This window comes from Zingiber officinale, chromosome 6A (genome assembly GCF_018446385.1).
Source record: "Zingiber officinale cultivar Zhangliang chromosome 6A, Zo_v1.1, whole genome shotgun sequence".
Classification (NCBI taxonomy): domain Eukaryota; kingdom Viridiplantae; phylum Streptophyta; class Magnoliopsida; order Zingiberales; family Zingiberaceae; genus Zingiber; species Zingiber officinale.
In genome coordinates, this window is record NC_055997.1 from 1,016,099 (window position 1) to 1,088,187 (window position 72,089).

The window sequence follows — 72,089 nt, forward strand, 5'->3', positions numbered from 1 at the left end:
AGAACCTTCTACCCAAGCCGAGGGGGAGGGCCGTTCGGCCGATGATGTTTCGCTAGTCACTCGGAAGCGCCGACGACCGGAATCCGCATCTGCCTCAATTCCACTTGATAAGCCACAGCCCGAGCGGAGCACGGATGCCCCGGTGTTGTCCGGGACAGTTTCCCTAGAGAGTACCCCGACCCCACATGACTCTCCAAGGGCAAGCTCTGAGGTGCCGCCGTCCAGCCCTTCTAGAACTCTGCGCCGTCTCAGGCGTTTGGGCGAGCTTCCTTCCTCGTCCACCGGTGGGCCATCTGGTAAGGCCGATGCCTCTCAGGGCGAGCCGAGCGGCCAGAACTTAATTAAAACCGTCCTGCGCCTCCCCTCAGAGGAATATATGGCTGCTGCTGATCGGCCAGTGGTCCCCGAGCAGCAGATTACCTTGACGGGCCCTCTTGCAAAAGCTTGGGAGGACGCTCGGCGCCGAATAAAAGCGATGACTCCCGGGCAGCTCGGCGACAGCAACCTTCAACAGGCCACCGGTGTATGCTCTTTTCCTTTGTTCGTGTATTTGAATTAAGTTTTTAACCTGTTCACTTTTGCTCGTAGAACTGGGTGGAGCAGATTGCCGTTAGCAATCGGTTGGCCGAGCTGGAGGATGAATTGAAAAAGCTCAAGGCCGCGGGGGACAGCCAACAGTCGACGGCCGCTCTGGAGAAGGCCAAAAAATTACTGGAAGCCGAACGGAAACGGGCTTCCGATCTAGCGAGCAAGGTCGTTCGGCTCGAAGCGATGGTCAAACAACGAGATAAGGATATCAAGACGGCGATCACTCGGAAGCGCCAGGCCATCGATGACATGGATCGAATGAAGGTGGAGATCTGAGGGCTGGAGCAACGCATCAAGGATCTGGATTCTCTTCTGGCCACCGAGAAGGAGAGCCGCTCGGTCGATCTTCAAAGATTTGATGGAGAATTGAAGGATCTCCAAGCTGCCAGCGACGCTGCCCACGCCGAGCTCAAAGAGTATCAAGAGGGGGAGTCGGCTCGCTCCGACGAGGTGAGGAAGGCATTCGTCCGCTCGGATGCTTTTGGGGAGAAATTTACTGACAAGATCTCCCTCACCTTTGAAGAGGCGATCAAAGCGGCTGTCGATCAATTAAAGGCCAAAGGCCACCTGCCCGCCGAGCTGACCATCCCTCCTGAGGACCTCGCGATCGTGATGAGCGCCATCCCTGATGCTCTTTTTGATTTCGACGCATGAGGAGTGTTTCTTATGAACTTTTTTTGTATCCCCGCCGTTCGGCCAAACTTATCTTTGCTGTAACTTCCTTGTGCTTAATAGATAATCTTTTCCTTTCCTTCAGCTTTTGTTTTGGCGAGAAATTTTCCTCTCGTTATAACTAAAGTGTTCTTAAAAACTCCTCCGCTCGGCACCACGCTCTGTCAGACAAGTCGATTGTCTTTAATAACGTCTTTCATTATGCGACTGAGCAGCCGTTCGGTGCGCGAACGTCACTTGTTCACTTGCTCGCATTTTTAACTCCGATTAACCATCTTTTGCTTCGCGCCTTACCTCAAAGGGGTTTTCGCTAGATTTTCGCATGCGAGCCGCTCGGACGTTTATAGACGCCGGCTCATCTCTCGATATTTAACGTCGGAGCTCGACGGTCTTCTGCTCGTACGTTTATAGACGCCGGCTCGTCTCTCGATATTTAACGTCGGAGCTCGATGGTCTTCTGCTCGGACGTTTATAGACGCCGGCTCGTCTCTCGATATTTAACGTCGGAGCTCGACGGTCCTCCGCTCGGACGTTTATAGACGCCGGCTCGTCTCTCGATATTTAACGTCGGAGCTCGACGGTCTTCCGTTCGGACGTTTATAGACGTCGGCTCATCTCTCGATATTTAACGCGTCGAGCTCGGCGGTCTTCCGTTCGGGACGTTTATAGGCGTCGGCTCATCTCTCGATATTTAACGCCGAGCTCGGCGGTCTTCCGCTCGGGCGTTTATAGACGCGTCGGCTCGTCTCGATATTTAACGCCGGAGCTCGGCGGTCTTCCGCCGGACGTTTATACGCCGACTTCGCTCTCGATATTTAACGCGTCGAGCTCGGCGGTCTTCCGCTCGGGCGTTTATAGACGCCGCTCGTCTCGATATTTAACGCCGGAGCTCGACGGTCTTCCGCTCGGACGTTTATAGACGCCGGCTCGTCTCTCGATATTTAACGTCGGAGCTCGACGGTCTTCCGCTCGGACGTTTATAGACGCCGCCTCGTCTCTCGATATTTAACGTCGGAGCTCGACGGTCTTCCGCTCGGACGTTTATAGACGCCGGCTCGTCTCTCGATATTTAACGTCGGAGCTCGACGGTCTTCCACTCGGAAGTTTATAGACGCCGGCTCGTCTCTCAATATTTAACGTCGGAGCTCGACGGTCTTCCGCTCGGACGTTTATAGACGTCGGCTCGTCTCTCGATATTTAACGTCGGAGCTCGACGGTCTTCCGCTCGGACGGACTTAATGAGAATGTCGTCCACATAAACTTCTAGATTCTGCCCGATCTGCTCTCTGAATACTTTATTCATCAAGCGCTGATATGTGGCCCCCGCATTCTTCAATCCGAACGGCATCACATTATAGCAATAAGTGTCGTCGGTCGTCACGAAGCTGACTTTTTCTTGATCTTCACGGGCGAGCGACACTTGGTGATAGCCTTGGTAGGCGTCGAGCATACAGATTAATTCGCAGCCGGCCGTAGAGTCCACCAGCTGATCTATCCGGGGCAGAGGATAAAAATCTTTCGGGCAAGCTTTGTTGAGATCCCTAAAATCTATGCATACTCTCCATTTGTTGCCCGGCTTGGAGACCAATACTACGTTCACCAGCCAGCTCGGGAACTGCACCTCGCGTATATGGTCGGCCTCCAGAAGTTTTTCCACCTCTGCTCGGATGATGGAATTCTGCTCGGCACTGAAGTCCCTTTTTTTTGCTTTACGGGCCGAGCGTCCGGTCGGACATGCAACTCGTGCTGCGCTATGCTCGGCGAGATTCCGGGCAGCTCATGTGTCGACCAGACGAAGACATCATGATTTCTTCGGAGGCATTGGATCAGCTCCTCTTTCTGCTTCTCCTCCAGATCGGACGCAATAAAAGTCGTAGCCTCCGATCGGGTTGGGTGAATCTGCACTTCCTCTTTTTCTTCATAAATTAAAGAGGGTGGCTTTTCGGTGATGGCGTTTACCTCGATCCGGGGCGCCTTCCGAGCGAAATTGGCTTCTGCTCGGACCATCTCGATGTAGCATCGCCGAGCTGCTAGCTGATCTCCCCGTACTTCTCCCACTTTGTCCTCCACGGGGAACTTGATCTTCTGATGAAAGGTTGAGACGACCGCTCGGAATTCGCTGAGCGCCGGTCCTCCCAAAATGACATTGTAGGACGAGGGAGAATCGACCACCACGAAGTTTGTTGTCCTTGTCCTCCTGAGCGGCTCTTCTCCCAGCGAGGTAGCCAGCCGAATCTGCCCGACCGGCTGAACTTCGTTACCCGTAAACCCGTAGAGCGGAGTTGTCATGGGCAGCAGCTCGGCTCGATCAATTTGCAGCTGATCGAACGCCTTCTTGAATATGATGTTGACTGAGCTCCCTGTGTCAACAAATACGCGGTGAATAGTGTAATTGGCTATTACCGCTTTGATGAGCAGAGCATCGTCGTGAGGTACTTCAACTCCTTCCAAGTCCCCGGGCCCGAAACTGATTTCGGGTCCTTCCGCTCGTTCTCGGCTACAGCCGACCGCATGAATCTGGAGCTGCCGGACGCTCGCCTTCCTAGCTCGGTTGGAGTCTCCTCCGGTCGGCCCGCCAGCAATAACGTTGATCTCGCCTCGGGAAGTATTGCTTCTATTTTCCTCTTCCCGAGCGGACGGTCGAGACCGTTCTCTGGACGCTCGGCGATTCTCCTGCCTCGGAGAACGATGCCGATCGGGAGTTTGTTGCTGTGGCCTATCAGCTCGTGTCCGATCGGCTCCATGAGTTCTCTGTCGCCTGTCAACTGAGGGAGACCGTCGTCCGGCATTCCGGGGCACAGGATGAGCCACAAAGGGAAGACTTCGACAATCCCTTGTGTTGTGCGTATCCGTCCGGTGGAAGGAGCAGAACATCGGGGTCCATCTCTTCTTTGGCTTGGGCCGGGCGGCAGCTACCTCTTGCACATGGGACCTGGCGTGGGGGGATCGGATTGCTTCGGCCCTTGGTCCTCTAGGCGGCTGATGAGCGGCGTGCGATTTCCGCTCGGCCGGAGGAGCCCGCTCGGCTGGAGTTTCCTTTTTCCTGGCCGCTTGCGCTTCTTCTACGTTGATGTATTCGTTAGCCCGGTGTAGCATGTGATCGTAATCTTGGGGCGGCTTTCGGATGAGTGATCGGAAAAAATTCCCATCCACCAGGCCTTGTGTGAAGGCATTCATCATGGTTTCCGAAGTGGCCGTTGGAATATCCATCGCCACTTTGTTGAACCGCTGGATGTAAGCTCGGAGCGATTCACGGGCTTCTTGTTTGATGGCGAACAGGCTCACGCTCGTTTTCTGATAGCGTCGACTGCTCGCAAAATGATGGAGGAAGGCCGTTCGGAAGTCCTTGAAGCTGGTGATGGATCCGTCCGACAACCTCCGAAACCACCATTGAGCCGATCCCGAGAGGGTGGTAAGAAAAACTCGGCACTTTACTCCATCTGTGTATTGATGGAGAGTAGCTGTGTTATCAAACTTACCCAGATGATCATCTGGGTCAGTTGTCCCATTATACTCGCCGATCGTCGGAGGCACATAATGCTTCGGTAGAGGATCTCTCAGAATAGCCTCTGAAAATTGGCGATTAATCCTCTCGGGTGATGCGTCCGCTCGGGGGGCTTTCCCCTTTCTGTCATCTCGTCTAGGCATCTCATCCGAAGGAGATCCCCTATCTCTATGAGCTGGTACGACTTTAGGGGTACGGAATAGGGCTCGATGAAAGGCAACGGTGGCCGATGGTGCTTCAGCTCGACCACCCGACGCTGATGTTGCTTGCTGCTCCGGCCGCTCGGCTATGGCTTTCTGTTTTTGCTCCACGAGCTTGGCGGCCCTTATCTCGATCAGAGCGTCGAGTTCCTCGTTCGAAAGCGTCACCATGTGTTATCGTCCAGCCTCGTCCATTGCTTCCGATCGGATGCAGGAGCGTTCCCACAGACGGCGCCAAATTGATCCTGTCCGAACGCTGAATCAACGGACGCTGGGCACGGGGCGCTCTCCTTGTCGCTGACGTAGATCTTCGGCTAGTCTCCAGAAGCTTCGGCGAACCTGCACAGAAGTCGGGCCGAGAAAGGGTTCCCGGCGGCGACCCTCCGACGCTCAAGTCAGGCAAGCAAGCAACAAAGCAACGGCTCCAAAAATCGTAGAGTGCGTACCTCCGACGAAGTTTACAGCTCTTTATATAGAGCGGTGAAAGAGTTTCTACACGCCTACTGAGGCGCGTACGTGTCTGCAGCCCATACCTCGGTATGTATTTGTCAGAAAGCTTACCTGACGCCATACTGCAACAGTCCCATCGCGCCTTCGATGGGACAACAGGACACCCCGTTGTCAGACTAGGAGTATGGCTTAGCCATACGACTTGACGGCTGTCAGCAGATGTTCCTGTCCCTGTTTACCCACCGCCAGCCAAGACGTCCATCCGGCCGGCTCGACGAAGAGCGCCGTCCGGACGGCTCTAATCCCCTGCGCCGGTCGGGCGGCGCGCCCCTTACTGTTAGGATCTCTTCGTACGGCTAGAGAGGGGGGTGTGAATAGCCGACCCCAATTGCTCGCGTTTCTTTCTACAAACTAGGGTTAGCGCAGCGGAAACTAAATGCAGAAAGAAAACAGGAGAAGAAATCAAACCTCTACGCAAGGATGTAACGAGGTTCGGAGATGAAACTCCTACTCCTCGGCGTGTCCGTAAGGTGGACGAAGCCTATCAATCCGTCGGTGGATGAGTCCCCGGAAAACCGGCTAAATCAAACTCCTTGTGGGTGGAGAAACCTCGCCACAATCACTTGCAACAGCAAGCTAAGAGTACAAGAGAATAGCAAGAACAAAATACAACAGGAATGTAAACACAGTAGCTTGCCTTCTCGTCGACTGGGGTCCCGGATGAAGTAGCAACTTCACGGACAGATGCAACAAGCAACTCAGCAGCAGCTGATCCAGTCGTGGAATGAAGCTCACGCGAAGCTTCGACAAGGAGGAGCTCAACAAAGCTCAAGCACAACAGCACTTCGCAAGAAGAAGAAGAAGTCCGGTGCAGCGGCGGCTCTCGACCCCTTTATACTGCGAAGAAGGCGAAGAAACTAGCCGTTGCTACGCAACAGATCTGATCGGTCTGGGGCTGATCCGATCGGTCGTGGGGACCGATCAGGCCTCCTGATCGGTCCCGGACCGATCAAAGACCCACAGTGAGACTCTGTGTATCACTGGGCGACCGATCCATTCCTGATCGGTCCACGGGACCGATCAGGCTCCTGATCGGTCCCGGACCGATCAAATGACCCACAGTGATTATCATTGGTCACCGGACCGATCGGATACCAAGCTCTGGCTCGGTCTGCAGACCGATCCAGAGCTTGGTTTTTGCCCAAACCAAGTCCCAATTCTCCCAAACCAACATCCGGTCAACCTTGACCTGTTGGTACATCATGCTTAGCATCCGGTCACTCCCTTGACCTGCTAAGACTCCTCACCAAGTGTCCGGTCAATCCCTTTGACCCACTTGGACTTTTCTCTTCGTGTCAAGTATCCGGTCACTCCCTTGACCTACTCAACACCAGATGTCCGATCATCCTTGATCGATCTGGATTTTCCCTTGCCCGGCTTCACTCACCAGGACTTTCACCTAGCTTCACTCACTAGGGTTTTCACACTGCCTAACATCCCAGTTAGGACTTTCTCACTGCCTGGCTTCACTCACCAGGACTTTTCAACTGCCTAACATCCCAGTTAGGACTTTCCCACTGCCTGGCTTCACTCACCAGGACTTTCCACACTGCCTAACATCCCAGTTAGGACTTTCTCACTGCCTGGCTTCACTCACCAGGACTTTCCAATTGCCTAACATCCAGTTAGGACTTTCCCACTGCCAAGTCTCCATACTTGGACTTTCCGCGTGCCAAGCTACCTGCTTGGACTTTTCCCCGTGCCAAGTCTCCGTACTTGGACTTTTCCAGTGCCAAGTCTCCATACTTGGACTTTTCGCGAATCAGGTCAACCAGGTCAACCTTGACCTAAGGTTGCACTTACAATCTCCCAAACACCTATTCGTGTCAAACATCAAGAATACAACTCTCTTCTCGTCAAACATCGACATGCAACTCAACTAGGTCAACCTTGACCTAAGGTTGCACCGACAATCTTCCCAAGTCAAACATCAAAATACAACTCGAGTCAAGTCACCTCGAGTCGGGTCAACCAGGTCAACCTTGACCTAAGGTTGCACCAACACTTACGTCCTGCTTTCTCTTAGGCCTTCCACTCGGCCACTACTTACTGTTTCATTGAGCGTCGGAACCCCGACTTTAGTCGGGGCGCCTATTGCCTCAGCTATTCACCGGTTGGTCTGCCTATCCGGTCGGCCACTTGGCCTTTTGACTCCAACGTGGCATGGACCTCTCAGAATGGGGGTCCCCCGTTCTAACCGCCGGATCAGTCAGTATAAAAGGAACGACCTCAAATGGTCCTACTCAATACACTCTAAGTGTACTAGTGTAATTATATAGTTAAGATAAACTAATACATAATTACACTACGACCTTCCAATGATTTGTTCCTTTCCATCTTGGTCGTGAGCTACTGTTTATAATTTATAAGGAACCGATAACATGATCTTCTGTGTGTGTCACCACACACCATGTTATCTACAATATAAATTAATTGAGCAACTACATTTATCGTAAATGTAGACATTTGACCAATGTGATTCTTATTTCTAGATAAATGTTTATACCAAAAGCTAGGCTTTTAGTATACATCCTAACACAACAAGCTCCTTGAGAGTTGATGTCGCCGACCACCAATGAAGAAGAAAAGGAGGAGAGGAAGAGGATGAGAAGGGCAGGCCACCAACTAAAGAAATAGAAGAGAGGAAAACTAGAACATAAGTTATGAGGTGAGACATCTCTACCATCTCTTTTATATTCCTTGGTCTTAGCAAATAAGGAAAATTTTATAAAAAACTTCCTTATTCTCTTAGCTAATGAAAGGAAAGTTTAATAAAAAATTTCCCTTTCAAACTTTAATGTGGCTGACCACCTCTCAATCATCCAAGTAAGGAAAGTTTTAAACACAAAATTAAAACTTCCTTATTTGTTTCCAGAAATAAAAATTTCTCTATTAATTTTCCCTTCATGGTTGGTTATAAAAGGAAATTTTATAAATTAAAATCTCTCTATTAAAACATGTGCATGATTTCAAAAAAGAAAAGTTATCTTTAAAATTAAAATCTTCCTCTCAATCTACAAATAAGGAAAGATATCAAATCTTTTCTTAATCTTTTGTAGAAATAATAAAAGGAAAGATTTAATTTTAAAACTTTCTTTTAAATCATGAGGATGGTTAAAAAAGGAAAGTTTTATCAAAAATTAAAATCTTCCTTTCAACTACAAATAAGGAAAGATATCAAACCTTTCACTTAATCTTTTGTAGAAAGCTATAAAAGGAAAGATTTAAATTTTAAACTCTCTTTTAAAACCATGGAATCCACATAAGAAAAATTTTAAAAAATAAAATCCTTTTAATTTTATTGTGGCCGGCCACCTAAGCTTGGACTCAAGCTAGGGCCGGCCACACTTCAACCCATCCAAGCCATGTCTTGGCCGGCCCTTGCTTGGGCTCCAAGCTTGGCTTGGTCGACCATATAAGGATGGGTAAGAAGGTGGGTATGAGTGTGTATAATACTTTATAAATAAGAGGCTATGATAGGGACCGAGAGGAGGAATTGGTTTTGGTCTCCCGATGAAATTAAGCTTCCTATGTTCGCTCCGAACACCCAACTTAATTTCATCAATAATAATTCATACCACTAAAAAATTATTATTGAACTACCGCACCAATCCCAAATTACATTTTGGGCTCATTCTTATTATGAGTGTATTAGTCTCCTTGTATTTAAGATATAAACTATCCACTAATTAAATGAGTTACTGACAACTCACTTAATTAATATCTAGCTCTAAGAGTAGTACCACTCAACTTCATTATCATGGCGGATTAAGTCCACCTGCAGGGTTTACATGACAATCCTTATTAGCTCCTCTTGGGGACATCATCAACCTAGATTACTAGGACACAGTTTCCTTCTATAATCAACAACACAAACTATGAATAATATCATTTCCCAACTTATCGGGCCCTTGATTTATCGAACTAAATCTCACCCATTGATAAGACAAAAAAAAATAAATACTAGATATATGTGTTTGTTATTATATCAGGATTAAGAGCACGCACTTCCATAATAACAAAGGTCTTGTTCTTTTATTAAGTCAGTATAAAAAGAACTTATCTTAAATGGTCCAGCTCAATACACTCAGAGTGTACTAGTATAATTTTATAGTTAAGATAAACTAATATCAAATTACACTATGACTACTCTAATGGTTTGTTCCTTTCCATCTTAGTCGTGAACTATTATTTATAATTTATAAGGAATTGATAACATGATCTTCTGTGTGTGACACCACACACCATGTTATTTACAATATAAATTAATTGAACAACTACACTTAACATATAAATGCAGACATTTGACCAGTGTGATTCTTATATGTTGATATAAAAAGCTAGACTTTTAGTATACACTCTAACAGCGTCTGATAAGATGTTCGTCCGCTCAGAGTAAGTCAGCATGCCTTTCCCATATTCATGGGAGGAACTAGGGTAGCGTGATTATTCCTGATTGTTGATCCCTACCTTACTTTGACCGCCACATGGCCTTCTTGACTTCGACTCCAACTCCCGGAGCTCTACTTAATTCTTCGCATCAACCTCAATTCATATAACTTGGAGACGGACTATAAGGGGCGTTTGGAGTGAGAGTAATCACCTTTGCTATAATTTATTAGAAATATGTATCCGAGATTTTGTGAAAAGGAAACTTTTTGATAGCTGAAATATGTCATTTTGATTATAAAATCATCTCATGTGAAGTTATACCAATTATATCAACCAAATATCATGATCGGTCAAGCCACCAATCAGTGAATATGCTGACACACACATTCTTCCAAGTATCGTTGAGGAAGGAGACGAGAGGACTTGAAATACACTGAGATGGAAAGTTATACTAGTCGTGAGATGGATCTCGGGCTACTTTGATGCTCAAATTAAGATTTTTTCTAGATAGTGTGTGGAAAAAGCTAAGAAAGACTAGGAAGATAGAACCGGGTAGAAAATCAAAAAGGATCCCCCTTGTCGCTACCTTGGTGTTTGGCTTTGGCTGATGTAGTTCTCTGTAAGTTATCTTTATCGCCTCTGTCTTTCCTCAGTCTAATTTATGTAAAAGAAGTTCTTGATTGTGAACTAATGCATGACATCAACAACATTGTTATCGATGCTTATGTGGCTGAAGGATGGTTAGTCTACTGCAGCATCCCTTTTCACACTCCTTATGCCAATTAACAGACTGCATGAGCCTTGCACTTTTTTTTCAACATGGACCGCTGCAAATAACACGATAAATAGATGAGTAGAGACATCAAGACAAATCCGCATCTAATGCAATTATCATGGAAACATTTTGTTCACAATGCTCATTTACCCCCATTAAAAGGATAAATTTCCCGTCTAACACAACCTAATTTATCTTTTTTTCCTAAACCTACGGGTTGACCCCTGCAGGTCGTGGGCCCAAGCGAGTTCATCCGCTTGGACCCGTTTTTAAATGAATCGATAAAATTTTAACCCAATGCATTTAAATTATTTATCAAGACAGGTCAACCCAACAGATCCAACCCAAATTGATAGCTCAAGCGCTATCATTGTGAGAGTCAAAAAGAAAACTAGATCTAATAGACGTTAGTAGCTTCCCAATTATCTATCGTCACATGTCAATAGGGAGGTATCTAAGAGACCCGCCCCTCCATTCTTAGATTGATACGCATCTTGGAATATTTGTAGTCGTTGTTAGCTAGCCTGTGTAGGGTGTCTTGGGGTGAATAAAGATGAACTGGATGTGGAATGATCTCGGAAATAGATGAAGTCAAGCTCTGGGACTGAAAGAGAGGTCACTAATACCTAAGACTAAGAGAGAGGTCGCTGAGATCTAAGATTGAGAGAGGTTGCTAATGTTGGCGCAGTTAGCACTAACAATCTAACTCAGGTTTTGATAAATGACAAAGTAAGTTAAATTAGTTTCATTGTGATCTAATGTTTTGACCAAGTGTGCAGGAGAAGCCCAAACAAGTCGACGGGCTGACCGGATGTCTGGCACGAAGCTCAGCTAGGTCAACGAGCCGACCGGATAGCTGGCACGAAGTCCAGACAAGTCGACGGGCTGACCGGATGCCTGACACGAAGTCCAGCTAGGTCGATGGCTGACCTGATAGTTGGCACGAAGTCCAGACGGGTCGAAGGGATGACCGGGCGTCAGACAGGTAAGTTAAGGTAAGTCACTACAGGGGAGTGACTGTGAGGACGCGTTCCCGGGAAGGGAACTTAGGAGCCAATCCAACTTAGAACCATTTCGGAACTCTAAGTTGAGATCTTGACTAGATTCCGGTCTCGGTGAAACAAAATCTAATTATTACTCGTTCCTTATATAACTGTGTTAACACTTTATTTTGCAGGGTAGTATAATTTGCATTTTGTCTCGAATTAACGTTTTCTTGCAGGTAGTTGGAAAATAAAGGTTCGAGCGCCCGGAAGGGATCCGGGCGCCCGGAAGGGATCCGGGCACCCGGAATGCAAATTTTATCCCGAAACGACATCGCAATATGGAGCGCTCTGGTTGGCTGAGTTACGTCATAGTCCAAGCGCCCGAAGCTTCCTATATAAGGAGGCCTTCTCCAGGGTTTCAAACAACAATGACAATATCTTCCAACGTTTGCTCTACTGCGCTGTGCTCCTGTGACACTGCGAAGCTTCTCCGACAACGTGCTGCTAAGAATTTCCTTTTCTTTTATTCTGTTTTCAGTATTCCTTTCAAGCGTTCATGTACTTACACTTGTAATATTTTTATGAGCTGCTAGTGATCACCTAACAAAAACACTCGACGAGTGCGAGCCTTGGAGTATGAGTCGACGAAGACTCCGAACCAAGTAAATCGGTTTGTGTTAGCGTCGTTCTTTTATTCTTTTCTGCTGCGTACTCTCTACGAACATTTTCGATCGATATTCACCTCCCCCTCTATCGACTTTCACAATCCAACAAGTGGTATCAGAGCCGGTACCGCTTTGATTTGGTGCAACCACCAATCAAACAAGGGGTGAAATTCTTTTTCATTTTTTTCGATTTTCAGTTTTACGTTATAATCCAAACTGGTATCATTACCTTTTTGGAAATTTTTTCATAGCAATAAATATGAATTGGTGCAACACTAATTCAGTCATAGATACTTTTTATTTAAATATCGCACTACTAATTCAAGACCAAGTCTTGGGACGTCTTGTTTTTTTTGTGTACAAGGTAAAAAATGTCTCAAATCGAAGGCTTCAGCACAGTCTATCCTCCTCTATTCAACGGGGACGACTTCCCCTACTGGAAGAAGCGAATGGAGGTCTACTTGAAGACCAACTTCGACCAGTGGTTCAGTGTCACCAGAGGCTACAAGGTGCCGGTCGACAACTCTGAAAATCCACTGGACCCGGAACAGTGGACTCCGGACACAAAAAAGAAAACCTCGACAGACTTCAAAGCCCTCAACACACTGCAATGCAAGCTGACGAGGGAAAAGCCGAACTGAGTGGGTCCACACTAAAATGCGAAGGAATTATGGGGCAAACTGGTCGAACTTCACGAAGGAACGAGCGACGCCAAGGTAACCAAGCATGACCTTATTTTAAATAAACTGTTTAATATTAAAATGCAAGAAGATGAAATAGCAAGTCAACTTCATGCGAGGATCAAAGACATCCTCAACGGACTTCACGCGATAAGCCACAAGATGGAGAATCATGACTTAATCAGGTATGCCTTAAACGCGTTTCCGCGAAATACATTGTGGGAATCCATCGTGGATGCCTACAAGATTTCAAAGAACCTTTCTAAATTAAAATTAGATGAGTTATTTTGTGAACTTGAATTACATGAGCAAACTAACGCCAGAACCAAGAAATGTATCACTTTGTTTGCAGGTTCCTCCAAGGAAAGGACAAAAACCAAGCCTAAACCTGAAGATGAGTCCGACCAAGATTCTGAAGATGAAGAGTACCTAGTAAACCTGGTAAGGAAGATGTTCACCAAGAGGAAGAAGAACTTCAGCAAAAGGGACTTGCAGAAGATCAACTCCCCGACTGAACCAAGGAACGTGACTTGCTTTGGGTGCAATAAGAAAGGCCACTACAAGAATGGGTGTCCAAGATTGAAGAGCGACAAGTCGAAAACAACTAAGAAGAAAACTCTCAAAGCAACCTGGAACGACTCGTCTTCAGAAGAATCGGAGGTCGAAGATCAGAAGCATCAAAGCCACCTCGTGTTGATGGCTCGCGAAGAAGAATCGAAGGACGAATCGGAAGACGGGTCCGAACCCGAATCAAGCCACAAGTCCGTATTTATTTCCGAAGGTTCCGAAGAGGTATACATAGCTTAAATAAGAAATTTTTTAAAATTATTACTTGTTTAGATAAAAAATTAACTGCAATTGAAAATGGAAATAAATTACTCCTTGAGGAAAACTAGAACCTCAAGGAACAAATCATAAATTATAATCCAACTCAAGACCTAACACTTGAGGTGGAAAATTCAACACTAAAAATAGAAATTAATAAATTAAAAGGGCTTTTAGAAAAATTTACAACAAGATCTAAAAATTTAGATTTTATTTTAAATAGTCAAAAAACCGTCTACAATAGAACCGGACTTGGCTATAAGTCAAGTTTAAATAAAATGTTTAAATCACTAATAACCCAACACAAACAAAAAAACTAAAACTTGGGTTCCAAAAGCGTGCTTAACCATACAAGTAGAAATTAACCAATATTAAATACCCAAAGATAAAATATACTATATAAAATCTGATAAACCAAATCAAAACTCAAAACACAAACCTAGACTAACTAAATCAAAATCAAAATATTTTAAAACCCACCAAAAATTAGACTATCATCAAGTTAAATACAATTATAAAAGTAACAGACATAAACCTAGAACTAAAACTTGAAAATACAGGCCAATAATTCAGGGGGAGGCTCTAGAATAGCTGACACCTCCAAAACTAACCTACCCGACAGGGTAACCAAAAATTAACCTACCCGGCAGAGTAATTAGGACTAGTTTAAAGGGATAACAGTTTAACTTGACCAACGGTACTGGTGAAATTTGGATGATAGTACATTAGGAAAATTTTGTTTATGCATGTCTAGGAAGATATGACTTCGACCTGGTACATTTGGTTTAGTGGAACTAACCGAAACTACCCTTTACGGATCCTAAACAGTTAAACCAAGACTTTGTATTAAGTTTAATGGATAGGACTATTTGAAAAACCTCGAAGGCATGGTTACTATAATGATATCCAAGTGACTCACCATAGCCCATAAGTTTATCCAAAAAATATTTATTTGTTGAGCCTAAAGCTAAACCTGAATCTAACACAAAGTTAAACCAAACCATAAAAATCGAATTTAACTCATCTCACAAAATTATAGGATTCTCTGATTGAAAATTTAGATCAAATAAGATGCCTAAGGACCAAAATGATAAAATCAATAAAATTAAATTAAATGAATTAAATTAAATTAAATTAAAATGAAATAAATTAACTTTCACATTAACTTTAACATTCGGTTAAATTTAATTTAACAATTATCTTAAGTTTTTTTTATTACTAAAAAATAATTTTTTAAAAAAAAATATTTTAACATAAAAATTATTATCTTAAAAATTATTTTAAAAATTATTTCAACTTAAAAATTATTAAAAAAAAATTATTTTAACTTAAAAAAATTATTATCTAAAAAAATATTTTAACTTAAAAAATATTTTAAAAATTATTTTAACTTAAAAAATTATTTTAAAAAAATTATTTTGACTTAAAAACTATTTTGAAAAATTATTTTAACTTTAAAATTTATTATTTTAAAAATTATTTTAACTAAAAAATTATTTGAAAAAATAATTTAAACTTAAAAAATTATTTTAAAAATTATTTTAACTTAAAAAATTTATTTTAAATTAAAAATTATTTTAAATTAAAAAATTTATTATTTTAAAAAATTATTTTAACTTAAAAAAATATTATTTAAAAAAATATTTTTAAAAAAATTATTTTAAAAATTAATTTAACTTAAAAAAAAGTTATTTTAACTTGAAAAATTATTTTAACTTAAAAATTATTTTAAAAATTCTTTTAACTTAAAAAAATTATTTTAACTTAAAAATTATTTTAAAAAATTCATTTTAACTTAAAAATTATTTCAACTTAAAAAAATTATTATTTTAAAAAATTATTTTAACTTTAAAAAAAATTATCATTTAAAAAAAAATTATTTTAACTTAAAAACTATTTTAAAATTATTTTAATTTAAAATTTTTTATTTTAAAAATTAATTTAAACTTAAAAAATATTTTATCTTAAAAAATTATTTTAACTTAAAAATTATTTTAACTTAAAAAATTATTATTTTAAAAAATTATTTTAACTTAAATAATTATTTTAACTTAAATAATTATTTTAAAAATTATTTTAACTTAAAAAAATATTTTAAAAAATATTTTAATTTAAAAATTATTTCAACTTAAAAAAATTATTTTAACTTTAAAAAAATATTTTAAAAAATTATTTTAACTTAAAAAATTATTTGAGAATTTGTTTTAAAATCCTGTTAACTTAAAAATTTGTTAACTATAAAAAAAATAGGGGCGGGCACCCCTTGTATTGTCTTCCGAGGCGCCCGGAAGGCAGTCCGGGCGCCCCGCCCGAGCTCCCATTCCGGGTGCCCGGAGTGACTCCAAGCGCCCGAACAACCCTATATAAGGGGCGACAAGGGTGCCCTCTCTCCTTGCATCTCATCTTTCCATTTCTTGAAAAGGCTCTCACTGAACCTTAACGCGAGAGGGATTGATAATTAAAATTTTCCTTCTTTCTTCGGTTATTACGCTACTGCTAGACAACTGAGGTCGTCATTTCTAGTATTCTTATTCACGATGCCTCGGTAATTTTTTTTTCTCCTTCCCAGGTTTCTAAAATGCTTCATTTTAATATTTTATGCTTAGTTTAGTTTTTCTTTAATAATTTAGGAAACGTTCTAGATCTGGTGTTGGACCCTCTACTACTAGTACCGACCCTAGGTTCCCTACTGACGAACTTAGGATTAGGTTTGACTCTACCATTTATATGCCTATCTGGACCAAGTGTTTAGATAGATAGTTTTTCTTACGTTCCGGCATTCCAGCTGTAGAGGTCATTAACTACTATAGCTTGCAGAACCTTGTTTACTGTACCAGTTCAGTAAACATTAGTTTGTGTGCTGAATTGTACAACAACTTAGTCAGGGTAGATGATTTTACATATACTACTAAGATAGCTGGTACTGATATCACGCTATCCCCTACCATCATCCAAACCTTTTTAGGTCTACGACCATCTACGTGCACTTTTCAGTGCTACCCTTGTAGGGATTTATTATTTGGTGATCCTTACTAACACATTACTCTTGATACTATTTATTTATATTTTTGGGGGAGAGAACGAATACCCACTGTTACTATGTTTAGGTCAGTATCCCTTCGAGTTCACGACTATGTACTCTATAGGGTTTTAGTCTCCTGCATTTTACCGTTGACCACTTGCGACATCGCGATGATGTGTCCATTTCATTCTTTTCTCCTTTATGTCTTTTGCCATAGATTAGATATAGACATTAGCCTACATATTTTTCAGACTATTATCTACTCAGCTGGAGTCACCACCAGCGCACGAGTTCACATGTCGTATTGTCACATTTTGACGGCATATATTGCCTCCCAACGTATTGACATCACGAGAGGTGATGTCTGGGTCCTGACTGAGTTTGACGTTGTAGGATCTAGGAATTTCTCTTTAGGAGGTATCCATATAAATGATGAGGGTGTCCTATCTTGGCGAAGGGGGGTACAACACCAGCCTGACCTAGATGCCTAGGAGGAGGAGGCAGAGCCGGAGTTTATGGTCGCACTATTCAGCGAGGTCGCTCCGACCCCAGCACCACCCCCAGCCCGAGCACCACGTCCCGCTCCTCGCACTCTAGGCGACCGAGTTGTCGGACTTGAGCTATCTATGACGAGTCTCCGTTAGGAGGTCTCTGATTTTCATCGATGTATGCGGCAGGAGGTCACCGACCTACGACGGGAGATGTGACAGGAGGTCTCCGACTTGCGACGAGACGTGCGACAGGAGATCTTCGACCTTCGACGTGACCTATCCAGCTCCCGAGAGGATGACCGGACCCATCATATTGAGCTGATAGAGATGTTACGCTCCTTGGGGTCCGGATCACCCTCATTATCATCCCGATAGACTAGATCGCTACTATGTGTACTTTATCGTGACTATTGTATTTTGACTTAATTATATTGCATCTCAGATATTGACTTATCTTGTTTTATTGAAAATATTTTATAAAATTAGTTTTGAAAAATATTTTTTTACATCCACTTTTGAAAAATATTTATAAACTAAGTTTTTGAAAATTAGATTTTACAAACTCAGTTTTTGAAAATTGGAAATTGGATTTTGTTGACTTTGAAAATCAGAGTTTGTGAACTTACCTTTTATAATCCAAAGATGAATTTTATATAAATTTATTTTTGAAAATTTATATAAACTTATTTTAGAAAAACTAACTTTTTCATAACTTAATACTATTAATTTAAAAATTAACTTTTTGGATGTTACACACTTAGCTTTAAAATTTTATAAAATTAGCTTTATTTATCTTACTTTTTGAAAATTAGCCTCTATACAACTTATGTTTAAAAATTGTTCTTTAATTTTATCTTCCATTTGCAAGCTTATTTTGAAATTAAGTTGATTTTCGACCTAAGTTAGCTATTTTTCAAAACTTAGTTATTTTGAAAAACTTAAAAGAAAATTTTAAAGCAAAATTTTCTACTTTAAACTCCCCCAAGTCAATTTGATTTTACTTCGGATTCTCTATTTTTACACACATATTTTTATCTATCCTATGTTCTTTTTTGATAAATGTCAAAGGAGGAGGGATAGTTGGTTTAAGTTAGTTAGCAACGAAAAATTACCAAAAATAAAACAAGACTAACTTAACATCAGTGCTTGTAAGTGTTTATTTATTGCATATTTTTTCACTAACTTAACCAGGTTGTCATTGCATCAAAAAGGATAAGATTGTTGGTGCGGTTAGCACTAATGATCTAACTCAGGTTTTGATGAATGACAAAGTAAGTTAAGTTAGTTTCATTGTGATCTAATATTTTGATCAAGTGTGCAGGAGAAGCCCAAACAGGTCGACGGGCTGACCAGATGTCTGGCACGAAGCCCAGCTAGGTCAACGGGCCGATCAGATTGTTGGCACGAAGTCCAGACAGGTCGACGGGCTGACCGGATGTCTGGCATGAAGTCCAGCTAGGTCGACGAGCTGACCAGATAGTTGGCACGAAGTCCAAACGGGTCAAAGGGCTGACTGGACGTCTTACAGGTAAGTTAAGGTAAGTCACTGGACGGGAGTCACTGTGAGAGCGTGTTCCCGGGAAGGGAACTTAGGAGCCAATCCAACTTAGAACTATTTCAAAACTCTAAGTTGAGATCTTGACTAGATTCCGGTCTCGGTGAGATGGAATCTAATTAGTACTCGTTCCTTATATAACTATGCTAACACTTTGTTTTGCAAGGTAATATAATTTGCATTTCACCTTACACTAATGTTTTCTTGCAAGTAGCTGGAAAATAAAGGTTCGGGCACCCAGAAGGGATCCGAGTGCCTGGAATGCAAATTTTATCCTGAAACGACGTTGCAACATAGAGCGCTCTGGTTGGCTGGGCTACGTCATAGTCCAAGCGCCTGGAAGGAATCCGGGCGCCCGAAGCTTCCTATATAAGGAGGTCTTCTCCAGGGCTTCAAACAACAACGATTGTGCTCTTGTGACGCTACGACGCTTCTCCGACAATGTACTGCTAAGAATTTCCTTTTCTTTTATTCTGTTGTTAGTATTCCTTTTAAAAGTTTCTGTACTTACACTTGTAATATTTTTACGAACTGCTAGTAATTGCCCAACGAAAGCATTCGACGAGTGTGGGCCTTGGAGTAGGAGTCGACGAAGACTCCGAACCAAGTAAATCGGTTTGTGTTAGAGTTGTTCTTTTATTTTTTTTCTGCTGCGTACTCTCTACGAACACTTTCGATCAATATTCATCCCCCCTTCTATCGACTTTCACGATCCAATAGCTAAGACCTGAGTCTGAGAGAGGTCGCTAAGACCTAAGATTGAGAGAGGTTGCTAAGACCTAAGACTGAGAGAGAAATTGCTGAGACATAAAACTAAGAGAGCTTGTTGAGACCTAAGAGTGAGAGAGAGGTCGCTGAGACCTAGTACTGAGAGAGGTCGTTGAGGCCTAGGACTGAGAGGTCACTGAGACCTGACTAAAAAAGGTCATTGAGACTTCGATTTGAGAGAGGTTGATGAGACCTATGACTTAAAGAAATGTCGTTGAAATCTAAGACTGAGAGAAACGTTGTTGAGACCTAAGACTGTGAGAGAGAGATCCCTGAGACCTATATCTGAAAAAGATTGTTGAGACCCAAGATGCTGAGAGGGGCACGTATCCTCTGCATCAAACATGAGTATATGGGGAATGAGCGAATTTGATCAAACTCAAATCTCACCTAGGCTTAGCTTGATGTTTTGAGAGTCAGCTTGACTTTGATTGACCGTTCAGCACGATTGTAGTCCTTATGAAAGATTCTAGTTCCTATGAAACACACAAGAGTTACATAATTCTGCTGTATCACCCATGATTATTTCATGAGGATCTCAAAGGGAGTATTTAGAATTCTTTAGCTAAAACAATTATCAAATAGAAATAATTTCATTTTGATTTTAAAAAAAACATTATTTTAAACTATAAAGAAACTTGGTGTTAAATGATTATTAAAGTTTAGGGTAAAGGTGGGGCCGCGAGAAGACTAAACAGGATTAAACAATTCGATCAAGCTAGGTGGGCAGTCGTGTTAAACAAGTCTATTGAGCTGAACTTCATATCGCTGAGTTGATCAATTTGGATGTGACCTGTCGAGTCGGTTGGGCAAGAGTCTAGCGAATTTGGTAATTTGTTGAGCTAAATTAGCGAATTGGTCTGGTAGGACCCGACAAGCCAATGTATTAGGCAGAAACTTGAACAGCGTAAAGTTGGCTTGCAAACAGTTATTTTTTAAACACCACAATTAAATTCAAATAACGAAACCAAGTGAATTTTATTTTTGCATTCATGAGCAGCAGAAGTTTGTGCACCATATTTTTTAGGTTTACATGAGAATAAGCCCCTCGACACCCAGCTGTGCAATTTGTACATCACCTTTTTGCAGCATAAAATGTGAACCTTTTGTGAGGGAATTGCAATGTACTTTGCCTGATTCTGCTCGCTGTGTTCTATATACTAACATCGTGTCGAGCCTGATGCTTTCTTGTCTGGTCTGGATATAAAGAAACGGGGAGGATATATCTTTGAAAGCCACTCATTAAAGTGGTCGTCATTGCAATCATAAGGGAAAAAAAAAAAATGATAATTTCAATTAATTTCATTGGTTATTTCTGGATGATCAGTCTGATCCCAAGGAAGTTTTCCATCAATCATCAGGATAAATCAGAAAATATACATGACGGCAGGGGCGTAGCTAGATGGAGCTTTGGGGGTGCAACCGCATCCCTTGAAATTTGAGGAAAAAAAATAATTTACATTGGGAAAAAAATAAAAAGACTTAATTATAAATTTTAAAATTTTATGGACTTTTATATTAAAAAAATCTAATGAAAAATTAATCATGTTTTATTTTTTTTTCTCTCCCCTAATTTCTTTTTCCCGGCTCCTTCCCATTTTTTTTATTTGTCTTTAATATCATGTTTTTATTTTTTCCTTGTGTTTTCCCCTCTACCACTACCGCCCATATTATTGTCACCACATGATATTATTGTCAGCGCTGCCATTGTTTGCTACGAGTATCATCATCGTCACTACACCAATTCTCCACAGCAAACACGTTTTAATTATGGTGAAATTTTCTTGTTTGATTTTTTTCGTTACAGATTTAGTGCTAAAAAATATATATAGTGTCAAATTTTCATATTCATATTTTTATTTGCTAGTCAAATATGCTATTTGTTTACTATCATTTTTATTATTATTTTTGAATGGTTGGAAAAAAGATAGTCATTAAATTAAGTAATTATGCGTTTAAAATATTATTCTAATGATAAATTAGATGAAATATGAATGTCGAGGTATTTTAAGAAATATGAGAAATACCTATTTCAAATAGGTCATCTTCCCCTCTACTACATCCTTCTCCTCTGCCTTTTCCACCTAAATGATTCTTCGACTTTGAGTCATAGATAAGATCAGAGGATTGACAGATCGTTGTTTTAACTAAAATCAAGGGCTAAGCTAAAAAATTTTCAAATTTGAGTTCATTTTTAACTTATTGAATTCAAAATTTAAACTTCTAGAGAGTGAAAATTGATCTATACTAATTTTAGAATTTTAAAAATTGTCCCTTCTAGTCTAAAATATAATCCTGGCTACGCCACTATATGCGATCAGCTCAGAAGTCCAGCATCCTTTGATTACACCCTCCTCATTTGGAGAAAATTTTTTTACAAATACGTTGTAACTGGAGTTCGAACTGTGAACACCTGAATGACAATCTAGATGTCCTATCACGACATCATGAACCCAGAAACGCAATGAAAGAAAGAAAGAATGAATGTCCTTGGCACTCATACTAGTCCGATGATGGTAGTAAGTAGAACCGGCAATGTCAAGCGATATCAAAGTCTGACTTTGTTGCACCAACAACAAATCCAAGTTTCGACTGAACTGAACGGTGGAAAAGAAGGAGGGCCGGCGACCTCAATTCTTTGTCGTTCTCCAGCCACATGCAGAGTTTTGATGACGCGATAGCTAGCCAGAAAGAGCGCGCGCAACGACAACGACCGAATCCAATGGATTAATCAATTGAGAAGACAAAACGGTAGAATTGAAAGGGATGGCAAAGTGGAATTCAAGTATTTAATCGAGTTAGATAAATTTGAATCGAAAGGGATGGGCACAGCTCTGCCCTACCATGTGTAGTTACATCCCTTCCGCTTTAAGCCGCTGGTGCACAGTGCCCTACTTTTCGCCATCCCCACACCGTGTCGGGTGCTCTGCACCTGCCCGTTCCTCCTCATCCAAATTGGCATCCGAGAAGAGTCAAAGAAGGAGGCGACCCAGGCGACGGATGGCATGTGCTATTATTTAATGCATTGTGCATGCATGCTCGCTGTCTTCTGAGATTTCCTGTTCTCCTCTGAAGCTAGAAAAGAACTCTTTTTACGGTGATTGGCGATTGAATGACGAAAATATTAATTAGTAAAGACATTAAAGTTGTCTTCTTTAATTTGCCGTCGAACTCTTAGTTTTCTGGTTTGTGAAGCATTCTCTGTCGACGACCTTTTGTTTTAGAAAAAAAAGTCAAAAGAAACCCCTGTGCGAGTTCATTTTCTGATATTGTTTAGCAGGAAATGGAGTGGTTCGATTAGATTCGGAGGCTTTATTTCTCTTTGGCATGCTCGGTTTGATGATGATGATGATGACTGCAATATGCAGTAGTGCAGGTCGTCGTGATCATGAATGAACATGTCAAGCTGACTGTCGGCACATGAACGAGCACGGTTCTTTCTCCGGGCGGTAGGTGATGAAATATATGCTTCATCGGTCACTTCATGATCATATTGAAAGTCATTTCCAAGCGAACCCGTACAAAAGGAAAAATAATCGGATAATTTATTAAAAAGGAAAAAAAGCGTATCATATTTTGAGAATTATCAAAGTGCACTAATTTATTTGGTTTTTTTCATTCTATCCCTCCTAAAGCATTCATAATAATTTTTCTATCTAAAATATATAATTTAAGATAAAAAAATATTTTATTAAATTTATATATCTATTTTTTAATATATCATATATCAATTTCTCTATTTCTTTTTTATTTCCTACATGTAGAGAAGTACTATTCATAAATACATAATTTAGAGAATGAATAGCTGATGCAAAGATTTTTAACTACTTTATCTAAAATTTAATTAAGATAAAAATTTTGAATACAGTACCTGATATTGATACTCTATATAATCTCAACATCTCTCTCTACTCGTGGAAAGAAAATCTCTCTCTCACCTATTGATTTATTCTACTCAAATTTATTTTTTCAAAGTACCACTAATAGAAAAGATCGAGATGAGATATTTAAACTTCTTGCAATCTCATAAATTCATAGGACCTGAAATAAATGTACTCGGAACTCTAAGTCAATCAGTGGGTTTCGTGGACCTAATGTGAACTCATATAAGGGTCAATGTAAGATTTCGACCGATTCTTTCAATAATATTTTAACACCTCTGAATAAATCGAAATAAACAATGGATAGCATATTTTAACTTCTTGCAACCTTATAAATCTACATGACCTAAAATGAGTGTAATCGAAGCTCTCTAAGTCAATCAGTGGATTTCGACCTAAACTCACTAATTGACCTAGAGAGTTTCGATTGTACTGATTTTAGGTCTTGTAAATTTATAAGATTATAAGAAATTCAAATATGTCAACCATTATTATAAAACAAATAAATTCGAATTAAATAAATCAATAGATGGGAGAGAGATTTTCTTTCCGCGAGTGGAGAGAGAGAGAGGAAGGGGAGTGGAGAAAGGAGGAGTGAGAGAGAGGTTGAGGTTGCATGCATTTGACACGAGAGATAGAATGGGAAAACCAAATAAATTAGTGTGTCCTTTGGTAATTACCAAACTATAATACATCTTTAATCAATTCATAAAGTTAGGTTCACCCTTTAGTAAATTGTCAAAAAATATACTTCAAATAAAAATAACAACTGAGGCATCACTAGCGTAGAACTAGTTCAAAATAAAAAATTAAAGGGTATAAATAAAAGAGTATCCTATTTTTTTCAAATTTATATCTTCCGTCTAAATTTTATATTGATCAAGTACGTTATAGTAGCTATGAAATCGTAATTACTATAACTACACGCTATAACTGTTATAGTTATAACAACTATGATTTCATAACTGAGATAATAATTTTAACAGTTACGATTTCATAACTGTTACAATTACAATAGTTGTAACAACTCAGGTTTCGTAGCTGTTGCAACATAAAAAATAATTTTAATAAAGAGAACTAAAATTTTTTGGAGCCTCGAACAGGACTTTAAACTACGTTTTTTGGCCTAAGACTGAGTCGTTATAAGTAACATCGTTCTCTGAACGAGCTTTGAGTTGACATATTATGTATCATGTGATTTAACCCGAGTCAAAAGTTATGATATCTCAAAATTTACCTAACATTCACATTGTAGCAATTATAAAATCGTAACTATCACAATTATAATTATGAAAACATAGTTACTATAACTGTATAATCATTGTGAACTCGTAACTACTACAACGTCCTTTTAATAATATAGGATGCTATCTTGATTATTCTATAAATACGAGAGCCCTTGTAATTTTTTGCCTAAACAACAAAAAATACTAACAAATGCTTCACAAAATAAATTAATTAATTAATTTGATTTGGATCTTTATGATTGATTTATAGTAGCATAAAAAATTTAAAATATAATTTATATACCTACGTAAAATAATTGATCCAACTAGTCTAGCTCACACGGACTCAATCCCGCTCGTTCAATCAAATCAGCACTGTCCCTTTAGTTTATCTCACTTGGCTTTTTCTAATCTAATCGAATCATTAAACCTATCTAGTCCAACAAACTCTCCTAGACCCTATCAATTTACTATGCCCACCTAATCCATTCGACCCGACCTATTTCCTATAAATAGAAAATCACAATTATTTCAAATTCATTTTTTTAACTAATGAAATATTTTGAAAGCAATCTTTTGTCGTAGAATCGTATCGTCCCCATGTGATTAAAGTCATACAGAGATATCAATTAAAATCAAAACGGGTTAGACAACCTAAAAAATCCGACCCAGCCCAAATGAAATTCGGATTTGATAGGACTTACTCAATGCACTTCACATAAGGAATAGAATTTGTCTGAAAACAAGATAGTTACTAAGACTTGACCTCAGTAAATATTTTTTTTTTTTTGTCTCGAACTTAGTCATTGACATCCTTCAACATTTTTTTTTTGTCTCGACCTTAATCATTGACATCCTCTCTGTCTCGATATCAGTTGCCAACATCATTCCTATCTCGACCACAAATCCTGACATCATCTATACATCAACCTTGAATCCCTATCGTCTTAGCATCAATCACCAACATCCTCCCTATCTCAACCTCAATTTTGGACATCATTCATGTCTCTGCTTCAGATTCCTACATCGTCCTTGTCTTTGCATTAGCAGTTGACATCCTCCATATATCGACCTCAATCACTAACATTACTTCTGTCTCAATCTCAATCACTAACATTGTCTATCCTCAAGGCTATTCAACACCAACCTCATTTCCTCATCCATCCTCGGATTGGGCCCATACACCCCATGTGGCCCATCGAAAATAGGTGAAGGGCATGCGGTTAACGAGGCAGCATAACCACCTCCTCAATGAGATATTCTCTCTTGTAAAATGCGAGCGACTATGAATATTTTGAAACACATGGCACCAAATGAATGGAGAAGCGATTAAGTAATTGGCAGATCTAATCTCCTGGTTACCCTCCTCCAAACACGTGGCATTCGATGAATGGAGAGAAAACTAATAGCTATCGGATCTAGTTCCTTCACTGACGCATATAAGGATGATGGAGGAGAATGCAACGTCTAATGTGGAAATACTCTTCTAACAGCTATATAAATACTAAAGAAGGTAAACAGGAAGGACTCTCGCTACCTCTTCAACTCCACTAAACTCTCTTCTTCTTTTTCTAGTTTCGTACTTGAAGAAACTTTAACTTGAGCATCAAAATGACTTACCGGAACCCTCTTCGACATCATTCTAATTCTCTTCTGAAGTACCTTTCAGGTCCTTTCATCCTCCTCACCAACAATCTCCAGAGAGCGTACACATTAACCTGTTCATTGACCGGTGACTTGATTTTCGACAATATCAATCATAGGGATAAATTAATAAATTTTAAGAACTAGAGGCACTACTTGCCTATGTTTAGTAGGATGAAATATGAACTGGACCATGAATATGCTAATAGATAATTTAAAGTGGAATCAGCATTATGAGAATGCTTCATTTGATTCTCACATTTCATAAGTTGATGAGGTGGGAATAAAGCATTCCTTCTCTAGTAAACTAAAACTCTGTTAGAGAAGATCAGCAAGCTGAACAGACTAAGGGTACTGCAACGTGCCGAGGCAGACAGGATGGCATAACAAATCAAGTGAGTCAAGAAAGAAAGATCAAAGATTCAAGCATAACAAAGAGTTTAGTAGACCTAAAGATTCAAGCACCCATAGCAAGCCAACCCAAACAAGCAATCAAACTGGCATCTGGTGTCAATTCTAAAAATAAAATTTAAAAAATCATATAATACAATTCAAGGAAGACAAAGTGATGGTAGATCCTTTTACTGTTTAAGAATTGCTCAAGAACAAAGTCATTCAAAAAGTTATGAATCAGTACCGAGTGATTATTGCCCTCGAGAATGGGTTGCCAACATGCATCGACTCATAATCACTGAAGAAATTGCTCTTTAGTCGTCTGATACAGATTTTGTATCCAAACTATTCGTGTACAGACTTGATTTCACACCACTTCTCACAGCTAATACAGATCTAGTGTAAACCACAGTGAAAGCTATTATGAGTACCCCGATGTAAACACACACTGTTGAAGCACAAAGATAAAGATACCTGTTGCATTTTGACAAAGAAATTATAATTTAGCTGCAAAATGTGTGCTAGGAAAGCCTTCAGAAGTGGTAAAATAATATACATAGAAAACTGATGAGAAAAATAGGAAAATTGGTAAACAGGAGTAAGAAACAGAACTCATGAAACAACACAACAACCAAAATGCCAGATTTTAGCGTCACCATTTAAGAAGGCGCCACATACACATCTTTTCAAAGTAATTTCCTAGATCTTGATAACTTATTGATGCGATAGCAATATGGAAATCAATTTATTCGACAAATGAATAATGTGACAGGCTAAAGCATCCCGTACCTTAATGGATAAAACAAACATTTGCCAAACTGGATAGATGATGTAAGCATTATTGTTAAATATGAAGAAAAAGAAAACAAATTGCCGCCACTTTGGGGAAACATTAAAAGGCATGCGCCATTTCTTTTTCTTTCATCAGGAAAACTCAAAAAGATCCAACAACTAAAATAAAAAATAATCTAGAGCTTACACACAACTAAGACTGGGACTCACTATCAAGTTTGCACATGCAGTTTCATCAAATACTACCTGGTGCTTGTAGATGCAAGTTGCTGGAAGTAGCAGATGCAACGATGAGCAGATTAGCTGTGTTCAGATCTGGGTGTACATGGATGACTCAATTGGGTGAGACGCAGTACAGTTTCAGTCGCAAATCTGCGACTGAGGGTGACAAAATCCTTGCAGTTGGAAGGGACAAACAACAAAGGGACAATGTCTATGGAAGATTCTGCTAGAATGGAATTGATAACGGGAAATGTGGTGTATGAGGACAAGAGTGCTGCAATTGCTATAACACGACCACATTGTACCATATAACAGATAAAAGAAAACAGCGATCAAATGAACAAAAATATACCATGTACAAACTGTGCAAAAGTACTTTTCTAGATTTATGAATTGGAAAAAATCTTATTTAATACAAGTGATTGTGATAGTAATGACAGAAAGGAAACATAACCAGGAAAGAAATCATGAAAGGAAACATCATGGTAAGTTGGGTTACAATTGAGGAAAAGTAAGCAGGATATTGAGCATAATCATTTTTCCATAACATATCTACTAAAATCTTAGATATTTATTTGGTGAAAAGTAATGTGTAATAGAAGGAAGAAAAAAAATCTGAATCCTCTGTTAACAAACCAATTTAAGCTGAAAGTAAAATGGAGTATCAGTGTAAAACTTACTTTGGTGAGAAGACACTCCAAACAAACAGATGGTTTCTCATAAGCAGCAATATGATAGTGAAAGCAACTAAAACCACCGAATTTAAGACCAAGGGAAGCAGACAAGGAAATCCAATCATCAAATGTAATGTATCCAATCCTGGGTGGTTTGGTAAAAGATCATTCATATCCTTTACAGAAATATAGATTAGCATGCTCAGGAATGCTAACAAAGGTGCTGCATAGGTGATGATGAACATCAGTATGCCAGAAAGAACGGTGGAATGATTTGAGATACCCTACAGAAAAAGAAAACACAGCAAATAGTGAAAATAAGATGAATAAGTGGTAATGTCAGAGTGAACTAGTCTTTCATATATGAACTGCACGGTAAAGAAATTTACAATAAATGCCCCAGCAACGTCAATAGTAGCCAGACTGTTACTGTTCCCCAGACCAAAATGGCCTGTCATTCCTAAAAAATACATTGCAGCAACCTGCAAATTGCAAAATATTTGTGCATCATCAGATAAGGATCGCTGAATCATATATGTGAAATGCAAGTACCACATCCTAGTCCTTTGGATATTAAGGTAATTTTCAAAATGTCCACCAATGTTTATCATCTTTTAAAAAATGCTCCCCCCAAGATTTAATTGATGTCAAAGGGCCCCTACGGTTTTCACTTTGTTGTCAAAATGCCTTCTATCCATTAACAAATGAATGATTTAGATGGTAATTTTGAAGCATAAAGTAAGTATTTTTTGATCTTATATAAGGGGTATCTTGATAACCAAAATGGTAGGAGGCATTTTGACATTAATCAAACCTTGGGGGCATTTTAAAAAAAAATAACTGATAAATGTTGGGGGCATTTTGAAAATCATCATGCACAACAACATAATATATTAATCATATGAAAGATATATTCTGCAACTTCACAAGCAAATAAAAATATAGGCGTTCAATCACTTAATCTTTCTCATCCTTTACAACACTGCTGACAACTGAACAAGCTATAAAGCTTGGGACACTTGCACAAAGATTGTTTAACAATTCACTGCTACAATCTACTGAGACATTCTTCCAGTAACAATCTCTTTATTGTCATTGGTAACATCAGTAAACTATGTTAGCTTCTACTTGCACATATTTGTATCGCCAACAAGGATGAGTCAACAACATGTCAATGATGATAAAGAGCCATTTAACAATTTAACCAGTGTGATACATGTTGACCATTAAAAAGCCAAGAGGTATTGAAGATTTTCAAAATTTACACTTGTTTAGTATGGAATTTCATAATTGTTCATTAAATGTTGGATCACACAAGCTTTTTAATGACTTATGGCAAGGAGAACAGGGAAGCAATTAAATATTCCTTTCACTGATCATCTCCATTTCTTTCATCTCATCTAATATTTTGTTTCCTTGCCACTTTTTTTTCACTCTTTCAGGTTGCCTCTGCCTATCACATTTCCTGGCCTATCCAATCTCCAACCAGATTTTGAAAGAGACTGTTGGTCACTTCAAGCTTAAAATTGAACAGATTACAGCAACAATGGAGTCAGTTTTGTCAAGATTAAGTTATTCACACTTCGCCATAGACCAATTTAACTTGGATTAGATCTAGTTGATACCAGTATAACCACCTACACTTGCAAAAATACCACTGATTTGGAATCACAGATTTAAACCATTAAAGAACTTTGGCATAAGATTGTTGTCACAACTCATTGCTCTAGTGAGCTACTTTGATGTGCAGAACATAAATATGGATGAAGAACCCATTACCCAATAATGAAAGTAATAAGTGAGAAACTGCAAATCTACAGTTCATTAAATATTATAGAACTCTTTTACCATTTCTGTAAGGATAAAGGTTATTTTCTGCAAGTCTCAACTCCTCAAACAGTCTGCTATGCATTGAATCAGGTATGTTGTACAAGTAAATTAAATTGTTACTAAATAAAAAATTTTACACCATAAGAAACCTTCTAGGATGTCTCTTTCGAATGACAAAAAAAATAATGCCTACAAATGATCCGTCAATTATGTAGAATCTCCAAAAGACAACTTATACTTTACAAAAAATGTCGAACCAGGTAACACCGATCCTAGGGCAACCAGCCCGGCCCCACAGGCCGCCAGGTTAAATCAAGGCAACCCAAAATCCCAGCATTCCGCGGTTGTGTGTCTCATTTGGAGGAAAAATCTCTGCAAATGTGTTGTAGCTAGGGATCGACCGTGGATGCCTAGGTGACAACTTGGCGCCCTTCCACTGCAACGTAGCCCCGGGGGCAACTTATCCTTTACAAGTTATATGGCAGAATGCAGTTTCCATTTTGATTTGGCAACCAATCTTTTATTCATCTAAAATAAAAAGAAACAATACTTTCTCTTATCGTGCAAAAGGGAAACCGTGCTCATTATGCTTCAAATTACGTTTTTTTTTTTAAATATAGATAAGTGGGAAACCAAAAAATATTAAAATATTGTTGTGCATTTAAAAAGACTATTAATATTTCCATAACATCAAACATCAAGTAACATAGGTAGTAGGAACAATAATATCTGCAAGTGAATAAATTCTAAACCATGTAGATGACAAAATATCAACCATCAAGTGACACATGTACTATAAATACAGAAGTTAACTAATTCTGTGTGCCAGAAAATACATCTGATGAAAACTGACCTCAACCCACTGCCGGTGTTTAGTTCTATACGATGAGAAATAGATTATGCTGGCCATTTCTTGTAAATAAACTATCAGCACTGGTATATCATTTATTCGCTGCTGCAGAAGCAGTTGTAACAAACACCAAAAAACAGTGAATGTGGTTCCAATCAGGTATGTGCAATCTCTAACTCCCAGCAGAAAACTAGAACTTTGCATATCATTACTCTGTGAACTTGATTTCAATCCAGTTATAACACTACCCACTTCATGATCAACAGGAAGAACCCATGGAGATACAAACACAGTAAAGAGTATCACACTTCCAACACAAATATAGATGATTTGAGCCATTGAATTGACACTAGAATATGTTGGTCCTATAATATTGCTCTGACTATCAATTATGTGTAGTAAAACAAGAAATCCACATATGAAATAGCTAATCCAAACAATGTAAACTAAGGATATCCTTCGTCGCACAAGTGAAAAGGCAAATGAACCAAGCACCATGAGACCAAGTAATGTGATTATTTGAAAAGCCTTAATATAGAAATCACCAGTTTGGATCAGCAACTTTGATATATCAGGAAGATGAGCCCAGTTAACACCACCTTGATGCCATCCTCTTAATACTCTTCCCAAAATGAGAACAAGTAGTATCAAGGATGCTTGATAATTTTCATGTAGTTGTTTTGATCGAGATGATTTGTCATTGGTAGTGGGACCGCTTTCCTCATTTGACAGTGACTTGCGAAGAGGATGGTTGTTTTCATGCTTGTTACTTTTCATGAAGTATGATGCAGGTGTTTTTAGAGAGGATCTGATAACTGATAAGAGAAATATCAAAAAGAGTGTGGATGTCAAGAAATGCCAAGTATATTGCTCTTCCTCCACCATGGAACTTGCACCAAGGCTAAGAACATGGATTAATATTCCAATAAGAGTAAAAGATTCATCAATATGCCACACTTGATTCAATTCTTTTGACAGAGAGAAATGCTTCCTCTCTATAATGAAGACTTCTTTGAATAACTTAAACACGATGTTCAGTTGTAGAATACATGAGATAAGCATTATAGCAATACCAGACAGAAGCAAGTTGATGGGTTTCTGCAAAACCATCAGATTTCTGAGTTAGTAATCTTCACCCTCAATGAACAAAAACTTATCAAGCAAACAGATATGGTCCCAATCCTATAATGTCATCCATGACTGACAGCTTATCAACACTGCCAATATGTGACAATAAGCACACAGACACACAAGAATATTGAACACAACCAAATCAAGCTAATGGATCTTACTAACGGCAGGAAATGAAAATTACATCAGTAGCTCTGTGAGACAGCCACTCACTCGCATTTCCTAGAAATTTATAATATGAACTGACAGCAAGTTCAAGATCATCATTTGAATTTGATCTGCAAATGTAGAGAAAATTAACTAGCATAAATATTTTAGAAACGATGTCAAGAACAAATGCATCTATGTAAATATATACACAAAATGTAAACTTCCAATTACGTTACATCAGAAGTTTGACGGAGTAACCACATATTATGAGACGACGTAGCTTTGGAAAACAAGTAACCTAGTTTTTCGTTTGTGCTGTCAACATCTTGATTAGTTAACAAACCAATGTCACCACCAATGCCAGTCAAATTCCCACAAAGTAAGCCAGGTGAATGTTCTTGCAATAATCTTAACATCTGCCAGGAATTCAACTGTAAGGCTCGAAGCCTTTGCTCATCTATTAAAAAAAAACAGATCAACAAATTATCTTTATTGAAATGCATAGTAAGAAAAATAATTGTCTTATAACACTTGCAAATTCATAAATATGTCAACACACTCATCATATTTCCAAAGCTCTTCTTGTTGCAATTTGGAGATTACTAAGATTCTCACTTGACCATATTAATTTAAAGAATACATAATAGTGACTGGCATCAACGGATGGCAAAAGACAAGGTTCCACACCACCCAAAAATGATATAATATGTGGAAGCCTACTAGTTTCTCTCTACGTCAACATATTAATTATAAAAAATTACAGTATATTTCTTTTGTAGCATGACAAAGATAGCTTGTAATTAACAATTGAGTATAGATTATATTAACATTTAGGTCAGATCCAATAATCATGAGCTATGAAGAATGTTGTCGTTGATTGGCTAGCCACTTATCTCAAATCCTTGAGTTTTCAGGAATGATATCAATATATAATGAATCACCGCACCTGTCCACGTGGAACTAATGGGCGTGGATCGTCCTAATAATGGTTCATATCACTTGTTCTGACTAATACAAAACATGGCCTGTCATGTATCAACCCTTATTGCATGTTAATATGGAATGGTAATAATATGGTATGGATTTACAGCAGACTGTATTGAAGTAGTACCTTAAATTTTGAATGCATCTGCAAGTGTTCTATATATTACAAAGTTAAAAAAACAAAGGAACAAATGTTTGTGTGATGATAAGTCCTATGAAATTTTCAACAAAAACTATTGTATGAGGAGACTTCCTAATGCCAAACTAGTAGGATTACCTTTTCATAAGCAGGAATTCTAGATAACTAAAAGACTATAAGAAATTTACAACAGATTCACTAGAAATGTCACTGAAAATATAACATAAACAACATTTCTTTCATTTTCATTTACACTTACAAAGAAAAATTAAGTAGGAGTTCAAATCCATACACGATTTGCAAAATACCCAGACTATAATAAGTTGCTAACTAATAAGTCAAAACTCAACAGGGAAAATGCTGGCTATTTCAATTATTCTAAAATATTGAGGACTAAACAATAGGACCAACAAACCTGTCAATGAATCAAGCATCCCCCTCAGGATGACTCCTATATTGTTATTTGGAATGGGCACGCCAAAAAGAAGAGCTAGAGTTGGAGCAACATCTACCTGTATTAGTAGGGACAATGTTGCATGACAGGAAATAAAGCTAATCTGGACATTCCAAAGATATCAAAATTATGTAGGGATACAGCTAAGAAGGTGTGTTTTATGCTCATATATTTCTTCTAATGATCCAATTTTCTTGCATTGATAGGGATGGCAAAGACTGATACAAAACATTTTCAAATTTTATCAATAAAAAATAGAAAACATAATGAATCACAGGTATGTAACAATAGAGAGACGTGATGCCTATCAGTGTTGTTAGAGGTGCGAGGCGCACCGAGGCACAAAAAACTCCTAGAGCCCGAGGCGCGAGGCGCCCGAGGCGCGAGGCGCCCGAGGCGCGAGGCTCGCCCGAGGCGCGCGCCTCTTGAACATGAGGTTGATGATTACCAGACTATTGTCACACTCATATACTATGTCAAATATGATAACTATTAATATTCCACACACATCAATATCAAATATAACAAGCAAAACAACACCATGATAAAATTAATAAAAGTTTCAAACTTTCAAATTTCAACTTTCTAATTTAAACTAACAAAGTCCATCAAAACAAGCGTAATAAGTCAAATTAATCATCAAGCTCAAGATCATCCTCATTGTATTCTTCTTCTTCGTTATCTTCATCTTCTTCAAATTCAATTTCTTCTTCTTCTTCTTCATCTCTAAATCTTAGAGATGAGTGTCTCATAGAGGAAGATGCATTTCCCTTCTCGACTTGTTTAGGCCTAGCATTAGAACTAGAGGTCATGGTTGCAATATTTTTTCCTCTAGTACAATATTCAGGCTCTTCAGCTCCACTAGCCCTAGCAACGACATCCCATGTCAAGTCATCACCTTCAAAAACCAACTCATCTTCTTCATTATCACTTTCTCCATCCATTCTACCCATCAACCATTCATTACTATCATCAATATCTGTCAAAGAGATGGGGTCAATCTTATCACGTGCATCATACCGAAGCTTTAAGGCACGATTGTATTTCACAAATACCAAATCATTTAAGCGCTGCTGAGCTAGCCTATTTCTTTTTTTGCTGTGAATCTACAAAATGTCAAAAATCACAATAAGTATAATAAAATATCAAAGAATATTTTCTACATATAAAAGTAGCATACTAATAGTATCAAACATTTATATTTATTACATACCTGCTCAAATACACTCCAATTGCGCTCACAACCAGAAGCACTACAAGTGAGGCTAAGCACTTTAATAGCAAACTTTTGCAATTCTGGGGTATTTGCTCCATAGCATTCCCACCATTCTGCTGGAGATAATGCTCTTCTATGTCTAATTGCTACATTCCTCCCAAATAGCCCTTCTGCCTTTCGATATATAGAGAGTTGGGTAGTGATTTTATCTTGCTCGGCAACGCTTGAAACCAATCTCTCCATAGTTTCAAACAAACCATTCACCACTTCTCCACAGATATTTGAATCTGTGTATGAATAAAAATATTCTGGATTCAAATAATGTCCTGCAGCATGCAGAGGCCGATGAAGTTGACATTCCCATCTCGCATCAATGATCTCAAACACTTCTTTGTATTTTTCTTCTTTCTCCTTGAAAGCCTTCATAATTGTTTCTTTTGCCCTATCCATAGCCTCATAAATATAACTCATTGCAGGTTTTCTTTCGCCGTCAACCAGTCTCAGAACACGGACTAAAGGGCCATATATCTTTAAAATATGCACAATACTGCTCCAAAATCTAAGTGTCATGATGATTTTAGCTACCTTCTTCCCCGCCGCTTCTTTTGCCCATTTACTCTCTATCCAATCCTTTGAAATGAACATTTTTCTTAAATTTTGCTTCTGTAGGTGCATCCTTTCAAGAGTAAGAAAAGCAGTAGCAAATCTTGTGACACCTGCCCGACAAAGCTCTTTTTGTCTTGTGAATTGCCTCAACATATTTACCATGCCAGGGCGAACATAAATGTAAGCATTCACACTCATTGTCTTCTTCAATGTTGCTTTAAAATCAGGCAATTTCCCTATATCTTCTAAGATCAAGTGAGCAGCACAAGGAGTCCAATACAAGTGTGGCCTTTTTGCTTCTAATAATTTTCCTACAAAAGAAGTTAGAAAAGTAGATAAATTTAACATATATAAGAAAAAGCATATTGATAAGAAATAATTAAATAGATTCTTACCAGCAAGCACATTGTTACTTGCACTATCTGTAACAACTTGAACAACATTTACTTCTCCTACACGCTCCACAAATCGATCAAGCAATTGAAATATTTTCTCTCCAGTCTTTGCATAATCAGAAGCATCAACCGATTCGATGAAAACTGAACCTTTAGGAGAATTCACTAAAAAATTAATCAATGTTCTCTGCCTTTTGTCTGTCCACCCATCTGCCATCAAACTACAACCATACTTGGCCCATTCTGTTTCACACGACTTAATGTAATCATTTGTCACACTATCAATAGCCTTTTTTAGAAAAGGAACCCGCACCTCATGATAACTAGGTCCTTTTAGACCTATACCATATTGGCCAACCAAGTCCAACATTCTTTTGAAGCTTGAATAGTTAACGGCATTAAATGAAATTGCCGCATCATACATCCACTCAGTTATGGCCATACAAGCTTTTTCCCTCAATTCTTTCTTGTATGCCTCATTTATCGTAGATTGTCTTTCTTTACCCTTTCTACTTTCAACAATTTTTTGTACATTAGGAGCAAAATACGTATCCATTGGACCTATTTGTCTGGGCCTTTTTTGCATATTCACTGATCTAGAACTTGTACTTGTACTTATAGGTGGCACACCTTTAGCTCCAATATTATCCATATCAATATCATCACCAAGAGGGTCTACATCCTCAAAGTCCAATGTTGCAAGTTGAGAAAGATTACTTTTCTCTGCCTTTTTCTCCATGAAATTTTTTATTTCTTCACGTACATGAGATGGACATTTTTTGCAAGTCGTAGTATTTCGAAACCCCCCAACAAGATGTTGTTTTGCACTTTAAATGCCCCCTTTTGTAACTTTTTGACAAAAGTTACAAATTAAATCATTTTTATTATCTGGATTAACTCTTTGAAAATAATTCCATCCCGGATCTTTTGATATATATGTTGGAGTATCACTACTACCTTCCATGATAATTGAACAAGAAACTAGTCTGAAAAATTAAAAATAAAATAAAATTAATATGGTACCAGCAATAGAAAAGTACTGTACAGTACCAGCAATAACAAAATAGTAAAAAAACAAAAAGTAAAACAAGACAAACAAAAATGAAAAAACAGTTAAAAAACGAAATATTGGACAGCAGACATAGCACAGCAACAAAAGTAAAAAACCGGACAGCAGTAAGGAACTGGGAAGCAAAAACACAACCTGCAAAAATTAGAAAACAGGAAATCAAAACAAAACAAAACTGGACAGCAACTCAGCGAACACGAACCAGCAAGAAACAACAGTAAAAAAACAAAATATCGGACAGCAGACAGCAGCACCAATATGAACAGCAGCACAGCAACAAAATTAAAAAACCAGACAGCAGTAGGAACTGGGAAGCAAAAACAAAATTAAAAAACAGGAAACCAAATCAAAACAAAACCACACAGCAGCACAGCAGCTCAGTGAACACGAACCAGCAACTAAAACCAAAAAACAAAAAAGCAGAACTGCAGAAGAAAAGAAGATACCGAATAGAAGAATAAAAAGAAAACTGAAAACGAAGAAGAAGAAAAGAAGATACAGAGAAAAGAAGAAGAAACAGAAAATTGAAAAGAAGAAGAAGGAATAACAGAAGAAGCGAAGAAGCGAAGAGAATAAGAGAAGAACAAGATGATAACAGACGCAAAAGAAGATAAGAAGAAGAAGAAGAAGAAGAAGAAGAAGGGAAGAACAGAAAAAACAGAAAAAAGAAAAAAAAACATACTTGGGCGACGATGCAACTCAGCGCGGCGGCGGACGGAAATGGATTCAGGTTCTTCCTGCGTTCTCTTCCTCTCTTCCCTTCCTGCGTTCTTTTCTGTTCCTCTTTCCCGTGCCCTAATTCCAAACAAGATTTGGAATGTTTTTTTGGGTTTAAAATCCAGATTTTTTTCCAATCGCGACGCCTCAATCGCGCCTCGTTCGCGTTTCGTTGAGGTGCCAAGGCGCACGAGGCGCGCCTAGGCGCGCACCTGGCGAACAGCGCCCGCCTCGCGTCACGCAAGGCGTTTTCCCCAGCGCCTTGTGCGCCTAGCGCGCCTCGCCTTTAATAACCCAGATGCCTATTTGAACTTCATATAACTATGCTTCCATACCTTTCATCTATTTTAAAATTAGGATCCTAAAGATGTGTATGTCAGCAAAGCAATCATTAGCTATTATTTTAAACATGAAAAAGGGCAGTTCGGTGCACGAAGCCCCCACCATGCGGGATCCCGGGGAAGGATCCATTGTACGCAGCCTTACCCTGCTTTTTGCAAGAAGCTGTTCCAGGATTCGAACCCGTGACCTTTTGGTCACATAGCAATAACTTTACCGTTGCGCCAAGTCTCCTCTTCAAAAAGAGCTATAAGTTCCACTGACAAAAATCAAGCAAGTCATAGTAACTACTTTTTAACCATGAATTAATCAATAATGAGCTATAAGTTCCACTGATTGGCGATTGATTGGAAAGGTAAATGGCTAAACAGCAAGGTACCTATGTAACAAGTATTACATCTACAATATTTTTTGAATTGAGAATTACAGTTATGTTTCAATGCCAATAGCATGTTTGTACTTGTTTCTCTTGTGACTAACCAACAGAGGGGTACTCAGAGCCACCAATAAGCATAAGGCTTCAAGATCAAAAACAAAAGAAAATCAAACATATAAAAGAATTACATAAACCCTCAACAATAAAAGATATTAGTAGAGAACACAAACATAGCAGTCGAAGACTAGAGGGAACCTGAGAAGCAGACATTGGCACATTGAAAGCACTATCTGAATTCTCAATAGACAGACCAATGAAAAGAGCTAGTGAATCAGTTTCTTCATATGATGATCCTCCATGGTTTCCACTAGAAGTCATTCCATGGTCACTGACAACTACCTAACAAGAAAGAAAGAGAAAAAGATCACAAAAGTAATCGATTACTGTTGAGAAAAAAGAGGAAAATTAAAATATTGACAAACTTATAAGCTTGTGCTACTGATAGAAAACACAATAGCTGTTTGTAATCAACCAGTATGGATCCCAGAGACGAAGCATCTGAACTACAGTTAGTAGTTATCAGAAATAAGCTTTGGCGCTCAGGAAAGTTGTAATGACTGGGATTATGAACTACTACGGGATATTCTCTATGTAAGTTAAGAAAATTTGCAATAACTGGTTTTACGAAATACTATGGCTTTCTATGTAAGGCCATGAGGGTGGATGCTATCAAAAAAGCTATTGTACAAGTTATCACCTATCAAATTTTCTAACATGCATTATATCGGAAAACAATTCATATAGCCACAAGCACCCCCCGACACACATATATTCACTGTAGTTTCAATTTGCAATAGCCTCATTAGGGCAAATTGACAAAGTTTAGTTTATCACAACTTAATGCATTCAGCATAAACTTAATCTTTTAAAAAAAATAATGCAATTTATATTTAATTTAACAAAAATTGTGAAAAAGATAGTAAAGAAAGAGATTCCTTTTGTTGAAGATGGCATGACAAATGTAAAGGAATGGTGATAGTGTAAAAGATTGGCATGGCAAGCATACACTCAAAAAAAAAAAAAAATCAAGTTTAGTAGGACAAGGATCTAAAATCACAACATTATCCATGTTATGGAAATACAAGATAGAACTAACAAACCAATAATGTGTCTGCAGCATTATTGCGTTGATGCAGAATAGTGTGCGTATGAATCATCATAATGACATCATCCATCTCCTTCAACTTTGGGGCCATCAGTATACTGAAATTGCAAGACTATTTTAAAACAAAAGCCAATCTTGAAGCAATTTCATACAAACACAATGATGAAAATAATAGTTTTAGCACATACCTATGTCGTCCACCGATGTGGCCAACATGGTCCAAGCCAAGGTAATGAAGAATCTAAAAAGAACATCAAAAATAAGAACTTGTGCTAATAGTTATAATAAACTTTGGTCAAAACCAATACCATTAGATGAATCTAACTATCTACCTTGTCACTATTCATCAATCATGCAAATACATAGGTTTGTTAAAGTAATTTGATAAAGTTTCCACACCATATTTATCTCATATAATCAATGCATACTTTCAAGCTAACCAACACAAAGCATAATCTCAGAAATCTATGGAAGTTGAAGCCAAAAATGATGCTGTCAAAATGAACAACTTTAAAAACATGCAACAATCTGACAATCCCTTGGATTGGCAATTCTTTGTTGTCTTTAAATGTCAGACTCGTATGATAATTCTCAGTTGAGCCCCTATACATGTCATTCCATGCATCATCATCAGCAACTGAGCCCCTGCCTGTGAGTCAGTCTGCGCATCATTGTTGCTAGTTAAGTCTTTGCGCGAGATCATTTTGTGCAGCCTCATTTCTGATTAGCCTCTGCATGAGATCATTCCATGCGTCATCTTTGGTCAAGCTCCGTGCAAGCAAGATCATTTTGCACATCATCTGCCTGTGTCACTATGCGGATCTTATCTTTGCTCTCTCCATGTGCATAATTCTGCATATATTTCAAAACAGATTTTCTCTCTTCTCTTTGCATGCGTCATTCCACAAAAATTTCAAGATAGATACATTCTCTTCTCTTAGTATGCATCATTCCACAATTTTTCAACGTCATTCTAGAATTATCTCCATGTATATCTGAACTTCTCAAGTCCCAAATTAGTATAGTTGGTTGTATAGTTAAATATAGTTATAACAAGCTAATTTGTATAGTATATTTGAATCCACTTAAGGAGAGGAGAGTGTTATAGAGTATTATGTAAATATTTAATAGACAAAGGTGTATTTTAATATTCTTATTTATCAACAATATGTATATAAAGATAGATGGTGTTACCTAGGGTTTCTTGAGGAGTACTTATTTCTTCCTTTAACAATATTAAAAGAAACAAAAAAAATAAATCATTGGGGAAGTAGAGTTACCACAAAAAAAAGTTAATCAAATACAAGTGATTCGACTTGACATTAGGAAACAAAATGGTTAACTCTCTTTTTTGGGGTTTTGTGCAGTAAGATAGCTTAACATCGCCAATTTTGATTTATCTACATGGAAAGAGCTAAAAGGAAAAGAAGATGCGAACAACAATATTCACATAACAATGAGAGATATGCAAAGATAATATAAAAAGAAAATCTGAGAGAGCAGATTTATAAGTGATCATGGAATCTGGCTAATAAGAACTCATTTCGCTGAATACAATGAGGTTTCAGTTGCTTTAGCAATCTATCAGAAACATAGCTTGTCTGAAAGTGATACCTGCTCTCTTCACTTTCTTGAACATATACAAAAACAGTGGAAGTTTCATGCACATACCCCTCCTAAGGTAAGGATCCATGTTATCTTAACCAAATTCACTGATCCATATTTTTCAATTTCATGTTACCTTACCCAAATTTAATGATCCTCAATCAAATTCTCACCCAACCAACACATCCAATTCCTAAATCAACTTCTTTCATCCAAGAAGTCCATCCTGATTCAACAATGGTTTCTACAGTCAACCAATTTCATTAAAAACAGACCAGCCGACAGAATTCAACCAGTCAAATCAGAAATCAAGAATCAATCCAAACTAGGATTGGTATTTAAAAGTGGAAATGGTAAAAGTTTATGAAATTAGAAGATAAATAAGAATCAGCAGAACTGTTAGTTCAAATTAAGTTTATTTTTCTCAAAGTAGAAATTGGCATATTGCGACAATAAGGATAAATAGGTTTTTATGCTACCAAACTATGATAAGCATCAAAGAATCCCACTATAATATACAAGATATATCAGTAATGGACTAAAAGAAACTATGCCAGACCAGGAGATTCCAATCTTCAGCAGCCAGTTCAGCATCCAGATGACGAGAAATGTTGAAATCAACTTCAATTGTATCTTTCACCTAATAAGAAACAAAAACACAAATGATTTTGACTTTCCATCAAGAGGAGTGACATATTACACATAAAACAAGAGGTAATCAGACACTATGTTGGAAAATAATCAATAATTATACAAAAATCTATACCAAAATAGACCAAACAATCATAATAAGAAATAAACACTGTCTAAAGCAATGATAGATCACAAATGCGGCCTCTTATATCCTTTTCAGGTTATCCGTAAAATTAAATGAATAAAAACATGAGTTGCATATTCCACTATGCAAGAATCTAAAGTGTATTGTCCTAGGCTTACACTAATTGGAATTGGGATAATATGTTAAATATCTACGACTACAAGGAACTCGCTCCAGAAGAAAATATATCTATATTAAAGAAACTTTAGCATATCAAACTCCTAGGTAATCTTGTGTGTTGAGGTTGGTCCTTTTCATTCTTCTTTATCGAAGAACAATAGGGAAATGAAGAAACTACGATAAACTGATGCTATGATATTACAGATAAATAACGATGTTGTTTTACTGAATGAATGAATCTTGTGCAAGAGCTGCATAGCCAACTGACAATAATATTTTAAGTAAAAAAGTTAATGGTGACAAATCCACAGCTGTAATGCCATACTAAGAACCATTCTATATTGAATGAGATATCACATTTAAAATTGCAATGTTTTCAATAGGTCTCATTTTCGCAGACAAATAATCTTGGAGGTTTGCTGATTGTCCATCCAAAACCAATTAGTCAAAACAAAAAAGGAATCTTGTTTCATCGACTCACATTGCAAAAACAAAAACCTTGTGACGGCACATCATATGTGTGGCCTAGAGATTCACAACTATGTATCATATAATAGTATAATGCACACATCAAAAACATTATGCATTTAGGATGGTACTTTGGACTGTGCAAAAGTATATCAAATAATCTAAAATGTAAATGAAATAATATGCACAAGTAATTGATTGAAATGCTAAACTACTGTAGCTATTTATTGTAGATGCTTCTGGTGATGCTAGCATTGTGCTACATCAGTCATGTCCCATGCGAACGCCGCTGTTGTTTTGATAAAAGATCGATATTTATAGACCTCATGCTATCTTGGCATGTATAATGGAACCTGATAGGCTAAAAACATGATACAAATACCATTAAAAATTTGGGGAAGGATCTGAATCATCATCCTTCAAGTTGTGTTGTTCCAACTATTAGGGGGTGGCTACATGGATTATCACTCCAAACTTTATGCACAGTTCTATCACCAATAATATTCACATCAGTTGAACCACGTTTTTATAACATCAACTAGAATTTTCTAGTCTTTCTCTACCCCTCAACTCTATCGATACTACTTGCAAATTATCAAACTATTATATCCTTTGGTTGTATTTGAACATGTTAATACCATCTTAACCTATTTTATTTCATCATACCATCTATTAAAACTAAACTTAATTGCTCTTCGATAGTAGTATTTGAATTCATCTTTCTAAAACCCTCATATACTATTTTAACATTCTCATTTCTGCTATATTAATTTTGTGCATGCATAGTTTTCTAATTGTTCAATTCATTGATAGGTACAATGTGAAGGATCATACCACAGATATATGTTTTTTATCTTAAAAGGAACAAACAGTGACATCGACAAACATATGCAGGAGGCAGGAGCCCCTTTACGAATCAACTGCCAAATCATAATGTTATTGAATAAATTTTCATCAATATCTCCGTGTTGAAGAATAGATCCAAGATATACAAAGCTCTCGCACAAATTTACATCAATTCATCTAAATTACTTTCTCAATTTTTTTCTTATTTATTAAACTACATTATGTCACTTTTCGTACTTAATTTCAAATCACAGAAGAAATGGTACGAACAGACCTCAAGTATATACATACATGGAAAACAGTGTGTAAGAATCGGCATGGTATAAAGACTTAAAATTGTTATACATGAAATGTACAAGTGATGGTAGACTTACAAAAAAGCTGCTCACTCCATCTTGTCTTATAAATAATTTAGGGAAAAGTTTAATCCATGTTTCATCCCCAAGCATCACTAGGTTCCATCCAATACGCTTGAATTGGTCTGCTAGAAAGATTAAGATTAATACTCAATTAAGAAAATCTCCGCCACTTTGTCAAGGCAAACTGGAAATCATCTGACGAACCAAGGAGATTATCATCCAATAGAGCTTGAGTATTAAAGTTAAATGCCACATCCAAAAAACCTCCAACTGCGCCAGAAACCATAGCCTGTAAGCAATAGATAAATGAGGCATACAGGAATAGGAACTACTTTAAAATTTTAAATGTACCTTTAACCTAGGCATGGTAACTGTAGGAGGTTCAGCTTTAGCATGATAAGCTCTAGCTTTTCCAGCTGACAACAAAGATTGAGTATACGGCATAGCCTCCGTCATGGTCTTGGTTGGAGGCTTGTTATCTCTTCCCAGAACAAATTCAGCAGGCAGTCCATCGATAACCTAAACTAGCAGATGCATGAAAAACAACAAAATCCCCCATGACCTTAGGAGCATTTTTAATTGAGAGCAATGTGTTTACAAGGGTCATACCATTAATACAAGTCGATCATATGATGGAGGCACCTTAGATAGTTCCTGTGTCAAAAATGCATAAATATAATGTTATTAACATGAAATTCTTCAGGATTATTCTAGAAATCTAAAGATTGTATGATTTGACTGCCCTTAATATGACATTTAAGGGGAAGAAATGCCACCTAACAAAATAATCTTATTGTGAGGGATAAGATTGTCTTATTGTGATTAAAAGAGAACAATTGGCACCCAATATATAAAACTATAGCAAACAACTTGAGAACATAATACTCCAAGTGGCATCAAGTATATATTATTTCTATGACTGTTGGGCTGTCACAGGGTGCAACACAACTTGAACCAAACCGTCGCGGGCCGAGAAACAGACCATTGACACACCTATCTCGAGTTGTTTTTATGATACAAATTTAATAAGTTCAAAGATAGAGAAATTTGCTCGCATTATACAAGGTGAAACTGAAAAAAAAAAAAATAAGGTTTGCGTTACTAAATGTGTGATAAAGATAATAAAAACTAACTGGTTCAACCATTCCTGGGTAGATATTTCCATCATCATAGAGTTGTATTAGCCAACCAAATCAAATCAGGAAGCTAAACGTGAGTACAAAAACTAACCTTGTAGAAGGATCTCAGCTTCTCCGGAGGTAGCTCGCTGTCCTGAGCGTTCAACACTGGTTCACATGTTGGCATTCGATAGCTCTCTGGCCCGCTAAAATAACGACACCCCCAAATAAATTAGATTGAATTATATTACTCTTTCTCGATTAGTAACACAGAAGAGAGAACGAAACCAAACCTGAAGCCCGGGAGAGTAGGTTTAACGGGGAAGAAACCTATCATGAAGAACGAGAGGCCGAGGATCTGAAGCAGGACGGCGGCGATCGTCCAAGAAGCAAGCTTTCCGCATGTTAGTCCGGAAACCATGGAACGTAACCCTGCTAGGGTCCCTCCAGACGGGAAGAAAGTCGGGAGGCGCGAGGGAGGAGCCGAGGATCTGAAAGAGAGACGAGAGTTAACAGCGAAGTCATTTCGATGAGGAGCACTTTCACTCTGCCCTAGCCTTTTATATATATTTACACAATAATATTTCAGATATTTATAAACTAAACAGCCAGCCATTTAAAATTTCTTTCGCTCAGCGGCTCTGGCCCATGTTAACTGGCTCAAATGACAAGAAATTGGAAATGTGAAGGGTTTTTTTAGAAAAATCAAAAACCCTTGATTTGGAGTAGCGGAACTCGCGTGCCCCAATCGACCGGAAGGATACGAAGCGGCGGCAACGACGGCGGATTCGGCACGATAAGAGCGATCTGGAACCACTAAGGCCTGTAGCATCTCCGAGAAACAATAGCTTAGTCTTCTCCGTGTCGTGATCTTCTCCTGCTCGTCGAGGACGGAGGCGATCCCACTCTGAGTTCGCCACGCGCCTGTCCATTGTAAACCTCGATCGGAGGCTCCGATTTCCTTTTCTCAAAGGCTCTGAAGTCTTGGAGGCCTATTTTTCTTTTCGCTGCGGCAAAATCAATCCCGATTGCTTCCAGCATGACAGAGGTATTTTTCATTCCTCAAATTAGGGTTTAGTATTGTTATTGCCATTTTTTTTTTGTTTTATATGTTGATTATAAACGAATTTTGGATGATTTTCACCCCTATGTTCCCTCTCCTTTAGCATTGCCTAAACCCTCTCCCTCTCTCGTTTCTTCACTGTGTAGCAGCTGTGCTCATAAAAACTTTATCTTGTTTCTTCTCTATAAATTTCGCCGCTCCAACATCAATCTCGGTCTCCCTCTCCCTTTTTTTATGAAGCCTCCACTCCAACCCTCTTATTGAAATTCTCTCCTGCTTTGTTTCTCAACACTCTCGGTGACACAAAACCTCCTTGTTTGACATCGTCCTCCCTGTCCTCCCCCATTGTTGCCCCTCTCAGTCCCTCCATTGATTGTGGACTGGTTGCCAAATTTTCCGGAAACATTTCATTGCTTGTGGAACTACTTGACTGTGGAACTGATTCCTACAGAGTAGGGAAACTCCAAAGAGGCCACGAAAGAATCATATGTTGCCTCAAATCCATTCTTGAAGGGCAGAAGAGAGGTCCATTTCTTGTCTCCCCTTTGTTGATTAATTGGTTTAACATCTAACTTAAGGTTATTCATTGATTTGGCTTTCAATATCCAATTCTTGTGACCAATAAATTTCGAGCATGTATGTTGTCTTTTATAATCATGGATCTGAAACGAAAAATGTTACAACACCAAAGAAGTTTACCTTCCACAGGGAGGCAAATCACTAAATAATGACCACAGCAAATGTTGTCAAAACAAGTGCCAGATAATTCGTTGGAATGGATAGAAAATTCTCAGTGACTAATCCTTCGGGCACTTTCTAATGGAACTAATGCTTAAATAGGACACATCCACATGATATTTGACTGAAACTTGGGATCAGAAGAAGCATTTGTCAATTGGGGACAAATTAATCAAGTTTCAGATCAAGGATGTCTAATTAAACTTAGATTGCAATGCTATGGATGCATTGTGTGATCCACAAAGAAAGAATAGACTTGTATATTCCATAGTATCTGATCCTGTCTGGAAGCTGAGAAAACGAACCTGCCGGTGTGACGTGTCTGGAAGGTTGACCGCATCCCCATGATCCGGTCGATGAGCTGTCCGCTGCGTTGACCGGATCGTCAGAAGTCCTCCTCCGGTCAACTGTACCTGTATCCAGCGACCGGGTTCCCCCGGTCTCTGGTACCTCGGTGCTCGAGGCGAATACCACAGATGTATGAGTAACCAGATAATAACAGAATAGTAGTAAAATAAACAGATACCGAGTACGAGAACGTACCCTGGCCCAGGGGGGCGCCCTCGGATGGATGGATGAGCTGGTCGAGCTACTGATCAAGTCGTCGTGGCCCTAGATCCGGAAAGCGGCATGTAGGCCGAGACATAATGGCTCGTAGGCCGATACGCGGCACGCAGGCCGGATAACACAGATAGCTCGTAATCATAAGAGAGATGCACAGAGTAAAACCCAACGACTCGATGGCCGGAACAACCTCGGCTCGATGGCCGAACCCAATCTCGGCGCGATGGCCGGAATAAACAAACCTGGGTCCGCCGAATGACGGTTGTCCCGTGGGTGACGATGCTACCCAAAGATGTCTGCGGCAGTGGTCGCCCGAGATGACAGCACTGGTGGCTGGAGACGGCTGCGGCAGTGGCTGCAGCAGGTGATGCCGGTGGCGGCAGCCACTGGAGGAGGCGCGTGGCCAGTGAGAGGCGCTGGCGGCTGTTGAAAGCCACGGCCGGTAGAGGCACTCGCTGCCGGCAGTGTGAGAGAGGTGTCGATACCCGCTGGGGGCGGCGTCGGTGGCATCCGCAGCCACTGGAGGCGGCCTGGGGCGGCGGCAATGGTCGCCGGAGGCAGTGACAGCGGCTTGCACTCGCTGTAGACGGCGGCTTCTCTGTGGCATCAGCGTCGGCGTGGGGCTAGCAGGGCCGGCGACGAAGGCGGCACAAGTATCTTCTTCCTCTACTGGACATGCTCCTTTGCTCGTTGTCGCTGTCGTGTGTCCGAAGAGGAAGGAAGAAGTGGGATGGCTAGAGGGGCCGGAGCCGCCGGCGACGCGAGGAAGAGGAGAGGAGAGGCGGTGGCGGAGGCCTATGACACCCTGGTGTCGACGACGGGAAAAACCAGAACCCGAACCGCCGTTGGCGCTGGCGAGGAAACCCGCGTGAGGAAGCTGGCGGCGGAAAAACCAACGCCCGAAAAAACCTCTCCCCTCTGTTGAACAGTGCTTGCCTTTTCAATACAAACCCTTAACATCCCAAAAGACCAAATTGCCCTTTCTTTTCCTCCTTATTCCCTCTCTGCCCCCAACACTATCCGCATCAGTATCTATTTTTCCAGTGAGTAATTGACTACTGGCCTTTGAAAGACATAATAAAACTGGTGTCAAAGTAATAACGGCAATGACACCACATTGGTGATCTTGGTAATAGTGTGTGTGTGTGTCCACACTATTCTGACTATTTCCTAAAATCATTACCTATGGCCAATAGAAAATTGAATTTCCACTTGGAGTCTTGGTTTCTAAGTGGCTTTATCTCACACAAGTACAAAGGGTAAATAAAAGAGTCTAACTATCAAGGTATCATTCTACCTTTACTACCCCTATTCATTTAGATAAATTCTGGTTCAAAAAGACCATTATCATCTTCTCCTCATGACTAGCAGCAGGGGAAGGATCTTCGGGAGAGAGCATGGATTTGATGGTAGAGGAGATTACCTTGAGGCAGAGAGGGTTATATGACTAAAAAGCCCATGAGGACTTCAACGTCACTAGGTAGTGAGGAAGAGGTTGAAGAGACCTGATGACAAGGGAGAAGACGACCTTACACAAAGACGATGATTATTTAGGTTTATTTGAATTGGTCCAAATCGATTTAGGAAGGGTATATTGGTAGGTAACCACAAATAGGGGCCCCTTTGATTATTTTTGAAAAAAAAGTGGTGTCCCCTCCCTTTATAATTTTGAAAAGGGGTGTTCTTTGACGACATTAAATCTCTATCGTGAGTGAGAAATGCAAGTGGAGAAATCCCACCTCTATGCCAAGAACCAGGTTCTATCCTGTTATAGTGTTGTTTCAGTTAATGGTTTTATATCCAGTATTTCTGATTTTTATTCTATCTGATTTATCCATCAGCCTGAACTGGATTGACTTTTAGTCCCAGTTTAATTAGTTGAATTGCCTGTCCTGTCTAGTTTTGAAAACACTGGTCACTGTGAATTGAGAGTTTACTAATGTTGACTGAGGAAGAACATAACAATCTCTCAATTAAGAGTGAATCGACCACTGGTGTGAATATATTTGTCCTATTCATTATCCAAGTTTTCTATTGTAAAATTATATGACAACTGCAGTAGGGAAGACTAATACACACAGATTCATTAGTTGGAGATGCATAGGCAAAGTGGTTAAGTTAGAATACAATAAAATGGTTCCAACTTGTAATGTAATATCTCATTATCTTATTTGCCTTCTTCATATGAAACACTGATGGCAGTAATAATGGTTTCCTATTTTATTATTTATTATACATAACCAATATTAGAAGGGAGCCTTGACGCAACAATAAAATTGTTGTCGTGTAACCTGGAGGTCACGGGTTTGAGTCAAAGAAACAACTTCTTGCAAAGTAGGGTAAGGTTGCATATAATAAATCCTTTCTCAGGACCCATGTTGGCCGGAGTTTCGTGTAGCGGGCTGCCTTTTATACATAACCAATATTACTTCATTGTTTATGCAACTTATTTTATGATACATAGGTCATCTTGATGGTTATCATTAAAGAATTAGATTTATTTTCCTAAAAAAGTATTATTCGTGGTTAACTTTGAAGAAGACCAATTTAGAGAAAATGTCTGTTTATTTTCTAGACATTTTCATGTGGCAATGGGAATGTCGGCTAACTCTAGAGGCGTCAAAAATGAACTCAACCCGCCAACCCAACCCAAGTCGATGCGAAAAATATCGGGTTAGGGTTGAGGGTTTTAGGATTCGGGTCAGATCGGGTTGGACCTAAAATCTTACTATGAAAATATTTTTGGGTTGGGTTGGGTTGGGTTGATCTGAATTTAGGATCGAGAAGTGGAGCTTGAAATTTAGAAGTTATTTTGTGATGCTTGACAGCTTGAAGACTTTTTGATTTTATATTGATATCATAAATTTTCATCATGTAATATTTATTTTGTAAAAAATTTGAATTTTCTAAACAATTGTTTCTTTTATAGAGTAATTAATAGTTTAAACAATTAAACTCTTAATTTAAATATTTAATGCCTAACTCAGCATTTCTAATCAGAGTTTCAGGTGCCCAATATGAGGTGTGGGTAGGTAGATCAAGAGTTCAGTAACTCATTCTACCACTATGGGGAAGGAAGCATCACCTTGAAATTTAGTTGTTGTGTAGTCATTTCTTGTCAATCTTGTAGAAATCCTTAAGTTCCAATCAGGATTCAGGGCACCAGTATATATATTTTTCTTCTCCTCTAGAGGAGAAATGTTGTGCTATGATTTGTGTATCAAGCATCAGTCAGGTGATGAGCCAATAAGAGGTCTGCTGGCTTATGTACCGTGAGTGTGAAACCTTTCCAACAAGCTCATAGAACATGCGTGATTAGCAAAGGGATGTATTAGGACTGGTATAGGTAGCTTTGGTTATGGATATAAAAATTTTAAAATAAATTTTAAAAAAAAAACGTGATTGGTATGTCTAGATACGCAACCTTATTATCACTAAAGCAATGCAAATTTGTTGAAATTTCCTCACCGCCTAGATATCAAAAATGCTACTAAAGGATTTAGTTCCAGTTGTACTTCAGGCACATAACATCAAGGAATGTGGTAATGCTAACAGTTCAACCACTATTGTTATCCTGTTAAATATCATCATTGTACCTGGTCCCTCGGATCACTTTTTTGTTATTTGTACCATCTCTAAGGAACAAATTTATGCTCTTCTTTTGAATTACTTTGTAGTATTGGGTCAGCCAAGGAAACAAATGGTGCGACTTTTGCAAGATATACATCTCCAACAATCCTTTGAGCATAAGAACCCACGAGCTTGGTCAGCGTCACAAGGACAATGTCTCAAAGAAGCTTGCTACTATGAGAAAGGAGAGTGCTGCAAAGGAGAAGCAACAAAAAGAAGCTGCACGAGCTCTCAAGGCAATTGAAGCAGTATGTTCTCTTTGAACTATAACCATTGTTACCGAGTTTATTTTGTCATGCTAATTATAACACTTGATTCAGTTCTGTCCTTTCAACCTACCTTGCAGAAAGCTAAACAAAGTTATCAGAAGGATTTGGCTTCTTTTGAAAGAAGTAATGACCCTTCCGCTGAATTGGAACCTAACAAGAAAAGTGCAGATGAAGCTCAAAGTTCATCTGCAACAAAAAGTGGTAACTTTTTAACCATTTTTCCTTACTATTATGTGAACTTAGACTAACATCCAGTATGTTATCATCACTTTGGGATGACATATTTGCATACTATTATGTCTTTAGTTAAAATGACAGTCTTTGCGCATTCATGGTAATAATAGTCAATTTCCTGCACATCTGACTCTGGTGGGTATCATAGGATCAACAAAACCTGTTCATTAACTTCTATTTAGTTTTTGCCCATCATCATTTTAACTCTGTCAATGATATACCATGCAATATGAAAGTAAATGTTTGAAGCATCTAATATTGTTGATTATACACATCGTGCAGGAGATGGAGTTGCATCCAGTTCCAAAGGTGGTGCTGCCCCTGGGCGGGTTGTTTCAACACCTCTGAACCCCACAAGAGCAGTTAAAGGTGCACCATCATCAATAGCTGTTAACAAAAGGAAGAGGGATGATGGAAAAGCAAAGGTGATATCCAAGGAGGAAGCAGAGGCTCTGAAAGCAAGGGAAGCGGCCAGGAAAAGAATGGAAGAGAGGGAGAAGCCATTCATGGGCCTTTACAAGTCATATTAATTTGCCTGGGTGAAATCAAATGTGTCAGTCAGTATTCAGCATTTGGTGCTGAACCGGATTCAATCTTAGGCTTGGCATGAAAGTAATATCTGTGAATCCAATAGATTTTTCACCAAACGGATGTCCGTGTAGATTAATTCTGTTTCAGCATATTGCTTCGTCCATTAGTTCAGGTGTGATGTATTAATTAGATCATTATGTAACTTAAAGAACATTTGCTTTTTTTATAGGTCGCGTATCATTGTCACCTTACATCTTTATGAAACTTAAAGATCTGACATTGCATAAAACCCAATTGTTGTGGTTAGCAAATGGTAGTGTTGTCATCATGAGATTTAGTGTTAATTTCCACTTAGCGTGTCTGCTCTTCCTCATGTGTTAAACTGTTTAAGGTTAATAGTCATTTGTGATTTATTACTTTTGTGTTAGTTTGAGGATGGATTAATGGAGATGTTGGGTCGAACGAATTATCTTGTTATCACTCTAGAATCCAATTGTTGGGCTTGTTTTGGCTATTAGTTGATTGCTTTTGTTTAAACTGTTTAAGGTTAATAGTCATTTATGATGTATTACTTTTATGTTAGTTTGAAGATGGACTAACGGAGATATTAGGTTGCTTCCATTCTTAAAATTTGTGAAAAATTATTTCCGTTGCTTCCATTCTTAAAATGTGTGAAAAATGTTGATTGGTCTGTTGGTGTGGACGAATTATAGTGATTTGTTCCAATCCGAGACATAAACAAAGACAAAGATAATTTTTTAAAAAAAATAAATAAATAAAGGAAGAACAAAAGGGGAATTTTTTTTAACATGAAATGAATATTTTTGTATCTTTTCTTCTTGTATATTTCTCTTTCTGTATATTTCTAACTTATAGTTATGATATGATAAAATATGATAAAAATTATACTAAGAATTGGTTCACCTAAGAATGGAACGAATTATCTTGTTATGATTCTAAAATCCAATTGTTGGCTTGTTTTGATTATTAATTGATTACTTTTGTTTTCTGTCAAACGCTGGGCCCCTTTCCAATTTTATAATGCTAGTAATCCAATCATTTTGCAGCAGATCGCCGCCATCTGCGGTCTTCGTCCTCAATATATTGATTAATGTCACAATCCACGGCCCTAATAGCGTTGCTGCTGTCTGTGGAAGATGAGCGGGCACTCTACACTTGTTCACATTGCAGCAACCCAAACTTAATTGCCGCTTGTGTTCTTTAATACAGATCGGATCCAACTACCACATGCGTGAAGAAGCTCGTCCAACAAAACAAATAGGAGACGGACGACTTGGTGATCAAACGCACAAATTTATTAGATGGAAAGTCCTTTCAATTCTAATTGTGTATGGAGGTAGGAATTGGTGTGCTGGTAAATGAATCTTCATTAAAAAATGTTAGTCAATACTTATAAATAAGGCCATAAAGTTATATTAGCATTAATTTAAAATCATGAAATTGCACGCCTCGCGTGGCTGAATTCTACTACATGCACGGCATCATCAATGGCTTTCACTGAGTTATGAAAGCTACTGGGAAAAGGGTGGTGAACACTGTCCGTACCCAAACAGCCCATCCCACTCCGGCCGTTAATCCACCGAGGCAGTGTGCAGCCGACCGGATTGGACCTAATTTCTGCACAAATGTTCGTGCAAACAGGGGCGGATCGAGTTGTTTGGAAAAAGCAGTGCAGACGGTGAGACGGTACGCGGAAAAGGACTGGCCGCGGAAGCACTGCCACTCATGTCAAGTACTGCCCAAGTCATGCCCAAGTCAAGAAAAGCTCACTGAGACATGGTCCACACTGTAGCTAGCCAGCACACACTGACCTCATCCACCTGCATCAGCTATTCCTACCACCGACTCTCGGCTGTGGAGAACTATCCGACTCTCTCTGTGCGGCCGTCCATTTGTCCTCGAGAAACCTTGGGATTTCATAAGCATTTCTGCGTGTTCGTTTATGCGGGTGAGCAAATATATGTTGTAGCAGAGGTGGCAGGAGATTAAGGGGTGTAAGATGTGGCAAAAGGCGAAATTGTTTGTCTCCAGCGCTCTCGCCGCACCTGACCCAAGGCCATCACAAGGGAGGTAAGATTAAGGGGTGTAAGATGGGCACGCGGGAGGAGGATGTCAGTCCGCTATGTCAAGTAAAATTATCATGCATCTATCCACGGTTAAAAAAAAAAAAATCTCAATAACACTTTTATGATTTCATTATTTTATTCATTATTTACATTATATAAAAAAAATAGAACGGTGTATGAAATATTCATCATGCGAGATCTCGAGAATAATTCATTATACGTAATCTTATCTTATTTTTTAGAAAAGATTATTTTCAGGACTCAAACCCATGACTTATTAGTTACATGGAAACAATTTTATCAATGCACAAGGCTCCCCTTCCCTTTACATTATATATATAATTAAAAAAAAACCCATATCACACATCTCTCTGCTAATTAAAAAACATCTTCACTATGCAATTTAAATTAAAAAATTCAAAAAAAAATTAAGGAGCAGCTCTGTAAAAATGGAGTCGCTCCTTGCAGAAGGTGAAAGAGCTACCTCAAGTACACGACGTCAACAATGGGAACTCGTGTAGATGCTCTTAGTATGATAGCTTAGGGTTCAGAGTTTGAAATGATATTAGAAGGATAATATATAATAAATGAAATTGCCTCTAATATGAACATATTAAAAGTTTTACAGCAACTTAATCCATAAATTTAATAAAATTATAAATATAATTAGATGAGAGGCTTTTGTCTGCACATATATCATATGTTAGCCCCTTAACTCAATAGTGAGATTGGGCACAAGGATTAACTCGTTGCTTTTTAAATTTAGCATATTGGGCATGTACGCAAGGCATACCAAGTAGTGGATGGATTTATCGCAATGCACGAGGGTTGTCTAAGCACAAGTCGAACAGGAGATCGACTTGACTGTGGCGAAAGGATACGAAAGTTGGACGCATAGAATTTGAGCATTTGACCAAGCACAACTTGCAAAAAATGCGAGTCATGGCATGTAGCGGGTGCATGTGATGCAGCACGAAGGATGGTACAGCAAGGTATTGTTTTGCCCAAGCCCATGAAGCGGAACCATGGGCCAAGCACAAGGGTGCAAACTAGCCTTTGGCATGGTGCCAAAGCAGCAAGTGATGTGGATGGCAATTGGGACATATGGCATGACAATTTGATAAAACTGCCTTGCAATCACTTGTAACGGCCAAGCCAACTTCTTCCTATGCATTATAAATAGGTAATATTGGGCAATGGCTAAGCAAAGAGGAATATATGAGCAATCTATCAAGAGAGTCCACTTGTAATTCTTTAATGTTAATACAAAAAGGTTGGGAGTTCTCCTGTACGTCTGGGCGTTCTTGATTGTGCTTGTATTGTGACTGTCTTATGCATTCTTTTGCACTTTAGTAGTGCATTTGTAGCTGAATCAAGTGTGGTGCTTGGTCGCTACGCAAAAAAATTCTAAAGTAGAAATTACCCCTGTGACAACTAGTATTAAAGCGCAAAAATATGGCTAGTGACAACCACAAAATTAGAGAAATGATTTCTTCTCTTGAAGTCGTGCTTGGTGTGGTTCTAAAGGGAGAGGATATTTGCAATCTGATTGCAAAGATTCTCAACTTGGAGGCCAATATGGAGCAATTTCAAGAGTATATGATGGAGGAGATGGTATAAATTTAGAAGAACAATGTGGATCTATGCTTTGAAGTTATTGTTCTATGAAGAGCAATGACTTCTAGTGCAAAAATGAAGCCTCATCGTCTTGTGTTAAGAGCTCATGAACTCAAATCCTTTGAAGGCATCATGTGGAGTGCCAAGGAACACAAAAAATTTCTGTGGGATATGGAGCAGTACATTGTGGTTGTTAAAGTGCCTAAAATCGAGAAAGTAACAATTGCAAACATGTACCTTGTTAGGGATGCAAAGTTATGGTGGTGAACATGCATGGTGGATGATGCTAATTCGAGTCTATAAAAAATCGATACTTGGGATCGGTTAAAAAAGGAAATGAAGGATCAATTCCTTCTAGGAAACACCTCATGAATTGCACTAGATGAATTAAAACGTCTCAAACAAAATGGTTATGTGTGAGACTATGTCAAAGAATTTAATTCTTTGATGCTGGATATTCAAAATATATCTGAGGGGGACAGATTATATAATTTCTTGTATGGTTTGCAGCCTTGGGCACAGATTGAACTTCAAAGGCAAAATGTGAAGGACTTGCCTAGTGCTCTTGTTGCTGCCGATGCTTTGGTGGATCTTCACATAAACAAAGACAATATGAATACTTTTTCGTCTTCTAAATCCAATTTTATTCGAAATGATAAGAAAGGAGAATGGAAGGATGACGACAAGAAGGATATGGGTAACCAATGGAACGGAAGGATCGAACATCCTACCGCTCGAATCAAAGATAACTTGAAAATCAGGGTTGTTTCTTGTGTAATGACCCTCATTTTGCCAAACATTGTCCCAAACGTGAGAAGTTAAATACCCTCCTGGTGAGGGATAATGAGGAAAGGTATGAACAGGAAGTTGTTACTCTTGTTAACCCTTTATAATTGATAAATCTAATTGTTGCTTATGAGCCTATTGAACTGCTAACTAATATGTCAGAAGACATGGTGCGGATGTATTCTCTACTCCTATACATTTCTGTGGAAATGAATGGAAACATGTGAAGGCTATGGTGGATACGGGGGCTACTCATACCTTCGTGTCTGCCAAATTGGTGAAAGATTATGAGTTGTTAATAAGCAAATGCCCGAGCTATATCAAATCGGTGATTGCGAAGGCACAGGCAACTGTAGGTATGGCATATAATGTTCCTTTAACTATTGGCACTTAGGTTGGAAAGACAAATATGATGGTGATTCCACTGGAAAATTTTCAACTAATCATGGGTTGGAAAGACAAATATGACTCGTTGCTCCTTGGATCTAGCATATTGGACACAAGGATTGAGCTCGTCTTCCGACCTCCTTGCGTGCAGGCATCCCATGTTGCTCGACATGCAGCCTCTCAAGTCAAGTTTAGCTTCTTGACCACTAGGAGACTAATTCGGGAGATGAATGCCCAGACTCATAGACCGACCACCGATCAAATCTTGTCAATAGTTATCCTTTCAAAATTTTCATTTCACTAAAAGAAAATATCATACAGTATATCATAAAAATTCAAACTATGAATGTTTGAGAAATTATTTGAGCATCTTGTCATCACGTCACGACTTAAGTAGGGATTAGGGATGGTAATGTGGAGGGTTTAAACTTGGTCTCATATTAAATCCGTCTTATTCAAGACATATTTAAACTCAATCAAACGGATTACGAGACGAGTGTAAACTCATCGACCGAATTTAGAAACGAGTTTGGGACGGATTAAAGGTTTCAATGAACCTGTCTCGTGTGTGTGTGTATATATATATATATATATATATATATAATATATAATATAAAATATATAATAATAATAACTTAGGGTTGAATTATATCTTTTTTAAGCTTAGAGGATTTGTAGGTTATGGACCCGTCGAGTTTTGAGCAGGGTTGGGACGGGACGAGTTGAAAAATTAAGCGAGGCAAATTCGGATTCGAGTCTATTTTTTTCTAGCGGAGCGGGTTTCTGGGATTGGCCAAACCCGGCCTGAATCTGTCCCGTTGTAATCTCTAGTATGGATGATAATTTCCTAATCTGATAGAGGATTCAATATCCAATTAAATGGAGAAAAGGAGGGAGGGATCATTAATATTTGATATCCTACTCCAATATTAAATATTTTTTATTAATATTAGAAGTTATATAGATGTTTAATTTATTTTTAAGTATATATTTTTTTAATATATTGAAAAGAAAAAAAATATAGAAAATATACAATCGTTTAATAATTATAGATATGAGTATGGATATAATGAGTATAAAGATGAAGAATATACCATCCAATCCAAATCCGATCGACATCCCTAAGCCCACAAACAAATCCACACAAACTAATGTTTACGCTTAATTGAGTTAATTGTTCATGTCTGAGTCCAAAACCATCAAATTGTGAGCGAGTCATTTTCGCATTGAAATTGATCAACTTTGACTAAGTTTGAGATAAGATTTGATTCGGATAGAAGTAAAGACCTATGGACACACACCATCCTAATTGTACAACAGAATTTTGATTTGGGTTTTAACAAATTAATGAATGATAGATAATACGCGCGTAAACAGACACATCATCATCACCGCCTTCCGCCGCCGCCGGTTTTCACTGCCGGGCGAAAGAGTGGCCGCCGAATCCCTTGGTAATACTGAGCAAGGCCGGGTTGAAGCGCAGGCAGCCGAAAAGGCTCTGCCGGTAGGGCAACGCCGTCTTCTTCCTTTGATCCTCCGCCGCCGCCCTGTTCGCCGCGTAGTGCATCTCGTGCGAGAACGCGCCCACCCTCCTCATCGACCCGCCTGTCGACGACCGGGAGCTCGAATTCTTCGAATCCAATTTCGCCGAAATATCGACTTTGTTGCTTAGCGACGGCGACAGAGTGTACTTGCTCAGCGGGTCCTTGCTCCGGTTCCCGGTGGCGCGGCCCTCGGACGCGCTGCGGAACAGGAGCAAGTCCTTCAACCGCCACTTCTTGCTCCCGTTTACGCTCTTCAGGGGAACCGCCGCCGGAGCGGTGGAGGCAGGGGAGTCGGGAATCATCGTCGTCGTCTTAAAGGAGAACCCCCCTTCTCCTCTGAGGGGAGATAGCGATCTCGATCCCTTCCGGTTTCTTGAGAAAGAAAAAGAAGGGAGGGGATCGAGTGGCGCCTTCTCCCTCTCCCTCCCTCGCTCCCTCGTGGCCTCCACCATCGCGGCGGCGAAGGGGTCGCGCTCTTCCCGCGCCACCACTCTGCTTCGGTGGCGGGGCGACCATCCTCCCTTCGACGAGGCCGGGGAGGAGACCCTGCTGCTCCCCTCTCCGGCGCCCTCCGGGAAGTGCAAGCGAGGAGGGAGCTTGAGCGGCCGGATCTTCCCTTCCTCGAAGAGCTCGTCGGCGGCGGTGAGCGCCGGCAGGCCGTCTTTGTCAAGGTGGCCGCTGAAGTCGAAGGAGAATTCGTAGCCCCCGTCGGAGGCGAACTCTCCATCCTCCTCCTCCTCTTTGTCCGTCCCGTGCTTCTCCTCCCAGCGGAAGGGGATGCCGGAGGAGGCGAGCGGAGGAGTTGAATTGATGGCGTCGAAGTGCGCATAAAGCAAGGAGGCGCGGGTGGGGCTGGTGGGAGCGCTGGTGTAGCGGCGGAACAGGTCGAAGGGGTCGCCGGAGGCGTGGTGCTTGGGGCTCGACGGCGCGCTCACGTACGGGGTGGTGCACGCGCTGTCGAAGTGGACGTCTGCCGCCGGAACCGCCACCTCCATCCCTTCTGATCTCTTCACCCTCGCCGCCGTTCTGTTTCGTGCAGTCTCTCCTCAGTGCCCAATCATCCTCTTAAATGGATGGAGATGTCATCGACGAAGAAGGTGGGAGGAAACGAGGGAACAGACACCAAAGAGGAAAAGACACGAAATCTTGTACTGGATTTTTTGGTTGGCAGCTAAATTCTGAGCCGCCTTTTTCCTACTCTTCTCCGTTTTCTTTCATTTATTTATTTCTATTATTCACGAGCTGGCTACTTGATTTTGATATGATATTAAGAGTTCATAATATAATTATATAATGATACAATTTTCAATAATTGTAGGCAAATAGGGTTGGCGGATGGAGCCGATGGGGTTTGATTGTCGTGGTAGGAGTAGAATCGTCAAAGTGCACGTGGAGCCTTAAAGAATACAAGTTTGGCTTCATGAAGCCACATGGAGAATGAGGTCCGAAAGAGAAACTGTTAGGATATATGATAAGAATGTGATATCAATTTTAAATCATTTTATTAACGACATGATGATTGAATTGCTCATATTTTATGGAAAAGTAAAATGTATTAAAAAAAATTAATATGAAGAATATTAAACCAACCAAGAAGAAATTTCGTGTCCTTTGCTAAGCTTGCTTATGATAAAAACGAACAAAGTTGCTGTCAAAATCTGCATCACCCACACATACAGCTTGTGATTATGATTGAATTGTTTGACCTGGCCACACATACAGCTTGTAATTATTGAATCGTTGCATTTGCTAAATTATGTCGTAATCGAGGCAAGTTCAAGTGGGTCTGAGCTAAAAGCCCATTTGGATCGAAGAAGGCTCGGCCCCCAAAAAAATTGAGTTATTTTGATTAATTCTCAAAGTAGCCAACTAACATATTGACATCAATGGATTTAAATATTAGAAGAAAATATTTGCTTTAGGTCATCCCCCAATTAGCTAAAAGCCAATCAGGTAGATTCTTGGAGGTCCAATTCTCAGGTTCTACAAAACACCTGGAGGGCCCTGCTCCACATCATCTATTCGGACATGCTGTTAAGGGTCTAGCGCTTCAGTTTGTCAGTTGCCTATAAGGCTCAACTCTCTCTTTAGATATTATCAGAGTCCATTTATTTTCCATGAAAAACTAGGTTTCCTGTCCCTGACTCATCTTCTAGCCGTCCAATGAGCCTCCCATCTCATGAGCTCATCTCACCATTAATGCAGTACATGGATTTATCATTTATTCTCAAACAAATATGCAATACTTCCTTATACCTATGATGAGAGTACTACAAGATACAGTGGAAACATGATGATTAGATATGTTATCAAGCAGTGATATGATATATCATTAAATACGGAGATTACAAGTGTCAGTATAAAAGGAGTCTTTTTCTGATGATGCAAGTACACAGGTCTATCATCTTTCTCTCTTGTGCCACTGTTCTTCTTCCTCGATCCTAACTTAGGGACCCTTCCTTGACTTGCTTACTGACTGTTTTCTCTCTCCCCTTTTATTGACGTTTCAAGTGCCCCTAGTGTTTCCTTGTCGAAGTCTTCTTCCCATTAAATTAGTGATGTTGCCGAACAAAATTAGGGTCAGGTTGCCTTGGGTGGCAATCAATAAGTAGTTCAACAACGATGATATTTGCGGTCTAATTAATATATACAAGAACATACGAGCGCAAGAGGATGGTGACCGTGGAGTGTTTCATGTGCACCTAGTTTGTTGCTTGATGTATGTTAATATGTTGTATTCAAGAAAAAACAATACAATTTCAACGATTTATGTGAAGTCAATTAAAAGGGAAAATTTCAAGTGAAAGGGTTTCAACTAGTTTAGCTGAGTTGGCATCCAATTCAGTTAGGTTGGTTTCCTAGTCCAATTTGGACCAACAACTTAAATGTGTCTACCGCCAACCTAATGGATTATTTTTCAACCCAATCAAGCCAAGTAGGAAGCTTAATTTATTGTCCTTGTCGCAATTAAGGTTGGATAGTCAACTTGAACCGCTAGTGGCCAACTTGTTTGTGTCCCTTGATCGATCTTGCCCTACGATCGCTATAAAAAGGTTAATTAGGACTCCACATTGCAGTTTAATTATTTCTCCAAAGTGAGTTTTGGCATAGTTTTCAAACTTCTGATGTAATAATTTTACTTATACACCAATATACTCGCTCCTCATATGACATTATTATTATTATTATTATTATTATTATTATTATTATTATTTAACCTTAAGAATATTTTCTTGTTTTACAAGATGACTTAATTTAAAGGTTAACAAAATCGCTAAGGTAATGAAAGTTAATAAATCCTTTTATTTGAACACAAATGTTGAAATAATATTTTAAAGACTTATTGATTTCATAGAATATCAAGTGATAGACATCCAAAATCTCATCATTTTAAGAAAAAAAAATGACAAAGTATTATTGATAAAAAATAACAAAATAAATTTGTAAATAAAATCAAAACCTTAAACCTAACTCTACAAAAGTAAACATAATTAAAAAAGGATAAAATCTTTCAAGCCTTCAAAAATGCTTTATAAGATGTCGATTAAGGATAAATTTTATAATTAACTATAGATTTCTGAACGAACTCCAATTTAATATATTATAGGCCTTGTGATTCAATCCGAATCAAAAGTTATGATCTCTAAAAATTATTACCAATCCTACTTCAATCATATTCTGATTCCTATTGATATTGTTATGATTCTACTGTATAAATTGATTATGCATAATTCAAAATTGATTTATGCTTCACGATGGATTGTAAAATCCAACTATCCAAGATCATGCTTTTACAAACTATGGTTGGGCATAAATATTTTAGAGTATGTGAAATTTAAACTCCACATATAAACACATATTTTAGGGCATGTGAAATTTAAACTCCACATATATAACAAAGACAATATAGTCTTGAAATGATCAATAAATTTCATCTGATACTTTGTGAATCACCACACCTGTGCATTCAACTCTCGTCAGAGATTATGAAATCTGGAGACGGAATTAAGGCAGCAGTGTGGCAGAACCACTTGTTTATTGAGAAGAAAGACTTTTTGGCGCGTACAGTTGGTTGGTGATGAGATTGGACTGAAGTTAATACTTCAAACTTTGAATGATCACAGAAATAAATGTGAAATTGAGACGGTACTAAGTACTTAATTTTTAATGATTCATAATTTTTAAATCAGGATTCAGAATTACGTTCGATCTGTAATCATGTATGAAGAATTAAGAGATCTAAGGAAACCCTTAACTGTCAAATTTTGAAAAAAAAAACCATTTAGATCCTTTTTCAAAGAATTCTAACATCTTATTGTATTTATGTTATTTTTAATATGTCAAATATTTATGGATTATGATTCATCTATATAAGCCTTTTGTTTTGATCATTTCATTTTTTTAGTTGTAGTGTCTATAGTTTATACAAATACTTATTTTTCTATTTGAGAAACCATCTTCTATTAATAATAATGTTTATTTTTTTTAGATAAAACCTGGAGAATAATTGATTTTTCTTTATTTTTGATGTTTTTTTTTTACTTCTCCTCAAATCTATCTTTAATCCGTAAGATAATCACTATCCTATCCGGTGTAAAAAATTCAAATGTACAATTGAAGTCCTGATCAAACATTTGGAAAACATGTCCATCTTGAGAGAGGACCAGTATCTTAATGGGAATTAGATGTTAATCTGGTAGAAAAGAGCTAGCTCTGATCACTTCTGCAAAACCAAGAAAATTAAGAATATTCAACAAATTTTAAATTTCTTAATTATGCACTTCAAGTCCAGTGCAGAGTTTCTTAACAGATAAGGACACAAGAGAAACTTAGCTATGTAGGAAGAAAAATAAATATTTATCAAGTTATTTTGGGTAAAAAATTGACGGGTTAGAAAGTTCTTGTGCACGAGGGTGTCATCCAAGCCAATTTAGATATAATTTTAATTTAAAACTACAAAGTCAAAACTGGATATCTTAATTAGGAATTAGATCAATGAGTTTTTACCACACGAATCATTATTTAAAAAAAACATTATACGTACTCTTAAAAATTCACACGAATCATTTGAGAATTTTCATGAGCCAGCATTTTCAACCATGATCCTGTCTATCTCATATATCTCATAGACACATTGTGACAAAAGATGAATACATTTATTCTTAGCACATTCACTAATTTGTCCTAGGATCAATACAGAGAAGGTAAATCATGAACGACTACTAATCTTTGGAATAGTAACTAGCATATAAAGGAAGTATTTACCTCGACTTTATCGATATTCGAATCTCAGATCTCATTATAACAATATTTTATGTGCTAGCCACTAGACCCATCCAAGGGGACGTGTATCTCAAAGACACATGCACTGTATGTCTGTATTGCCAATTAAACATGAAAGCAATGAATTAACACATTACCCTCTATTATTCTTTAAATGATGTGATCCTACCTAAAAAGTGAAAAGTGGTGGCAGAAGACCATGTCACTAATTCGTCCCAGGGTTAAAGGGATAAATCATAGAAAGTTACTGATTTTTAAATAGTGACTAACTAATCAGTTGTAAGAGAGGTATTTATCTTAATTTTACTGAATCTCAGACCTTATGATAGTAACACCTTATGTACTAGCCACTAGGTCATCCCAAAAGGACACGTATCTTCCGAAAATAGATGATATTGTATATATGTGAATGGAGAAAATGTGACAGAGAAAAGAGACTCAATTATGAATGAGACTTTAGTCTTATATTGAAAGTTTCAAGGCATATGGTTGGTTTAAATTGATTCACATGTATTGATAATGTGAACAAATACATGGAGAGAGACTCTCTCTCATGAGCAGGAATCTCCTGGTCCATATTTTTTTGGGGTGAGGGGATGGACCACATGAAATTACGACTGGATTGTGGTCCGATCCAGCTGCAATTAGTTGCAATCCCTCCCTGGGTTCACTATCCCTCTCATGTTATAGTTTGGTTCGAAGCGGGCGGCCGGAGGCCGCCCGGAGGCCACCGGTAGTGGGCAAATGGCTAGATTGCTGGACACCGAGCGAGGGGCGGCCTTCGACCGCCCACTTCGAACAAAACTATAACATGGGAGGGACGGTGAACCCATGGAGGGATTGCAACTAATTGCGGCAGAATCGCGACCACGATCCGGTCCTAATTCCATGTGGTCCATCCTCTGGTCCACAAAATTATAGACCAGGAGATCTCTGCTCCTCTCTCATGCATGGGATGCAGGGAGGTGCAAATCTAAGGTCCGGATTGCACTATACTAAGTTGACTCGTGTGCAAGCATGACTTACGAGTAATGATCATTAATTGATCATTAACGTTAGCCATTGATCCGTGCTCATATATAAGGAGTCTGTGATTGTTAGCAAAAGAGGTTATACACAAAAAAAGAAGTAGTAGCTCTCCACCTCCATGCCCTCCTCCTCTGTCGTGCAACGCTTGCTCGACGTAGTATCTATGATAGCAGTCAGGTACCACTCAATTCGTCGTGATCACCATTACTTGGTGGGAATCACGGTTAACCATTGTATCCTAGGAAACAGACAACTTGAGTAAACCTCGAAGCACAGCTGAAGGTGAGCGAATCTGTTTTAAGGAAACTGCGATCCTCGCAGGCCTTGGTCACTCGCTCACTCGGTCACCTCTTCACGCCCAGTCTAAGATTATCAGCTCAGGTCATCTCGACAGATAAATGAAATTTAAATTCATCTAATACCCCCAAAATCTCCAACAGATTATATGTCCAACAATCTTGAAACATACTCGATTCTATTGAGATGACTATAGAACAAAATGTTGAGGTGCAACAGACTCAACACATGAAAGCTCCCTCCGCCCCGATTGGAACTGTGCCAATCAATCACAGGGAAAAGCTGGAGAAGTTTAGTGGACTAAACTTCAAGAGGTGGCAGCATAATATGCTCTTCTACTTGACCACGCTCAATCTGGCTCGATTCTTGACTGAGGATCCCTCCAATCGTGTTGAGGATGCTGATGCACAGACCATCAGTGCAGTGGAGGCATGAACTCATTCTGATTTCCTTTGCTGAAACTACATTTTCAATTGCCTTATCGACTCGTTGTATGTAGTGTATAGCATGAAGAGAATGACTAAAGAGCCATAGGAGTTCCTGAACAAGAAGTACAAGATGGAAGATGCAGGGGCCAAGAAATTCTTCGTGGGTCGATTCCTGGACTACGAGATGGTTGACTCTAAAACGGTGATCAGCCAAGTCCAGGAGCTTCATGTGATCTTGCATGAAATCCATTTAGAAGGAAAGGTTCTGAGTGAAACCTTCCAGGTGGCTACTATATTGAAAAGCTACCTCCAGAGGTGGCTGCTATTTTGAAAAGTTGCCTCCAGGCTGGAAGGACTTCAAGAACTACCTGAAGCACAAGCGGAAGGAGATGAATCTGGAGGAACTCATTGTTAGGCTTCGTATCGAAGAAGACAACAAGAGTTCAGAGAGAAAACTGTTCTCTTAAGCTACTGTGAAAGCCAATGTAGTCGACCACGGTCAAAGCTTGAAACGGAAGAACCCAAAAGCTTCCAAAATGAGACCCAAAGGAGGCATCAACAAGAAGAAGTACTCTGGGAAGTGCTTCAACTATAACTGAGTCGGTCACAAATCTTAGGAGTGTAGAAAGCCGAAGAAGAAGTAGGAGGCCAACTTGAACGAGGGACCAGAAATAGATGACCTCTGCATTGTGGTCTCTGAGTTGAAGCTAGTGGGTTTAAACCCACGATAATGGCGGATTGAACTAGAGCCACCAGTCATGTTTGCTGTAATAAAGAGCTTCTCTACACCTTTGAAAAAATCAATAGAAATAAACTGTTCATGGAGAACTCAACAACCTCGAACATCATAAGCCAAGGAAAAGTGGTGCTAATGATGACCTCAGATAAGGACCTTACTTTGAACAATGTGTTGTATGTTCCGAAAATTTGGAAGAATCTAGTGTCTGGATCATTGTTAAGCAAGCATGACTTTTGCATTATTTTTGAGTCAGACAGAGTTGTATTGTCCAAGAATAGAATATTTATAGGAAGGGGTTGTGTATCTGATGGGATGTTCAAGCTTAATGTAATTACCATTAGGCCTAAAATAAATAAAAATGAAAGATCTTCCACATATATACTTGAGTCTTCGTGTTTGTGGCATGGTAGACTAGGATGTGTTAACTATGATGTGTTGCATAGATTAATAAATATGCAAAGTATACCTGCATTCCACCTTGACCCAAAACACAAGTGTAAGATTTATGTTAAAGCGAAAATGACAAGGTCATCCTTTCAATATATTGACAGAAGTAATGAACCATTTGACTTAATCCACACTAACATGTGCGACCTAAGAGGTATGCCAACACGCGGTGATAATAAATACTCGAGTTGTGTATTGAACATGGGATCAGACATGAAACAATAGTTCCTTATATACCTCAGCAAAATGAATTTATTGAGTGAAAGAATCAAACTCTAAAGGAGATGATGAATGCTCTTCTATTGAGCTCTAGTCTTTCATGTGGGGGGAAGTGTTAGTTAGAGCCCTAGAGCCAATCATTTGATGATTGTTGTATGGACTCGTTGTAACATATTCTTGTATATAAATAAAGACATTTGTTTTTGGTTATTATACTTACTTGTATTGGTGCCAAATAACTAAGTATAATAGCATCCTTGAGTAGAAGGTTCTTACCTATATCAATCAATTGGTTGAATCAATAGTGAGATGATATAGGGAACACTACTCTTAATTATTCCTAGTCGAGTATTAACATTTAGGGACAATGTTAATGCGACGAGACTAGTATGTAGGTCGACTCGATGACTTGATCTCACAAGTCATGGATATAGAGATATCAAGTTGACACATGGGTATGTATTGGAGAATGTATACTGAATGACCTGCCATGAGAAAGTATCATGGATCGTTATATGAGTATCATATACTTTCTCATGTGGCAATTAGTATGACTACTAGTCCTTGGACATGAAGTCACCATGGTTCCCTACATAAGGAGTTACGTACTTTGGCTTCGTCAAACGTCACCCGTAACTGGGTGGACTATAAAGGCGATTACTGGGTATGTAACAAATTATGCGGAGGGTTGTGAGTGATGTAGATGGGATCTATCCCTCCTATATGACGAGAGTGACATCGATATTCTTGATAGAGTGAGACTACTAAGTGCATGACCATGCCCAAGTGAGTCAATATGAGATATTGAGCTCATTTGATTGAGTGAGTCTACTTGGAGTTCAAGATTTAGATTGATTAGAGGATGACACGGTCTATGCCTCATATTGATCAATCTAGATGTCTAGGATAGAAGGACAATGTCATATATTGTGAGGAGTCACAAGGTGATGTTGGATCTCAACATTCTTGTAACTTGGGTAGTAATGATGTGTTGCTAGATACCACTCATTACTTATGCTTCTAAATAGGTTTAGGAGCATTGCCAACATTACAAGAACCTATAAGGTCACACACAAAGGGCAATTAGATGGAGATTAGGTTCATTTGATGAACCTAAAGGATTAGGTTCATGTGATGAACCAAATTGGATTAAGAGTAGTCCAAATTGAGCTAATTGAGTTGGACTCAATTTGGTTCATGTGTTAAGTGAGTCTAATTTGGACTTAGACTCATTTAATTAATTTAATTCAATGAATAGAGATTCACTAAATTAAAAATTGACTTGAACCAATGGTTAGATTAGATCAACCATGGGAGAGAAGTGGTCAAGTTTGACTTAACTTGAGAGGAAGATAAAGGGTCAAATTTGACTTGACAATTTTCCACCTCATTGGTGAGTTGGCAAAGAGTAGGCCAATGATGATGCTCCACATCATCATGTTTGATTAAGTGGGATGCCACCTCATGGGAGTTACCAAGAGTTGTGACTCTTGGTATCCCATGGAGGTTACAAACCTCATGAAGTGGCCGGCCACTTTTAGTGTGGAATGAATTCATTTTCATTCAAGTGAATTCATTTCTTCTTCTTCCTCTCAAGGTTTTCTTCTCTCCCTCTCCTCTCCATTGCCGAGACCTTGCATGAGTGCTAGCACACTCTAAGGTTTCTTCTCCATCTCTTGCTTGTGTGGATACACATAGAAGAGTATCTACTTTGATACTCTCGAGATCCGGCGAACTTTGGACGAGCGAGATTACGCGAAGGGCTTCGCATCAAGGGTAACACTCTTCTTCTTTGTAGATCTAGTTTAGATCTTGATTAGAAACTCGTACGTGAAAGTTTTACAAAATTTTATTCTTCGCACGGATCCGTGGCATGGGAATTTTGGGGTTTCCGCAATGCAAAAAGCGGTTTTTGCGGCCCAAAAAATCCAACAGTGGTATCAGAGCCATGTACGAAGCGCGTACGTGTTTTATTTTGAATTTTATGAAATTCTACAAATCTGTAAGTTTCTGTATTTTTATGATTTTTATAGTTTTTATGGGTATTTTTCTCGTAGAAGCGAAGCACAAGTGTTTAGACACTTGTAGGCTTCGACTACCGAGAAAATATTTCCGAAATGGCAAGGTTTCACCCCAAATCGTTTTGGGACAGCAGACTAAGGCACTGTAGGATCACTTAGGAACACTCGCGATGGTTATATCGCGGGTAGGGGTGCTTCCCCTGACTCCGCAAGGGGCTTCGTTCCACGATTGCACCCGAAAATCGCTAAACGGGACCACCGAGAATTTTTTCTCATAAAAATTGTAAAAATTGTAGAAAAATATAGAAAATACATAATTTAGAATTATGTAATATTTTGTGATGGTCATGACTCAAAAGACCCAATTAGATTAGAAAAATTATGTTGTAATTCATAATACGACATTCGTGCCGTCATGTGTTTGTGCGTGTTGTACTTGATTCGCGACCTGCGCATCGTGCCTTCCTCTATTTTATATTCCTGTTGTAAAATAGTTTTTAGACTTGAATGCAACTCGAGTTTCAAAATTATAATGTACAAAATTGGAGCGGTGGAAGGTCCACTCGAGACGGAGTTACGAGGAGGGCGCGAGCAACACAAGGTAGTCAAAGGAAGGAGCTTGAGAAGCTGTTGACCTTAGGTTGACCATCCGATCTTCTCATTGGCTTGAGAAGATCGTATTAGGGCCATGACTAATTACAAAATATTTAATTAATTGCTTGTGTGGGTATATGTGATGCATGCTAGAATAGTATAATTAGCGCCTTAACGATTAGATTAGATCTAAATCGCGTACATGATGCGCCCTAACGATTAGATTAGATCTAAATCGTGTATATGATACACCTCGTCGATTAGATTAGATCTCAATCGTGTCAACTCGTAATGCCTACCATGCCGTGATACCTATCACTACCTCGATCACATGTTGTTGTTGAATCTGCCAAAGTAGAGCAACACATATTATCTTGGTAGGGTACGGAGGGACAATTTTGGTCCCGCCTATCAACGCATGGGTGAGTACAACTCAATTAGATTGAGTAACTAGTTAACTCAATTGGATCGAGTTTAACTATAGTCATTTTCTAATGGTTGGTAGATAGGTCAAAATCACGTTTATATTAACTCTTGGGCGTATTAGCCAAAGCTAACTCGAGTTTTAATATAAATGCGGATCTTGATCCTATAAACAAGAGTTGCATAGAGATGTAATTGGTAATTAGTTACCTACCGATTATACTAAGTCTTGGGCGATTTAGCCAAAGCTAACTCAAGGCGTAGTATGATGTGGGTCTTGTCCCATTTGAATTATAGACTTTAGTGGGAGCATCATTTAATTAAAAGGCCTAATTAAATGATTAATAGAATATGATATTTATTTATTTTTCTATATTTTTTTGTTGTAGATAACCATGACGTCAAATACGAACTCTTTCTCCCTGCGTTCCGTCCTTGAGAAGGACAAGCTCAACGGAGCAAATTTCCTAGACTGGTACAGGAACCTAAGAATCGTTCTCACATAAGAATGTAAACTGTACGTTTTGGAGCAGTCCATTCTGGAGGCACCTCCTGCCACTGCCACGCGAGCTGACCGAGATGCTTACAAGAAGCATCAAGATGACACATTAGATGTGTCATGTCTTATGCTCGCGACCATGAACTCTGAGCTTCAGAAGCAACACGAGTTGATGGGCGCTTATGATATGGTTGGATATCTTCGTCAACTATATCGAGGACAAGCGAGGCACGAGAGATTCGAGATCTCTAAGGCACTGTTTCAGTGCAAGATGTAAGATGGGAATCCCGTAGGCCCATATGTACTCAAGATGATTAGGTATATAGAAACCTACAGAGGTTGGGATTTTCCCTTGGCCAAGAGCTGGCCACTGACTTGATCTTGCAATCCTTGTCAGAGAGTTACAGTCAGTTTGTCATGAACTACAATATGAATGAAATTGACAAGTCACTGCCCGAGCTGCTTAGCATGTTGAGAACTGCTGAGCTCAACCTTAAGAAGGTTAAGCCCAACTCTATTCTGATAGTTCAGAAACATAAGGGTAAGGGCAAGCCCAAAGACAAAGGAAAGTCCCAAGCCAAGGGCAAGGGCAAGGCAGTGAAACCCAAAGGAGGGGTCGCCAAGGATGCTACCTGCTTCCACTGCTGTCAGACTGGGCACTGGAAGAGGAACTGCAAAGTGTACTTGGAAGATCTTAAGAAGAAGAGAAGTGAGACTTCCACTTCAGGTATCTATGTTATAGAAGTCAATATATCTATTTCTTCATCATGGGTATTAGATACCAGATGTGCTTCTCACATTTGTACTAATGTGCATGCGCAGAGAAATAGCAGGGCATTGACGAAGGGCGAGGTGGACCTACGCGTAGGCAATGGAGCACGGGTTGTTGTTGTTGCTGTAGAACTTATCATCTATCTATACCTTCTGGGCTTGTATTAGAATTAGATGAATGTTGTTATGTGCCTGCTTTAACTAAGAACATAATTTCAGTTTCTTGTTTGGACAAGAAAGGTTTTTCATTTATTATAAAGAACAAATGTTGTTTAGTTTATTTAAATGAAATGTTCTATTGTAGTGCACCTCTGATAAACGGACTCTATATTCTAGACCTTGAGAACCCTATCTATAACATTAGTACCAAGAGGTTCAAGTCAAATGACATAAACCAAACCTATCTTTGGCACTGTCGCTTAGGTCATATAAATGACAAACGCTTATCCCAACTCCATAAAGATGGCTTGCTGGATTCATTTGATTTTGAATCATATGACACATGCGAGTCATGCCTTCTAGGCAAGATGACCAAGACTCCCTTTAGTGGACACAGTGAGAGAGCGACTGACTTGTTAGGTCTTATAAATAATGATATATGTGGCCCTTTCAATGTCACTGCTAGAGGTGGTTATAGGTACTTCATTACATTTATTGATGACTTCAGTA

General features: G+C 39.0%; 3 protein-coding genes across 6 annotated transcripts; 1 reads left to right on the forward strand and 2 right to left on the reverse strand.

Annotated features, from left to right (window-relative positions):
- Positions 1-26,235: 26,235 nt before the first annotated feature.
- Positions 26,236-45,758, reverse strand: LOC121995538 (GPI ethanolamine phosphate transferase 2-like). Of its 4 annotated transcripts, XR_006115861.1 has the most exons (18): positions 45,514-45,758; positions 45,333-45,426; positions 44,712-44,756; positions 44,454-44,621; positions 44,307-44,391; positions 44,118-44,224; positions 42,052-42,132; positions 40,076-40,128; positions 39,883-39,985; positions 38,978-39,121; positions 33,966-34,062; positions 32,659-32,884; positions 32,462-32,555; positions 31,150-32,244; positions 28,856-28,948; positions 28,473-28,750; positions 27,023-27,252; positions 26,236-26,459 (listed from the first exon to the last, which is right to left on the reverse strand). XR_006115861.1 is itself a non-coding variant. In XM_042549258.1 (17 exons), the coding sequence occupies exons 1-17, from the start codon at positions 45,639-45,641 to the stop codon at positions 27,093-27,095; spliced, it is 3,051 nt and encodes a 1,016-aa protein (XP_042405192.1). In that variant the 5' UTR covers positions 45,642-45,758; the 3' UTR covers positions 26,889-27,092. The 4 variants fall into 4 exon arrangements, 3 of the variants coding, with proteins under 3 accessions (XP_042405192.1, XP_042405193.1, XP_042405194.1); XM_042549258.1 differs by lacking the exon at positions 26,236-26,459 and having other exon boundaries at positions 26,889-27,252; XM_042549259.1 differs by lacking the exons at positions 26,236-26,459; positions 45,514-45,758 and having other exon boundaries at positions 26,889-27,252; positions 44,454-44,626; positions 45,333-45,428.
- Positions 45,759-45,940: 182 nt separating this feature from the next.
- Positions 45,941-52,538, forward strand: LOC121995539 (zinc finger protein ZOP1-like). Its single transcript, XM_042549261.1, has 4 exons — positions 45,941-46,268; positions 51,263-51,463; positions 51,562-51,685; positions 52,001-52,538. The coding sequence occupies exons 1-4, from the start codon at positions 46,260-46,262 to the stop codon at positions 52,246-52,248; spliced, it is 582 nt and encodes a 193-aa protein (XP_042405195.1). The 5' UTR covers positions 45,941-46,259; the 3' UTR covers positions 52,249-52,538.
- A 5,814-nt stretch (positions 52,539-58,352) lies between these two features.
- Positions 58,353-59,800, reverse strand: LOC121995540. Its single transcript, XM_042549262.1, has one exon. It carries the CDS (start codon positions 59,663-59,665, stop codon positions 58,541-58,543), a length of 1,125 nt encoding a protein of 374 aa, XP_042405196.1. The 5' UTR covers positions 59,666-59,800; the 3' UTR covers positions 58,353-58,540.
- Positions 59,801-72,089: the final 12,289 nt, after the last annotated feature.

Coding starts and splice junctions, on each gene's coding strand:
- LOC121995538 (XM_042549258.1), bottom strand. CDS start 45,641: ATGGTTTCCGGACTAACATGCGGAAAGCTTGCTTCTTGGACGATCGCC. Junction 45,427..45,513: donor CCTACTCTCCCGGGCTTCAG/GTTTGGTTTCGT, acceptor TCGTTATTTTAG/CGGGCCAGAGAGCTATCGAA. Junction 44,225..44,306: donor ATTGGATGATAATCTCCTTG/GTTCGTCAGATG, acceptor TCTTTCTAGCAG/ACCAATTCAAGCGTATTGGA.
- LOC121995539 (XM_042549261.1), top strand. Junction 51,464..51,561: donor CTCTCAAGGCAATTGAAGCA/GTATGTTCTCTT, acceptor CCTACCTTGCAG/AAAGCTAAACAAAGTTATCA. Junction 51,686..52,000: donor TTCATCTGCAACAAAAAGTG/GTAACTTTTTAA, acceptor CACATCGTGCAG/GAGATGGAGTTGCATCCAGT.
- LOC121995540 (XM_042549262.1), bottom strand. CDS start 59,665: ATGGAGGTGGCGGTTCCGGCGGCAGACGTCCACTTCGACAGCGCGTGC.